Source organism: Phyllobates terribilis, unplaced genomic scaffold (assembly GCF_046119375.1).
Source record: "Phyllobates terribilis strain yellow unplaced genomic scaffold, ASM4611937v1 Scaffold_3__8_contigs__length_932513732, whole genome shotgun sequence".
Taxonomy (NCBI): Eukaryota; Metazoa; Chordata; class Amphibia; order Anura; family Dendrobatidae; genus Phyllobates; species Phyllobates terribilis.
This window is the reverse complement of record NW_027362763.1, coordinates 16719586-16791674: the sequence shown is the minus strand read 5'-3', so window position 1 is coordinate 16791674 and position 72089 is coordinate 16719586.

Here is a 72089-nt window from a genome sequence, read left to right as displayed (position 1 = left end):
GGGGAGATGGTTTTACCAGGGCGCATGGTAGCAGCCAAACTAGTGAGGAAGGTGCAGGAGCCCAGGAAGAAGTGGAGGACGAACTGATGGAAGACTCATCAGATGAGGGAGACCTTGATCACATTTCTGTTGTGCGAGGTTGGGGGGAGAGGACAGAGGAAGGAAGCATGATTGTTACCTCGCCACCAACACAACAGGGACTTGGTGCTCCTGGATGCGCAACACACATGAGTGCCTTCTTGCTGCACTACCTGCAACATGACCCTCGAATTGTGAGAATTAGAAATAATCCTGACTACTGGGTTGCCACACTGTTAGATCCCCGGTACAAAAGTAAATTTGCAGAAATTATTCCTGCCATAGAAAGGGATGCACGCATGCAGGAGTATCAGCAGAGACTGTTGCAGAATCTTACATGTGCTTTTCCACAAAATACCAGTGGTGCACGTAGTGAATCTCACAGTTCCAACTTGCCAACCGTGGGACCGTCAAGTGTTCAGCACTCAAACCGTAACAGAACCACAGTATCTGCTGGTAACATCAATTTTGCGGAATCATTTCACCACTTTTTTAGCCCATCCTTTGCAAGGCCACAGGAGACAAGAAGTCTGACACATAGTCAACGCCTAGAGACGATGGTACAGGAGTATCTCCAAGTAAACATTGAAGCCACGACTGTGTCACTGGACCCTTGCTCTTTTTGGGCTTCCAATCTGGATAAATGGCCGGAGCTAGCCACTTACGCCTTGGAGATCTTGTCATGCCCCGCAGCCAGCGTTCTGTCTGAACGTGTGTTCAGCGCTGCTGGTGGTGTGCTGACAGATAAGCGCACGCGGCTCTCCACTGATAATGTAGACAGACTCACGTTCATAAAGATGAACAAATCATGGATCCGAAACGACTTTTCTACCCCTGTGTCATCCTGGGGAGAGTAAAAGCTTGATGATTGGTTAAAATCACCCTACCAACCGTTTTAAGCTTTCAAATTACTAGTCATGTTTATCTGTATCTTGACTGGAAAATAATTTGGGCTTTGTAGCAGTGTGCAGCACTGATCCTATTAGGCCATCTATACTAAAGCTTCACCAGATTTAAAATTAAAAATAATTTTTAGCTGCATCTAGCCCGGAAAATAATTTTGGGGCTCCGAGATGCGCAAGGCACATAAGTGCCTTCTTGCTGCACTACCTGCAGCATGACCCTCATATTGTCAGAATTCGAAGTAATCATGACTACTGGGTTGCCACACTCTTAGATCCCCCAAACTTTTCGATCAACCTTTTCATTTTAATAAAGACCAAAAAAATGGTCATTTTTGAAATTATAAGCATTAGCAGGTTGTTAGAAACTGAAATCAAACAGTTTTCAACTCAAAACTTTATTCTAGGTGATGTTACATTTTCACATAGGACCCCTTGTTCGAAAGGAGCTTCTGAACTCTCTCGTCCATTGAATTTGTCAGGTTTTGGATGGTTTCTGCTTCAATTGTTTTGCATGAGGACAGAATACCCTCCCAGAGCTGTTGCTTAGATGTGAACTGCCTCCCGCCATCATAGACACTCCTTTTAATGATGCTCCAAAGGTTCTGAATGGGGTAGAGGTCAGGGGAGCATGGGGGTCACACCATAAGTTTGTCCCCTTTTATGCCCATATCAGCCAGAGATGCAGATGTTTTATGTGCAGCATGAGATGGTGCATTATCATGCAGAAAAATGATCTTGCTGTGAAATACACGGTTCTTCTTCTTGAACCATGGCAAGAAGTGCTGTTTGAGAAAATCCACATACATTATGGAGTTCATCTTTAGCGCCTTCAGGGATCCTAAAGGGGCCGAAAATCTCTCTCCCCATGATTCCAGCCCAAAACATTACTCCACCTCCTCCTTGTTGGCGCTGTAGCCGTGTTTGCGTGGGGTGTCCATCAACCAGCTATCCTCCACTCCATCCATCTGGACCATCGAGCGCTGCACGGCACTCATCCGTGAACAAAACAGTTTTGAAATCAGTCTTCATGTAATGTTTGGCCCACTGGAGCCGTTTCTGCTTGTGTGAAGTGGATAGAGGAGGTCGACAGGATGGCGCATGCACAGCTGCAAACCTCTGAAGGACCCTGCATCTTGTTGTTCGGGGGACGTTGGAGGCACAAGCAGCTTCAAAAACTTGTCTGCTGCTATGACAAGGCTTTTTTGCCGCTGCTCTTTCAACCTGACGTAATTGCCTGTAGGAAAGAGTCCTCAATTTGCCCTTATCAGCACGCACACGTGTGTACTGTGAATCAGCTACATACTTCTTGATTGCCAAGACACTTCATCCTGATCATCGCACAATGTTGATTGTAGTCATGCCTTGACCTAAACACTCCACAATTTGTTGCTTCTCAGCAGCCGACACATCCTTTTTCTTTCCCATTTTGGCAGAAAATGTAGGCTGCTTAATAATGTGAGAGAGCCTTCTTAAGTAGTCTTGCCTTTCATTGGACACACCTGCCAAACTAATTAGCACAGGTGTCTGCAATTGCTTACAGTGATATAAAGAGCCCTGACACACATCACCATCAATGAGTTTAACTGACAAACAAACAAATTCTTCCCTTATCACTCCTAAACACTTTTTGTATAATAATTTGGAACGCAGTGTACATGTGCTTTTCCACAAAACACCAGTGGTTCACATAGTGAATCTTACAGTTCTAACTTGCCAACCGTGGTCTGTATGGAGTTGTTCAATAAAGGGCCCAAAATTAAGATAACATAGATGGGAGAGGTCTCTATGAATAGGAATTCCTAAGTATTTGATACCCTGTGAGGGCCAGGCAAAGGGAAAGTTGGACTGGATGGAATCCTATATGGATTTGGGGAGGGAGACATCGAGGGCCTCAGACTTCGCTGCATTGATTTTATAATTTGACCATGTAACAAAGTGATCTATTTCAGCCATAACAGCATGGATGGATATATGTGATTGAGTGATATATACTAGGACATCATCAGCAAATAGAGAGCACTTGTACTCGGTGCCTCCCACCTCAATCCACCTAATATTGGGGTTATGGCGAATTGATGAGAGCAGGTGCTCCGTCACTAGGATGTATAAGAGAGGGGACAGAGGACATCACTGCCTTGTCCCATTGGTGATTGTGAAAGGTGATGAAAATGTTCTGACGCACCCCCTGGGCCTTGGGACACCCGGAGCCGGACCCTTTTTGGTGGATGCTGGTGGTTGTAGTCTTCGTGGCGGCGACCCAGTTCCGTGGCTCAGGGCGGTCAAACCAGTGGCGGAACTATTTATGTGGTTTTCATGTTTAAATGTCCGACTACGCCACCCGTGGATTGCGGTCAGAGTGAACCGCCGCTACAGGGCAGACCACTGAGGCTGGTGTTGTGGGTGCAGCAGAGCGTAGCATAACTCCCCACGGGAGGAGTATAGCCTCAGGGCAGTGTATGCGGAGGATGGGGGTGATGGTGCAGGGCAGCAGCAGTAACGACACGGAGTCAGTGATGCAGTTCAGGGCCTTTACTCACAGTTCTTATTATCCAGACCACGTCTGCAGGTAACGGCTGCCCACGTCGTACTGTGCTCACCAGGTGAGGGGCTCAGACAACTCCCAGATAACTTTGGAGCACTTCACAGGACCCCCTTTGTGTGTCCTTTGTCTGGCCTTTCTTACCAACACTTCTGTCCGGCTGCCTCGGGCCTCCTCTTGGTAAACTTGGCGCCAGTTTCCCTGACCCTATGTGGTGCCTTCCTAGCGGGTGTAGCGAGGGGCTGCGCCACATAAAATGTCAGAGCCTCCGGTTTCTAGCTGAGGGTCGTTTCCTGCCTCCACTAGTTCGGGGACCGGTCTCCCCCTTTGGCCTGACCCCTCCACGCAGGTGGATTCGGGCGTGCGGTGGCGACTCGCCCGTCCGCACCCCTGGGATCCCTTCATTCCTCGTTCCTGGAGCCTTCTCCGCTCCTCTTCCTTCCTTCTCCCTCTTCCAGGCCTGGGCCTCTGTTACTAGGCCCGCCTCCGGAGCAGAGCTCATGCAGAGCCCCTGCTCCCTGCCACTTCTGCTCAGACTTCTCTGCACTGAACTAAGATGGTGCCCACCTTTTATACTCCCTTCTCAATGCACCCAGGAACTGCTTCCTCCCTGCTCCTGCACTACAGGGTTCCCCTTCCTCAGTGTTCCCTCCCCCCACTCCAGCCAGGGACAGGGACTGTCGTGCCCATCTCAGGGGCATATTGGTCGCCCTGCCCCACGGCAATGTGGTGTAATGCATGCAGGTGTCGGGTCCTGATCCACACTCCATCCTTACCTGAGAGTGAGATATCACACCTCTGGGTGAGGTGCAATACGTCTGTAGCAACCGAGCCCTCAGGGTGCTACAGTTCCATTTATCTTCAGCCTAGGTGACGTATTGCGATACAGGGCCGTGATTTTGGCTATAAAAGGGTCCCCTAGACCCCTACCCCAAGCTTTTTAAGAGAATCATATATGGCGTGCCAGGAGACTCTATGGAATGCTTTCTCAGCATCCAACGAGAGTATCTAATTACAAATTTTTAACTGCATCTAGCCCAGGAAATACTTTGTGCCTAGTAGCAGTGTCTGCTAGTGAGCGGATTATCCCGGCTATTAAGCAAGCTGCACCACCTGTAGTTTAGACACTTAATTTTTTCAAAGGAAATGCTTCGGGACCATGGGATACTTAGTGAAGAGCATCAGGAGGCACCCCAAGGCATAGGGGCTGGGACTGGCAGTAGGATGCCTTGCGGTGGACAGCCGAGCTCGATCCTTATAAAAGCTTTTTAACTGCAGCAGCTTTAGTGGACGCTACTGGAGCTGGAATTACCACGGCTGCTGGCATGAGACTTGCCCTCCAATAGATCCTTGTAAATGGATTTAAAGTGTATTCATTCAAATTAGAGAGACAATTTAAATTAAAAAGCTTAGAGCTGCCTCCACCACAGGGGGGCTCGCTCGACCCACCAGCGGACAGGCACCAGTATTGGGAGAGGGGGGCTGGCCGTCAGGGTTCACCGCGGCTCTGGCACAAACCCGGCGACACGGAGGTGGCACGGGCAGGAGCGGACTGGCCGTGTCGGCTTCTCACTTTTTGGATTTTAGAAGGGCATGACATGCCTATATCTGTGTCTCCCCCTCCTTTTACTCCTCCACCTCTTTTATTTTCGCATGACTATATGTACTTGTCACTTTTCCATGTGTTAGTTATGTCTTCTGAGCAGTTTGTCAGCTTTTGGACACCTTTGAAGGTGTTTTCTATGTGTTTCTATGTGTTTTTGTTTGCCTGCCATTGGTTTTAACGGTGTTCGAAGGTGTTCGACGAACAGTTCGACGAACAGTTCGGCGAACACACGGGTGTTCGACGAACCGAACCGAACTCGAACACTACGGGGGTGGCTCAACACTAGTCCTTACATCAGTGTATTATTTATAATCAGTCCATAATTCAATGTATTATTCATCATTAGTCCATACATCAGTGTATTATTTATCATCATTCCATACATCAGTGTATTATATATCATCAGTCCTTACATCAGTGTATTATTTATCTCCAGTCCTTACATCAGTGTATTATTTATCATCAGTCCATACAGCAGTGTATTATTTATCATCAGTCCTTGCATCAGTGTATTATTTATCATCAGTCCATACATCAGTGTATTATTTATCATTAGTCCATACATCAGTGTATTATTTATCATCAGTTCTTACATCATTGTATTATTTAGCATCAGTTCTTACATCAGTGTATTATTTATCATCAGTCCTTACATCAGTGTATTATTTATCATCAGTCCATACATCAGTGTATTATTTATCATCAGTCCATACATCAGTGTATTATTTATCATCAGTCCTTACATCAGTGTATTATTTATCATCAGTCCATACATCAGTGTATTATTTATCATCAGTCCATACATCAGTGTATTATTTATCAGCAGTCCATACATATGTGTATTATTTATCATCAGTCCATACATCAGTGTATTATTTATCATCAGTCCATACATCAGTGTATTATTTATCATCAGACCTTACATCAGTGTATTACTTAACATCAGTCCTTACATCAGTGCATTATTTATCATCAGTCCTTTCATCAGTGTATTATTTATCATCAGTCCTTACATCAGTGTATTTTTTACCAGCAGTCCTTACATCAGTGTATTATTTGTCATCAGTCATTACATCAGTGTATCATTTATCACTAGTCCTTACATCAGGGTATTATTTATAATCAGTCCATACTAGTGTTGAGCCACCCCCGTAGTGTTCGAGTTCGGTTCGGTTCGTCGAACACCCGTGTGTTCGCCGAACTGTTCGTCGAACTGTTCGTCGAACACCTTCGAACACCGTTAAAACCAATGGCAGGCAAACAAAAACACATAGAAACACATAGAAAACACCTTCAAAGGTGTCCAAAAGCTGACAAACTGCTCAGAAGACATAACTAACACATGGAAAAGTGACAAGTACATATAGTCATGCGAAAATAAAAGAGGTGGAGGAGTAAAAGGAGGGGGAGACACAGATATAGGCATGTCATGCCCTTCTAAAATCCAAAAAGTGAGAAGCCGACACGGCCAGTCCGCTCCTGCCCATGCCACCTCCGTGTCGCCGGGTTTGTGCCAGAGCCTCGGTGAACCCTGACGGCCAGCCCCCCTCTCCCAATACTGGTGCCTGTCCGCTGGTGGGTCGAGCGAGCCCCCCTGTGGTGGAGGCAGCTCTAAACTTTTTAATTTAAATTGTCTCTCTAATTTGAATGAATACACTTTAAATCCATTTACAAGGATCTATTGGAGGGCAAGTCTCATGCCAGCAGCCGCAGTAATTCCAGCTCCAGTAGCGTCCACTAAAGCTGCTGCAGTTAAAAAGCTTTTATAAGGATCGAGCTCGGCTGTCCACCGCAAGGCATCCTACTGCCAGTCCCAGCCCCTATGCCTTGGGGTGCCTCCTGATGCTCTTCACTAAGTATCCCATGGTCCCGAAGCATTTCCTTTGAAAAAATTAAGTGTCTAAACTACAGGTGGTGCAGCTTGCTTAACAGCCGGGATAATCCGCTCACTAGCAGACACTGCTACTAGGCACAAAGTATTTCCTGGGCTAGATGCAGTTAAAAATTTGTAATTAGATACTCTCGTTGGATGCTGAGAAAGCATTCCATAGAGTCTCCTGGCACGCCATATATGATTCTCTTAAAATGCTTGGGGTAGGGGTCTAGGGGACCCTTTTATAGCCAAAATCACGGCCCTGTATCGCAATACGTCACCTAGGCTGAAGATAAATGGAACTGTAGCACCCTGAGGGCTCGGTTGCTACAGACGTATTGCACCTCACCCAGAGGTGTGATATCTCACTCTCAGGTCAGGATGGAGTGTGGATCAGGACCCGACACCTGCATGCATTACACCACATTGCCGTGGGGCAGGGCGACCAATATGCCCCTGAGATGGGCACGACAGTCCCTGTCCCTAGCTGGAGTGGGGGGAGGGAACACTGAGGAAGGGGAACCCTGTAGTGCAGGAGCAGGGAGGAAGCAGTTCCTGGGTGCATTGAGAAGGGAGTATAAAAGGTGGGCACCATCTTAGTTCAGTGCAGAGAAGTCTGAGCAGAAGTGGCAGGGAGCAGGGGCTCTGCATGAGCTCTGCTCCGGAGGCGGGCCTAGTAACAGAGGCCCAGGCCTGGAAGAGGGAGAAGGAAGGAAGAGGAGCGGAGAAGGCTCCAGGAACGAGGAATGAAGGGATCCCAGGGGTGCGGACGGGCGAGTCGCCACCGCACGCCCGAATCCACCTGCGTGGAGGGGTCAGGCCAAAGGGGGAGACCGGTCCCCGAACTAGTGGAGGCAGGAAACGACCCTCAGCTAGAAACCGGAGGCTCTGACATTTTATGTGGCGCAGCCCCTCGCTACACCCGCTAGGAAGGCACCACATAGGGTCAGGGAAACTGGCGCCAAGTTTACCAAGAGGAGGCCCGAGGCAGCCGGACAGAAGTGTTGGTAAGAAAGGCCAGACAAAGGACACACAAAGGGGGTCCTGTGAAGTGCTCCAAAGTTATCTGGGAGTTGTCTGAGCCCCTCACCTGGTGAGCACAGTATGACGTGGGCAGCCGTTACCTGCAGACGTGGTCTGGATAATAAGAACTGTGAGTAAAGGCCCTGAACTGCATCACTGACTCCGTGTCGTTACTGCTGCTGCCCTGCACCATCACCCCCATCCTCCGCATACACTGCCCTGAGGCTATACTCCTCCCGTGGGGAGTTATGCTACGCTCTGCTGCACCCACAACACCAGCCTCAGTGGTCTGCCCTGTAGCGGCGGTTCACTCTGACCGCAATCCACGGGTGGCGTAGTCGGACATTTAAACATGAAAACCACATAAATAGTTCCGCCACTGGTTTGACCGCCCTGAGCCACGGAACTGGGTCGCCGCCACGAAGACTACAACCACCAGCATCCACCAAAAAGGGTCCGGCTCCGGGTGTCCCAAGGCCCAGGGGGTGCGTCAGAACATTTTCATCACCTTTCACAATCACCAATGGGACAAGGCAGTGATGTCCTCTGTCCCCTCTCTTATACATCCTAGTGACGGAGCACCTGCTCTCATCAATTCGCCATAACCCCAATATTAGGTGGATTGAGGTGGGAGGCACCGAGTACAAGTGCTCTCTATTTGCTGATGATGTCCTAGTATATATCACTCAATCACATATATCCATCCATGCTGTTATGGCTGAAATAGATCACTTTGTTACATGGTCAAATTTTAAAATCAATGCAGCGAAGTCTGAGGCCCTCGATGTCTCCCTCCCCAAATCCATATAGGATTCCATCCAGTCCAACTTTCCCTTTGCCTGGCCCTCACAGGGTATCAAATACTTAGGAATTCCTATTCATAGAGACCTCTCCCATCTATGTTATCTTAATTTTGGGCCCTTTATTGAACAACTCCATACAGACCACGGTTGGCAGGTTAGAACTGTAAGATTCACTACGTGAACCACTGGTGTTTTGTGGAAAAGCACATGTACACTGCGTTCCAAATTATTATACAAAAAGTGTTTAGGAGTGATAAGGGAAGAATTTGTTTGTTTGTCAGTTAAACTCATTGATGGTGATGTGTGTCAGGGCTCTTTATATCACTGTAAGCAATTGCAGACACCTGTGCTAATTAGTTTGGCAGGTGTGTCCAATGAAAGGCAAGACTACTTAAGAAGGCTCTCTCACATTATTAAGCAGCCTACATTTTCTGCCAAAATGGGAAAGAAAAAGGATGTGTCGGCTGCTGAGAAGCAACAAATTGTGGAGTGTTTAGGTCAAGGCATGACTACAATCAACATTGTGCGATGATCAGGATGAAGTGTCTTGGCAATCAAGAAGTATGTAGCTGATTCACAGTACACACGTGTGCGTGCTGATAAGGGCAAATTGAGGACTCTTTCCTACAGGCAATTACGTCAGGTTGAAAGAGCAGCGGCAAAAAAGCCTTGTCATAGCAGCAGACAAGTTTTTGAAGCTGCTTGTGCCTCCAACGTCCCCCGAACAACAAGATGCAGGGTCCTTCAGAGGTTTGCAGCTGTGCATGCGCCATCCTGTCGACCTCCTCTATCCACTTCACACAAGCAGAAACGGCTCCAGTGGGCCAAACATTACATGAAGACTGATTTCAAAACTGTTTTGTTCACGGATGAGTGCCGTGCAGCGCTCGATGGTCCAGATGGATGGAGTGGAGGATGGCTGGTTGATGGACACCCCACGCAAACACGGCTACAGCACCAACAAGGAGGAGGTGGAGTAATGTTTTGGGCTGGAATCATGGGGAGAGAGATTGTCGGCCCCTTTAGGATCCCTGAAGGCGCTAAAGATGAACTCCATAATGTATGTGGATTTTCTCAAACAGCACTTCCTGCCATGGTTCAAGAAGAAGAACCGTGTATTTCACAGCAAGATCATTTTTCTGCATGATAATGCACCATCTCACGCTGCACATAAAACATCTGCATCTCTGGCTGATATGGGCATAAAAGGGGACAAACTTATGGTGTGACCCCCATGCTCCCCTGACCTCTACCCCATTCAGAACCTCTGGAGCATCATCAAAAGGAGTGTCTATGATGGCGGGAGGCAGTTCACATCTAAGCAACAGCTCTGGGAGGGTATTCTGTCCTCATGCAAAACAATTGAAGCAGAAACCATCCAAAACCTGACAAATTCAATGGACGAGAGAGTTCAGAAGCTCCTTTCGAACAAGGGGTCCTATGTGAAAATGTAACATCACCTAGAATAAAGTTTTGAGTTGAAAACTGTTTGATTTCAGTTTCTAACAACCTGCTAATGCTTATAATTTCAAAAATGACCATTTTTTTGGTCTTTATTAAAATGAAAAGGTTGATCGAAAAGTTTGGGGGATCTAAGAGTGTGGCAACCAAGTAGTCATGATTACTTCGAATTCTGACAATATGAGGGTCATGCTGCAGGTAGTGCAGCAAGAAGGCACTTATGTGCCTTGCGCATCTCGGAGCCCCAAAATTATTTTCCGGGCTAGATGCAGCTAAAAATTATTTTTAATTTTAAATCTGGTGAAGCTTTAGTATAGATGGCCTAATAGGATCAGTGCTGCACACTGCTACAAAGCCCAAATTATTTTCCAGTCAAGATACAGATAAACATGACTAGTAATTTGAAAGCTTAAAACGGTTGGTAGGGTGATTTTAACCAATCATCAAGCTTTTACTCTCCCCAGGATGACACAGGGGTAGAAAAGTCGTTTCGGATCCATGATTTGTTCATCTTTATGAACGTGAGTCTGTCTACATTATCAGTGGAGAGCCGCGTGCGCTTATCTGTCAGCACACCACCAGCAGCGCTGAACACACGTTCAGACAGAACGCTGGCTGCGGGGCATGACAAGATCTCCAAGGCGTAAGTGGCTAGCTCCGGCCATTTATCCAGATTGGAAGCCCAAAAAGAGCAAGGGTCCAGTGACACAGTCGTGGCTTCAATGTTTACTTGGAGATACTCCTGTACCATCGTCTCTAGGCGTTGACTATGTGTCAGACTTCTTGTCTCCTGTGGCCTTGCAAAGGATGGGCTAAAAAAGTGGTGAAATGATTCCGCAAAATTGATGTTACCAGCAGATACTGTGGTTCTGTTACGGTTTGAGTGCTGAACACTTGACGGTCCCACGGTTGGCAAGTTGGAACTGTGAGATTCACTACGTGCACCACTGGTATTTTGTGGAAAAGCACATGTAAGATTCTGCAACAGTCTCTGCTGATACTCCTGCATGCGTGCATCCCTTTCTATGGCAGGAATAATTTCAGCAAATTTACTTTTGTACCGGGGATCTAACAGTGTGGCAACCCAGTAGTCAGGATTATTTCTAATTCTCACAATTCGAGGGTCATGTTGCAGGTAGTGCAGCAAGAAGGCACTCATGTGTGTTGCGCATCCAGGAGCACCAAGTCCCTGTTGTGTTGGTGGCGAGGTAACAATCATGCTTCCTTCCTCTGTCCTCTCCCCACAACCTCGCACAACAGAAATGTGATCAAGGTCTCCCTCATCTGATGAGTCTTCCATCAGTTCGTCCTCCACTTCTTCCTGGGCTCCTGCACCTTCCTCACTAGTTTGGCTGCTACCATGCGCCCTGGTAAAACCATCTCCCCCACCCTCACATGCCTGCCGCCTTGGTGCTGCCGACCGTCTGGACCTTGCAGATGTTAGCCCTTCCGCATACAACTCCTCCTCCTCTACTTCCTCCACCTCCTCTTGTGCCACCACCTGACTCCGAATTCTGTTTAACATGTGCTCCAGCATGTAAATCACCGGAATAGTCATGCTGATAATGGCATCGTCAGCACTAAACATCTTCGTCGCCATTTCAAAACTGTGCAGAAGGGTGCATAGGTCCCTGATCTGAGACCACTCCTCCAGCGTGATTTGCCCCACCTCTGAATCTCGTTGGCCCAGGCTATACGTCAGAACGTATTGCACCAGGGCTTGTCGGTGCTGCCACAGTCGCTGCAACATGTGCAGAGTTGAATTCCACCGGGTAGGCACATCGCATTTTAGCCGGTGAAGTGGCAGGCCCAACGACTTTCTGTAGAGATGTAAGTCGCTGAGCTGCGGGATGCGAACGGCGGAAGTGAGCACACAGCGACCGTGCCCTCTGCAGAAGGCCATCTAGTCTGGGATAGTGGGCTAAAAATTGCTGGACAACCAGGTTCAACACGTGAGCCATACAAGGCACGTGTGTGACATTGCCCCGGCGAAGGGCCGCACCCAGGTTTGCAGCATTGTCGCACACGGCCTTCCCTGGTTTCAGGTCCAGTGGAGACAACCATTCATGAAATTGGTTCTCCAGAGCTGACCACAACTCCTCAGCTGTGTGACTCACATTTCCCAGACATTTCAATGTAAAAACTGCCAGCATAGTAAGGAGGTGTGCAGGATCCCTTCTGCGCAGTTAGAAAGCTTGTGGCATGACCAGACAGGCTTTGGGTGCAGGTGGAAGACCGAGAGGAGGTTGAGGAGGCAGAAGCAGTGGAGGAACTTTGACATAAAGAGGATTGACGCACAACTCGTGGGGACAGCAAGACTTGGACAGCAGCCCCTTGTCCTGCTGTCACCATAGTTACCCAGTGCCCAGTCAGCGACATGTAACGCCCCTGTCCATGCCTACTCGTCCAAGTGTCTGTGGTGAAATGCACCCTGTCACACACAGAGTTTCTCAAAGAAGCGGTGATGTTGTGTGCGACATGCTGGTGGAGCGCAGGCACACCTTTCTTTGAGAAGTAGTGCCGACTGGGCATCTGGTACTGGGGCACTGCGACGGACATAAGGTCTCGAAAATCCTCTGTGTCCACCAGGCGGAAAGGCAGCATTTCTGTAGCCAAGAGCTTGCAGATGGTGAAATTCAACCTCTTAGCTTTCTCATGGCTAGGAGGAAATGGTCTTTTACTTGTCCACATCTGAGGGACCGAGGGCTGGCTATTGTGCTTAGACGGGGTTGATAAGGGTGTCCCCGGCAAACTGCCGGTCTGTGAGGAAGATGCAGGCGGACATGTTAGGTTGCCTTGATCCAAAGGTGATGCTATCGATGTCGGACAGCGCTCAACACCAGCTGGTGTTACCACCTCCAAAGAAAATGATGACCTGCCAATCACGCTGGCTGTTGCGGGTAAAGAGGTGGCAGGTCTGCGCCCCAAAACAGGTGTGACTGCTGTCCCCCCAGTCACAGAGGATGAAGAGGCCGCGGATGCACAAGATATGGCAGACGGTGATTGGCCCGGCCGGCTAGGCCGCATTGTAGCACACTGAGCTTCCCACTGCAACTTATGCTTCATGTCCATGTGCCGGTTCATGCATGAAGTACTCAAACTATGTATTTTTTGGCCTCTACTTAGCTTTTGCTGACAAATGTTACAGATAACACGAGTTGGGTCATCTTTATCGATCTGAAAAAATGCCCAGGCTATGCAAGGCTTAGCACCCATGCGACCTGAAGAGCCACCACGACTTGTGGTGAGAGGCAGAGTTGTGTTTGAGGATGCAGTTGTTGACGTGCTTCCAGTTCTACGTCTCTGTCCAGGAAGGCGCAACCTGACCTCATTGTCACTAGCATCTTCCTCCACCTCCTCTGCTGACCTCATCTCTTGGCTGACTGTGGGTTGACAGTAAGTGGGATCTCCGACCTCATCATCATCACCCTGTGCGTTATCACACCCGTCGTCCTCAGAGCCAACCTGTTCCTGCCCTGACAAAAAACTAAAGTTGTCGCTCCAATCAGGTATTTGAGTCTTATCATCGTCTTCCTCATTGTCTCCACCAACAGGAGTTACAGTTTGGGAATGAGGGTCTACATTATGGTCAGAACCTTCTGCGTCTGGTCCTGGATCCGACTCATAAAGATTCTGGGCATCACTGCAGATCATTTCCTCGTCTGGATTCACAGAAGCGCTGGAGTCGACCTCTGATTCCCAGGCTATAGTATGAGTAAACAGCTCTGCAGACTCAACCATCTGTTCTACCTCATACTCAGACGGGCAGCTGGAGATTTGGGAGCTGTGAGGAAGCAAGTGCGATTTGGGTGACACCTTTGAGGACTGGAGTATTTGTGATGTTGAAGTTGATGTGGAGGAGAGCCCACTTAAAGGAGTACTTGATATCCGTTGAAGCACCTGCTGTTTTTGTGCCTCATCTGGAATTTGTAGCGATTGGCGTGGCCGTAAGAAAGGGATCTTATCACATTGTCCGCTAAAAGAAGTAGACATTTTAGTTTGGCTGGAAGATGGTCTTTCTTCTGCAGATGTTACTGTTGCTTTAACACCTACCCCACGGACACAACCTTTTTTCCCCTTCCCAACACGCCTATTCCCCTTTCCACCAGCAGCAGGCCTTTTTCCACTCATTTTGGTGGTTAACTAATTCACAACTCTGGAGTTGTTTGCACAAAAAAACTATGGATGGTAACCGAGCAGAGCTGAGTGGCCAAACTGTGGTATTAGGCCAAAACTATTGGCTGGGTTAGATGCAGAAAAAAATTATTTTGAATTTGCAACCTGATGGAGGTCAGTATAGATGGACTAATACAAATAGTCCCACACCCTGCTAGAAGCCCAAATATTTTTTCAGAGGTACTGTAGATGCAGATAAAAATTATTTTTAATTTGCAACCTGATGGAGGTCAGTATAGATGGACTAATAGACCAAGTCCCACACACTGCTAGAAGCCCAAATATTTTTTCAGAGCTCGATGCAGAAAAAAATTATTTTTAATTTGCAACCTGATGGAGGTCAGTATAGATGGACTAATAGACCAAGTCCCACACACCGCTAGAAGCCCAACTATTTTTTCAGAGCTAGATGCAGAAAAAAATTATATTCAATTTGCAACCTGCTGGAGGTCAGTATAGAAGGACTAATAGAACAAGTCCCACACACTGCTAGAAGCCCAAATATTTTTTCAGAGCTAAATGAAGAAAAAAATTATTTTTAATTTGCAACCTGATGGAGGTCAGTATAGATGGACTAATAGACCAAGTCCCACACACTGCTAGAAGCCCAAATATTTTTTCAGAGCTAGATGCAGAAAAAAATTATTTTTAATTTGCAACCTGATGGAGGTCAGTATAGATGGACTAATAGACCAAGTCCCACACACCGCTAGAAGCCCAAATATTTTTTCAGAGCTAGATGCAGAAAAAAATTATTTTTAATTTGCAACCTGATGGAGGTCAGTATAGATGGACTAATAGACCAAGTCCCACACACTGCTAGAAGCCCAAATATTTTTTCAGAGCTAGATGCAGAAAAAAATTATTTTTAATTTGCAACCTGGTGGAGGTCAGTATAGATGGACTAATAGACCAAGTCCCACACACCGCTAGAAGCCCAAATATTTTTTCAGAGCTAGATGCAGAAAAAAAATTATTTTTAATTTGCAACCTGATGGAGGTCAGTATAGATGGACTAATAGACCAAGTCCCACACACTGCTAGAAGCCCAAATATTTTTTCAGAGCTCGATGCAGAAAAAAATTATTTTTAATTTGCAACCTGATGGAGGTCAGTATAGATGGACTAATAGACCAAGTCCCACACACCGCTAGAAGCCCAACTATTTTTTCAGAGCTAGATGCAGAAAAAAATTATATTCAATTTGCAACCTGCTGGAGGTCAGTATAGAAGGACTAATAGAACAAGTCCCACACACTGCTAGAAGCCCAAATATTTTTTCAGAGCTAAATGAAGAAAAAAATTATTTTTAATTTGCAACCTGATGGAGGTCAGTATAGATGGACTAATAGACCAAGTCCCACACACTGCTAGAAGCCCAAATATTTTTTCAGAGCTAGATGCAGAAAAAAATTATTTTTAATTTGCAACCTGATGGAGGTCAGTATAGATGGACTAATAGACCAAGTCCCACACACCGCTAGAAGCCCAAATATTTTTTCAGAGCTAGATGCAGAAAAAAATTATTTTTAATTTGCAACCTGATGGAGGTCAGTATAGATGGACTAATAGACCAAGTCCCACACACTGCTAGAAGCCCAAATATTTTTTCAGAGCTAGATGCAGAAAAAAATTATTTTTAATTTGCAACCTGGTGGAGGTCAGTATAGATGGACTAATAGACCAAGTCCCACACACCGCTAGAAGCCCAAATATTTTTTCAGAGCTAGATGCAGAAAAAAAATTATTTTTAATTTGCAACCTGATGGAGGTCAGTATAGATGGACTAATAGACCAAGTCCCACACACTGCTAGAAGCCCAAATATTTTTTCAGAGCTAGATGCAGAAAAAAATTATTTTTAATTTGCAACCTGATGGAGGTCAGTATAGATGGACTAATAGACCAATTCCCACACACCGCTAGAAGCCCAACTATTTTTTCAGAGCTAGATGCAGAAAAAAATTATATTCAATTTGCAACCTGCTGGAGGTCAGTATAGAAGGACTAATAGAACAAGTCCCACACACTGCTAGAAGCCCAAATATTTTTTCAGAGCTAAATGAAGAAAAAAATTATTTTTAATTTGCAACCTGATGGAGGTCAGTATAGATGGACTAATAGACCAAGTCCCACACACTGCTAGAAGCCCAAATATTTTTTCAGAGCTAGATGCAGAAAAAAATTATTTTTAATTTGCAACCTGATGGAGGTCAGTATAGATGGACTAATAGACCAAGTCCCACACACCGCTAGAAGCCCAAATATTTTTTCAGAGCTAGATGCAGAAAAAAATTATTTTTAATTTGCAACCTGATGGAGGTCAGTATAGATGGACTAATAGACCAAGTCCCACACACTGCTAGAAGCCCAAATATTTTTTCAGAGCTAGATGCAGAAAAAAATTATTTTTAATTTGCAACCTGGTGGAGGTCAGTATAGATGGACTAATAGACCAAGTCCCACACACCGCTAGAAGCCCAAATATTTTTTCAGAGCTAGATGCAGAAAAAAAATTATTTTTAATTTGCAACCTGATGGAGGTCAGTATAGATGGACTAATAGACCAAGTCCCACACACTGCTAGAAGCCCAAATATTTTTTCAGAGCTAGATGCAGAAAAAAATTATTTTTAATTTGCAACCTGATGGAGGTCAGTATAGATGGACTAATAGACCAAGTCCCACACACCGCTAGAAGCCCAACTATTTTTTCAGAGCTAGATGCAGAAAAAAATTATATTCAATTTGCAACCTGCTGGAGGTCAGTATAGAAGGACTAATAGAACAAGTCCCACACACTGCTAGAAGCCCAAATATTTTTTCAGAGCTAAATGAAGAAAAAAAATATTTTTAATTTGCAACCTGATGGAGGTCAGTATAGATGGACTAATAGACCAAGTCCCACACACTGCTAGAAGCCCAAATATTTTTTCAGAGCTAGATGCAGAAAAAAAATATTTTTAATTTGCAACCTGATGGAGGTCAGTATAGATGGACTAATAGACCAAGTCCCACACACTGCTAGAAGCCCAAATATTTTTTCAGAGCTAGATGCAGAAAAAAATTATTTTTAATTTGCAACCTGATGGAGGTCAGTATAGATGGACTAATAGACCAAGTCCCACACACTGCTAGAAGCCCAAATATTTTTTCAGAGCTAGATGCAGAAAAAAATTATTTTTAATTTGCAACCTGATGGAGGTCAGTATAGATGGACTAATAGACCAAGTCCCACACACCGCTAGAAGCCCAACTATTTTTTCAGAGCTAGATGCAGAAAAAAATTATATTCAATTTGCAACCTGCTGGAGGTCAGTATAGAAGGACTAATAGAACAAGTCCCACACACTGCTAGAAGCCCAAATATTTTTTCAGAGCTAAATGAAGAAAAAAATTATTTTTAATTTGCAACCTGATGGAGGTCAGTATAGATGGACTAATAGACCAAGTCCCACACACTGCTAGAAGCCCAAATATTTTTTCAGAGCTAGATGCAGAAAAAAATTATATTCAGTTTGCAACCTTATGGAGGTCAGTATAGATGGACTAATAGAATGATGCTATGCCCAAAAGATTTTACTTCACTAGGTGCAGTAAAAAAATTGGTATTCTATACACAGGTGTTATATCTTGCAACACAGATAGGCTACTCCACTGACTAACACACTCTGCAATAGGCCAAAAAGGATTAGCTTTGCTAGATTCAGCCAAATGCTGTGAAAAAAACTTGCACAGCACTGGCACAGACCTGCCTGGCAAAAACTGATAGGAACTCATGTAACCTAGTCCTGAAAAGGACTGCAATTACAATTAGTCTTTACTCCCACAACCGATCTATTTAAGAGCACAGACCTCCCTGATAAAAGTCGTAGGAAATGCTGTAACCTAGTCCTTAAAAGGACTGCAATCACAACTATTCCCTACTCCCAAGCTATCTGTAGATTTGTGCGAAAATTGGCTTGAAATTAACAAGGTATAGCGCACACAGCAACAGCTGTGCCGTCTAACACGCAGCTGCAGCAGTGAGAAAATGGTGGCGACAGGGAAAATGGCTTGGTCTTATAGGGCAAGGACATGTGACATACACTGCCAATGACACATGCCCTTGCTTGTGTGAAAAAAAGCACTTCGCTCCGTGTGTGCGCTGCTGATAGGCTGACAGATTGCACCTCCCCACTGCAAATGCGGGAAAGAGAAAAAAAAATGGAGATCTTCATTGTTCCTGCATTCCTGCAGAGATCCATCCCCTGCCCCTCCCCCCACCCCGCTGTACACTCAAACTGCGTATTAACATTAATTTTCATCATTACTGAGAAAAAATCCAGTTATGATTTTGGTGCACGAACAGTTATCGAACATAACCTCGAACAGCCGAATTTTTCTCAAATTGTTCGTGTTCGCCGAACGGCTCGAACACCGCCCAAAACAGCTCGAATTTGAGATTGGCGAACAGTTCGAGTAGAACAACGCTCATCTCTAGTCCATACATCAGTGTATTATTTATCAGCAGTCGATACATCAGTGTATAATTTAACATCAGTCCTTACATCAGTGCATTATTTATCATCAGTCCATACATCAGTGTATTATTTATCATCAGTCGATAATTCAATGTATTATTCATCATCAGTCCATACATCAGTGTATTATTTATCATCAGTCCATACATCAGTGTATTATATATCATCGGTCCATACAGCAGTGTATTATTTATCTCCAGTCCTTACATCAGTGTATTATTTATCATCAGTCCATACAGCAGTGTATTATTTATCATCAGTCCTTGCATCAGTGTATTATTTATCATCAGTCCATACATCAGTGTATTATTTATCATTAGTCCATACATCAGTGTATTATTTATCATCAGTCCTTACATCAGTGTATTATTTATCATCAGTCCATACATCAGTGTATTATTTATCATTAGTCCATACATCAGTGTATTATTTAACATCAGTTCTTACATCAGTGTATTATTTATCATCAGTCCTTACATCAGTGTATTATTTATCATCAGTCCATACATCAGTGAATTATTTATCATCAGTCCATACATCAGTGTATTATTTATCAGCAGTCCATACATCAGTGTATTATTTATCATCAGTCCATACATCAGTGTATTATTTATCATCAGTTTTTACATCATTGTATTATTTAACATCAGTTCTTACATCAGTGTATTATTTATCATCAGTCCTTACATCAGTGTATTATTTATCATCAGTCCATACATCAGTGTATTATTTATCAGCAGTCCATACATCAGTGTATTATTTATCAGCAGTCCATACATCAGTGTATTATTTATCATCAGTCCTTACAGCAGTGTATTATTTATTATCAGTCCATACATCAGTGTGTTATTTATCATCAGTCCTTACATCAGTGTAATATTTATCATCAGTCCATACGACAGTGTATTATTTATCGTCAGTCCATACATCAGTGTATTATTTATCATCAGTCCACACGTCAGTGTATTATTTATCATCAGTCCATACATCAGTGTATTATTTATCATCAGTCCATACATCAGTGTATTATTTATCATCAGTCCTTAAGGCAGTGTATTATTTATCATCAGTCCATACACCAGTGTATTATTTATCATCAGTCCTTACATCAGTGTAATATTTATCATCAGTCCATACATCAGTGAATTATTTATCATCAGTCCTTACATCAGTGTATTATTTATCATCAGTCCATACGTCAGTGTATTATTTATCTTCAGTCCTTACATCAGTGTATTATTTATCATCAGTCCATACATAAGTGTATTGTTTATCATCAGTCCATACATCAGTGTATTATTTATCATCAGTCCATACGTCAGTGTATTATTTATCTTCAGTCCTTACATCAGTGTATTATTTATCATCAGTCCATACATAAGTGTATTGTTTATCATCAGTCCATACATCAGTGTATTATTTATCATCAGTCCATGCATCAGTGTATTATTTATCATAAGTCCATATATCAGTGTATTATTTATCATAAGTCCTTACATGAGTGTATTATTTATCATCAGTCCTTACATCCGTGTATTATTTATCATCAGTCCATACAACAGTGTATTATTTATCATCAGTCATAACATCAGTGTATTATTTATCATCAGTCCTTACATCAGTGTATTATTTATCATCAGTCCTTACATCCGTGTATTATTTATCATAAGTCCTTTCATCAGTGTATTATTTATCATCAGTCCATACATCAGTGTATTATTTATCATCAGTCCTTACATCAGTGTATTATTTATCATAAGTCCTTACATCAGTGTATTATTTATCAACAGTCAATACATCAGTGTATTATTTATCATCAGTCCTTACATCAGTGTATTATTTATCATTACTCCATACATCAGTGTATTATTCATCATCAGTGTATACATCAGTGGATTATTTATCATCAGTCCATGCATCAGTGTATTATTTACCATCAGAGTATACACCAGTGTATTATTTATCATCAGTCCTTACATCAGTGTATTATTTATCATCAGCCCTCACATCAGTGTATTATTTATAATCAGTCCATACATCAGTGTATTATTTATCATCAGTCCATACATCAGTGTTTAATTTAACATCAGTCCTTACATCAGTGTATTATTTATCATCAGTTCATACATCAGTGTATTATTTATCATCCGTCCATACATCAGTGTATTATTTATCATCAGTCCATACATCAGTGTATTATTTATCATCAGTCCATACATCAGTGTATTATATATCATCAGTCCTTACATCAGTGTATTATTTATCTCCAGTCCTTACATCAGTGTATTATTTATCATCAGTCCATACATCAGTGTATTATTTATCATCAGTCCTTACATCAGTGTATTATTTATCATCAGTCCATACATCAGTGTATTATTTATCATCAGTCCTTACATCAGTGTATTATTTATCATCAGTCTATACATCAGTGCATTATATATCATCAGTCCTTACATCAGTGTATCATTTATCTCCAGTCCTTACATCAGTGTATTATTTATCATCAGTCCATACAGCAGTGTATTATTTATCATCAGTCCTTACATCAGTGTATTATTTATCATCAGTCCATACATCAGTGTATAATTTAACATCAGTCCTTACATCAGTGCATTATTTATCATCAGTCCATACATCAGTGTATTATTTATCATCAGTCCATAATTCAATGTATTATTTATCATCAGTCCTTACATCATTGTATTATTTATCATCAGTCCATACATCAGTGTATTATATATCATCGGTCCTTACATCAGTGTATTATTTATCTCCAGTCCTTACATCAGTGTATTATTTATCATCAGTCCATAGAGCAGTGCATTATTTATCATCAGTCCTTGCATCAGTGTATTATTTATTATCAGTCCATACATCAGTGTATTATTTATCATCAGTCCATACATCAGTGTATTATTTATCATCAGTCCTTACATCAGTGTATTATTTATCATCATAGAATCATAGAATGGTAGAGTTGGAAGGGACCTCCTGGGTCATCTGGTCCAACCCCCTGCTCAAAGCAGGATTCACTAGATCATCTCAGACAGATGTCTGTCCAGCCTCTGTTTGAAGACGTCCATTGAAGGGGAACTCACCACCTCTCGTGGCAGCCTGTTCCACTCATTAATCACCCTAACTGTCAAAAAGTTTTTTCTAATATCTAATCTGTGTCTCCATCAGTCCATACAGGAGTGTATTATTTATCATCAGTCCATACATCAGTGTATTATTTATCATCATTCCATGCATCAGTGTATTATTTATCATCTGTCCATACATCAGTGTATTATTGATCATTAGTCCATACATCAGTGTATTATTTATCATCATTCCATGCATCAGTGTATTATTTATCATCTGTCCATACATCAGTGTATTATTGATCATTAGTCCATACATCAGTGTATTATTTATCATCAGTCCATACATCAGTGTATTATTTATCATCAGTTCATACATCATTGTATTATTTATCATCAGTCCATACATAAGTGTATTATTTATCATCATTTCTTACATCAGTGTATTATTTATCATCAGTTCTTACATCAGTGTATTATTTATCATCAGTCCTTACATCAGTGTATTATTTATCATCAGTCCTTACATCAGTGTATTATTTATCATCAGTCCATACGTCAGTGTATTATTTATCATCAGTCCTTACCTCAGTGTATTATTTATCATCAGTCCATACATCAGTGTATTATTTATCATCAGTCCATACATCAGTGTATTATTTATCAGTCCTTACATCAGCGTTTTATTTATCATCAGTCCTTTCATCAGTGTATTATTTATCATCAGTCCTTACATTAGTGTATTTTTTATCATCAGTCCATACATCAGTGTATTATTTATCATCAGTCCTTACATCAGTGTATTATTTATCATCAGCCCTTACATCAGTGTATTATTTATAATCAGTCCATACATCAGTGTATTATTTATCATCAGTCCATACATCAGTGTATAATTTAATATCAGTCCTTACATCAGTGTATTATTTATCATCAGTCCATGCATCAGTGTATTATTTATCATCAGTCCATACATCAGTGTATTATTTATAATCAGTCCATACATCAGTGTTTTATTTATCATCAGTCCTTACATCACTGTATTATATATCATGAGTCCTTACATCACTGTATTATTTATCTCCAGTCCTTACATTACTGTATTATTTATCATCAGTCCATACAGCAGTGTATTATTTATCATCAGTCCATACATCAGTGATTTATTTATCATCAGTCCATACATCACTGTATTATTTATCATCAGTCCATACATCAGTGTATTATTTATCATCAGTCCTTACATCAGTGTATTATTTATCATCAGTCCTTTCATCAGTGTATTTTTTATCATCAGTCCTTATTAGTGTTGAGCCACCCCCGTAGTGTTCGAGTTCGGTTCGGTTCGTCGAACACCCGTGTGTTCGCCGAACTGTTCGTCGAACTGTTCGTCGAACACCTTCGAACACCGTTAAAACCAATGGCAGGCAAACAAAAACACATAGAAACACATAGAAAACACCTTCAAAGGTGTCCAAAAGCTGACAAACTGCTCAGAAGACACAATTAACACATGGAAAAGTGACAAGTACATATAGTCATGCGAAAAGAAAAGAGGTGGAGGAGTAAAAGGAGGGGGAGACACAAATATAGGCATGTCATGCCCTTCTAAAATCCAAAAAGTGAGAAGCCGATACGTTCAGTCCGCTCCTGCCCGTGCCACCTCCGTGTCGCCGGGTTTGTGGCAGAGCCGCGGTGAACCCTGATGGCCAGCCCCCCTCTCCCAATACTGGTGCCTGTCCGCTGGTGGGTCGAGCGAGCCCCCCTGTAGTGGAGGCAGCTCTAAGCTTTTTAATTTAAATTGTCTCTCTAATTTGAATGAATACACTTTAAATCCATTTACAAGGATCTATTGGAGGGCAAGTCTCATGCCAGCAGCCGCGTAATTCCAGCTCCAGTAGCGTCCACTAAAGCTGCTGCAGTTAAAAAGCTTTTATAAGGATCGAGCTCGGCTGTCCACCGCAAGGCATCCTACTGCCAGTCCCAGCCCCTATGCCTTGGGGTGCCTCCTGATGCTCTTCACTGAGTATCCCGTGGTCCCGAAGCATTTCCTTTGAAAAAATTAAGTGTCCAAACTACAGGTGGTGTAGCTTGCTTAACAGCCTGGATAATCCGCTGACTAGCAGACACTGCTACTAGGCACAAAGTATTTACTGGGCTAGATGCAGTTAAAAATTTGTAATTAGATACTCTCGTTGGATGCTGAGAAAGCATTCCATAGAGTCTCCTGGCACGCCATATATGATTCTCTTAAAAAGCTTGGGGTAGGGGTCTAGGGGACCCTTTTATAGCCAAAATCACGGCCCTGTATCACAATACCTCACCTAGGCTGAAGATAAATGGAACTGTAGCACCCTGAGGGCTCGGTTGCTACAGAGGTATTGCACTTCACCCAGATGTGTGATATCTCACTCTCAGGTAAGGATGGAGTGTGGATCAGGACCCGACACCTGCATGCATTACACCACATTGCCGTGGGGCAGGGCGACCAATATGCCTCTGAGATGGGCACGACAGTCCCTGTCCCTGGCTGGAGTGGGGGGAGGGAACACTGAGGAAGGGGAACCCTGTAGTGCAGGAGCAGGGAGGAAGCAGTTCCTGGGTGCATTGAGAAGGGAGTATAAAAGGTGGGCACCATCTTAGTTCAGTGCAGAGAAGTCTGAGCAGAAGTGGCAGGGAGCAGGGGCTCTGCATGAGCTCTGCTCCGGAGGCGGGCCTAGTAACAGAGGCCCAGGCCTGGAAGAGGGAGAAGGAAGGAAGAGGAGCGGAGAAGGCTCCAGGAACGAGGAATGAAGGGATCCCAGGGGTGCGGACGGGCGAGTCGCCACCGCACGCCCGAATCCACCTGCGTGGAGGGGTCAGGCCAAAGGGGGAGACCGGTCCCCGAAACTAGTGGAGGCAGGAAACGACCCTCAGCTAGAAACCGGAGGCTCTGACATTTTATGTGGCGCAGCCCCTCGCTACACCCGCTAGGAAGGCACCACATAGGGTCAGGGAAACTGGCGCCAAGTTTACCAAGAGGAGGCCCGAGGCAGCCGGACAGAAGGGTTGGTAAGAAAGGCCAGACAAAGGACACACAAAGGGGGTCCTGTGAAGCGCTCCAAAGTTATCTGGGAGTTGTCTGAGCCCCTCACCTGGTGAGCACAGTACGACGTGGGCAGCCGTTACCTGCAGACGTGGTCTGGATAATAAGAACTGTGAGTAAAGGCCCTGGACTGCATCACTGACTCCGTGTCGTTACTGCTGCTGCCCTGCACCATCACCCCCATCCTCCGCATACACTGCCCTGAGGCTATACTTGTTAGAACCTTGCTGTTAGGTTTTTTTTCCTTTGCTGGTCACATGACCTTGTTGGCCTATTTAATCCTGCTCCGCCCTTCTGGCTTTGCTGGACTTCATTGTATATCTACTTTCTAGCTAGCCTGTGCTCTGTATCTAACTCTGTTAGTTTGCTTGGTCTACGGACCTCTATGTTCTATCTATTTTGTTTGTTCGTCTGTCTGCTACTATTTCTGTTAGGAGGTGTCCCATATTCCTCCCAGTCCTTAGTACTTGTAGGGATTCCCTCCCCACATCTATAGGTCTCCGTACAGACTAGATTAGGACTTTAGCAGGTCTGATCGCAGGATCAGGTTCCCTGTTACATCGTAGGGATTCAGCTGAGTCCTATAGTAGGGACAGATCTCCTCTCTTTCCATAGCTTTGGTAGCAGAACATAACAGTAAGTCCAGCCAGCAAATTCTCTAAGGAAAGATTTTTCTGTTCCATCATGGTGTCGGTTCAGGATTTGGCTCATCGCCTGCAGGGACTCTCTCTGGAGGTGGCCGAGCTCCGTCAGCACGTGAGTAACTGTCCTGGAGCACATTTCTTGGAGCCTAAGGTATGTTTGCCGGATTTATTTTTTGGTGAACACCGAGAATTTTTTTCATTTAAAAATGCTTGCTTATTGTATTTTCGTTTGAGACCTAAGTCCTCTGGGGATGAATCCCAGCGCGTAGGGTTCATAATGTCACTTTTGCGCAAAGAGCCTCAGGAGTGGGCCTTTTCTTTGCAACCTAGTGATTCATGCTTCAGATCAGTGGATAGTTTTTTTTCTGCTTTGGGACTATTATATGATGATCCTGACCGTGTCGCATCAGCTGAGACTGAGTTGAGACGTTTAAAACAAGGATCGGGTAATGTGGAAAAATATTGTACACATTTTCGTCGTTGGTCCACTCAAACAGGGTGGAACGATTCTGCTCTGAAAAGTCTATTTCTTGCTGGGCTCAGTGAAAGGGTTAAAGACCTGCTAATTGCTTATCCTACACCTGAGGATTTGCAACAGGCTATGCAATTAGCTATACGGGTGGATAGAAGACTGCGTGCTAGGGTTAATGAGAGCAAATCCTCTGCTATGTCAGTTTCTGGTTATGATAATGTGTGTATTAACAGTGGTGAACCGATGGAGATTGGATCGGTGGCACCTCGCTCTCAAGAAAAAGACCGTCGTTTTTCGGAAGGCTTGTGTTTCTATTGCGGAAAATCTGGTCATTTGATTAAAGGCTGTGAGCTTCGTATGAAGAAAGAAAAAAAAATGGTCAGTCACGCCCGTATTGCCTGTTTAAATTCCAAGGGTGTATTTTTAGCTGCTTCCACGATTGCTCAGAAAAAATTGATGGAATTTCGGGTGTTTGTTGATTGCGGGTCTACACTGAATGTAATTGATGGGGGATTCGTGGAAAAACTCAATTTAAAACCTAAACCTTTATCATCCCCCATTGCTGTGGTTTCTGTGGATGGCTCCCCTTTGAAGAATATTACTCTCAAGGTCAGTGAATTTCCTCTCACTATTAATGGTGTTCACCATGAGAAATTGGATTTGGTAGTGTTGAATAACTTGCCTTCTCCAGTAATATTGGGTTTGCCCTGGTTAAAATTTCACAATCCTGTACTGGATTGGTCTACCAGTGAAATTAAATCCTGGAGCCATAAATGTTATGACAAGTGTTGTAACGGGCGTATTGCAGCTTTGGATAGGGGAGAATTGCCTGTTCCTATTCAGGATTTTTGGAGAGTTTTTTCTGAGAAAGAATCGCAGGTTTTGCCTCCCCATAGAGACTATGATTGTTCTATTGAATTTGTCCCTGGAGCGACTCTTCCTAAGAGTCGTTTATTTAACCTTACTATTCCTGAGAGGAAGGCTTTGGAGGAATACATACAGACAAGCTTGGCCGCCGGTCACATTAGGCCCTCTAAGTCTCCTGTGGCGGTTGGATTTTTTTTTGTAAAAAAAAAGGACGGCGGTTTACGTCCTTGTCTGGATTTTCGTGAGATTAACAAAATTACGGTACGCAATCCTTACCCACTGCCATTGATTCCTGATCTGTTTAACCAGTTATTGGGGGCCAAGTGGTTCTCTAAAATTGACCTTAAGGGGGCATACAATCTGTTGCGCATGAAGGAGGGTGATGAATGGAAGACTGCTTTTAACACTCCTGTGGGTCATTTTGAGAATCTGGTTATGCCTTTTGGTCTTACTAATGCTCCTGCATTTTTTCAGAATCTGATTAATGACATCCTTAGACCTTTGATCGGTAAAAATGTGGTTGTGTATTTGGATGACATTTTGATTTATTCGCCAGATCTGGAGTCTCATTGGCGGAGCGTGCGTGAGGTATTACAGTTATTAATGGACAATTCGCTTTTTGCTAAGCTGGAGAAATGTGAGTTCGCTGTACAGAGAATTAGTTTTTTGGGCTACATTATCTCCAGCAAAGGTTTTGAGATGGATCCGGTTAAGGTTCAGGCTGTGCAGGAATGGCCTAGGCCTATTGGTTTGAAATCGATACAGAGGTTTTTGGGTTTCGCCAATTACTATAGAAAGTTCATAAAAAAATTTTCTAGTATTGTCAAACCTCTGACTGATCTCACCAGGAAAGGTGCTGATGCGGTTCAGTGGTCTTCTGAGGCCATTGAAGCTTTTGTGTATCTCAAGGAGAGGTTCACCTCTGCTCCCATCCTTATGCAGCCTGATGTTACTAGGCCGTTTTTGGTTGAGGTTGATGCTTCCTCTGTGGGGGTTGGCGCAGTATTGTCTCAGGATAACGGGGATGGATTACATCCCTGTGCCTTTTTTTCAAAAAAATTTTCGGAGACTGAATTGAATTACGATATTGGTAATCGGGAATTATTGGCTATTAAACTCGCATTTGAACACTGGCGCCACTTCTTGGAAGGTGCGGAATTTCCCGTTCAGGTTCTTACGGATCATAAAAATCTGATATATCTTGATGCTGCCAAGCGCCTGAATGCCCGTCAGGCTAGGTGGGCACTGTTTTTCTCGCGGTTTAATTTCTCCGTTACTTACATCCCTGGTACTAAGAATGTTAAGGCGGATGCCTTGTCTCGCAGTTTTTCTCCCATAGTCGGTGCTGAGAAAGAGGAAAACATTTTACAAGAAGGTGTTGTGATAGCTGCTTTAGACTCCGTTTTGGAAGATGAGATTCTTAAAGCTCAGGAGAATGCCCCATCTAACACTCCTCATGGGAGGTTGTTTGTGCCTGGGACCTTTAGGAGAGATTTGTTTGTTGAGTGTCACGAATCTCGGTTGGCAGGTCATCCCGGAATCTCTGAGACCAAGAGACTGGTGGGTCGCAGTTTTTGGTGGCCTGGATGGCAGAAGGAAGTCATTAAGTGGGTGCGCCAATGTACTATATGTGCTAGATCTAAGTCCTCACATACTCCTGCTGCGGGGTTGCTTTGTCCTTTGGAGGTCCCCAGTGCTCCTTGGACACATTTGGCTATGGACTTTATAACTGACCTTCCCCCCTCTGAGGGTTTTACTGTCATCTGGGTGGTCGTGGACCGTTTTAGCAAGATGTGTCACTTGGTTCCCTTCGTCAAACTGCCCTGCGCTAAAACTCTCGCTAAGGCCTTTGTCAAGGAAATTGTCAGACTTCATGGCGTTCCTACTGACATTGTTTCTGATAGGGGTCCTCAGTTCGTGGCTCGTTTTTGGCGTGCCTTTTGTGACAGGTTGGGAATTCATTTGTCGTTTTCGTCCGGATATCATCCTGAATCTAATGGCCAGACAGAAAGGAAAAACCAGGATGTTGAGCAGTTCTTGCGTTGTTTTGTGGCAGACAATCAAGAGGGGTGGTCTGAGTTTCTGCCACTTGCCGAATTTGCTCTGAACAATCATACATCTTCTTCTGCTGGTTGTTCGCCTTTTTTTTGTTGTTCTGGGAGACATCCGTCGTTTGGGTCGTTCTCCAAGTTGGGATCTGCCGTGCCTGAGGAGGAGAATTTTTCCGGTGATTTGGAAAGAGTTTGGACGGATGTGCGTGGTAATCTTCTGGAGGCCAACAGAAAATCTAAAGACTACTTTGATAGGAAACGACAGGAGGTTTTGTTCGCTGTTGGTGACATGGTTTGGTTGTCCTCTAGGAATCTGCGGTTGAGGATTCCTTCTAAGAAATTGGGTCCCAAGTTTGTAGGGCCCTTTAAGGTGCTTCAGGTTGTCAACCAATCTGCTGTTAGGTTGGAGGTTCCTACCTCCTGGAGAATTAATCCAGTCTTTCATGTCTCTCTGTTAAAAAAAGCTGTTGTGTCGGATGGTGACGCCTCTGCCTCTGTTCCTCCGGTGGTGGAGGACGGGGAATATGAAATTTCTCGCATCCTTGACTCTAGACGGTATAGAGGTAGTTTGCAGTATCTTGTGGCCTGGAAAGGTTTCGGACCCGAGGATAACTCTTGGGTGAGGTCAGATGATGTTTCCGCGTCCAGACTTATCAGAGCGTTTCACAGGAGATTTCCTGATAAGCCTGGTCCTAGGGGATCCGGAGGATCCTCTTAGAAGGGGGGGTACTGTTAGAACCTTGCTGTTAGTTTTTTTTTCCTTTGCTGGTCACATGACCTTGTTGGCCTATTTAATCCTGCTCCGCCCTTCTGGCTTTGCTGGACTTCATTGTATATCTACTTTCTAGCTAGCCTGTGCTCTGTATCTAACTCTGTTAGTTTGCTTGGTCTACGGACCTCTATGTTCTATCTATTTTGTTTGTTCGTCTGTCTGCTACTATTTCTGTTAGGAGGTGTCCCATATTCCTCCCAGTCCTTAGTACTTGTAGGGATTCCCTCCCCACATCTATAGGTCTCCGTACAGACTAGATTAGGACTTTAGCAGGTCTGATCGCAGGATCAGGTTCCCTGTTACATCGTAGGGATTCAGCTGAGTCCTATAGTAGGGACAGATCTCCTCTCTTTCCTTAGCTTTGGTAGCAGAACATAACAATACTCCTCCCGTGGGGCGTTATGCTACGCTCTGCTGCACCCACAACACCAGCCTCAGCGGTCTGCCCTGCAGCGGCGGTTCACTCTGACCGCAATCCACGGGTGGCGTAGTCGGACATTTAAACATCAAAACCACATAAATAGTTCCGCCACTGGTTTGACCACCCTGAGCCACGGAACCGGGTCGCCGCCACGAAGACTACAACCACCAGCATCCACCAAAAAGGGTCCGGCTCCGGGTGTCCCAAGGCCCAGGGGGTGCGTCAGAACATTTTCATCACCTTTCACAATCACCAATGGGACAAGGCAGGGATGTCCTCTGTCCCCTCTCTTATACATCCTAGTGACGGAGCACCTGCTCTCATCAATTCGCCATAACCCCAATATTAGGTGGATTGAGGTGGGAGGCACCGAGTACAAGTGCTCTCTATTTGCTGATGATGTCCTAGTATATATCACTCAATCACATATATCCATCCATGCTGTTATGGCTGAAATAGATCACTTTGTTACATGGTCAAATTTTAAAATCAATGCAGCGAAGTCTGAGGCCCTCGATGTCTCCCTCCCCAAATCCATATAGGATTCCATCCAGTCCAACTTTCCCTTTGCCTGGCCCTCACAGGGTATCAAATACTTAGGAATTCCTATTCATAGAGACCTCTCCCATCTATGTTATCTTAATTTTGGGCCCTTTATTGAACAACTCCATACAGACCACGGTTGGCAAGTTAGAACTGTAAGATTCACTACGTGAACCACTGGTGTTTTGTGGAAAAGCACATGTACACTGTGTTCCAAATTATTATGCAAAAAGTGTTTAGGAGTGATAAGGGAAGAATTTGTTTGTTTGTCAGTTAAACTCATTGATGGTGATGTGTGTCAGGGCTCTTTATATCACTGTAAGCAATTGCAGACACCTGTGCTAATTAGTTTGGCAGGTGTGTCCAATGAAAGGCAAGACTACTTAAGAAGGCTGTCTCACATTATTAAGCAGCCTACATTTTCTGCCAAAATGGGAAAGAAAAAGGATGTGTCGGCTGCTGAGAATCAACAAATTGTGGAGTGTTTAGGTCAAGGCATGACTACAATCAACATTGTGCGATGATCAGGATGAAGTGTCTTGGCAATCAAGAAGTATGTAGCTGATTCACAGTACACACGTGTGCGTGCTGATAAGGGCAAATTGAGGACTCTTTCCTTCAGGCAATTACGTCAGGTTAAAAGAGCAGCGGCAAAAAAGCCTTGTCATAGCAGCAGACAAGTTTTTGAAGCTGCTGGAGCCTCCAACGTCCCCCGAACAACAAGATGCAGGGTCCTTCAGAGGTGTGCAGCTGTGCATACGCCATCCTGTCGACCTCCTCTATCCACTTCACACAAGCAGAAACGGCTCCAGTGGGCTAAACATTACATGAAGACTGATTTCAAAACTGTTTTGTTCACGGATGAGTGCCGTGCAGCGCTCGATGGTCCAGATGGATGGAGTGGAGGATGGCTGGTTGATGGACACCCCACGCAAACACGGCTACAGCGCCAACAAGGAGGAGGTGGAGTAATGTTTTGGGCTGGAATCATGGGGAGAGAGATTGTCGGCCCCTTTAGGATCCCTGAAGGCGCTAAAGATGAACTCCATAATGTATGTGGATTTTCTCAAGCAGCACTTCCTGCCATGGTTCAAGAAGAAGAACCGTGTATTTCACAGCAAGATCATTTTTTTGCATGATAATGCACCATCTCATGCTGCACATAAAACATCTGCATCTCTGGCTGATATGGGCATAAAAGGGGACAAACTTATGGTATGACCCCCATGCTCCCCTGACCTCTACCCCATTCAGAACCTCTGGAGCATCATCAAAAGGAGTGTCTATGATGGCGGGAGGCAGTTCACATCTAAGCAACACCTCTGGGAGGGCATTCTGTCCTCATGCAAAACAATTGAAGCAGAAACCATCCAAAACCTGACAAATTCAATGGACGAGAGAGTTCAGAAGCTCCTTTCGAACAAGGGGTCCTATATGAAAATGTAACATCACCTAGAATAAAGTTTTGAGTTGAAAACTGTTTGATTTCAGTTTCTAATAACCTGCTAATGCTTATAATTTCAAAAATGACCATTTTTTTGGTCTTTATTAAAATGAAAAGGTTGATCGAAAAGTTTGGGGGATCTAAGAGTGTGGCAACCCAGTAGTCATGATTACTTCGAATTCTGACAATATGAGGGTCATGTTGCAGGTAGTGCAGCAAGAAGGCACTTATGTGTCTTGCGCATCTCGGAGCCACAAAATTATTTTCCGGGCTAGATGCAGCTAAAAATTATTATTAATTTTAAATCTGGTGGAGCTTAGTATAGATGGCCTAATAGGATCAGTGCTGCACACTGCTACAAAGCCCAAATTATTTTCCAGCCAAGATACAGATAAACATGATTAGTAATTTTAAATCTGGTGGAGCTTATTATAGATGGCCTAATAGAATCAGTGCTGCACACTGCTACAAAGCCCAAATTATTTTCCAGCCAAGATACAGATAAACATGATTAGTAATTTGAAAGCTTAAAACGGTTGGTAGGGTGATTTTAACCAATCATCAAGCTTTTACTCTCCCCAGGATGACACAGGGGTAGAAAAGTCGTTTCGGATCCATGATTTGTTCATCTTTATGAACGTGAGTCTGTCTACATTATCAGTGGAGAGCCGTGTGTGCTTATCTGTCAGCACACTACCAGCAGCGCTGAACACACGTTCAGACAGAACGCTGGCTGCGGGGCATGACAAGATCTCCAAGGCGTAAGTGGCTAGCTCCGGCCATTTATCCAGATTGGAAGCCCAAAAAGAGCAATGGTCCAGTGACACAGTCATGGCTTCAATGTTTACTTGGAGATACTCCTGTACCATCGTCTCTAGGCGTTGACTATGTGTCAGACTTCTTGTCTCCTGTGGCCTTGCAAAGGATGGGCTAAAAAAGTGGTGAAATGATTCCGCAAAATTGATGTTACCAGCAGATACTGTGGTTCTGTTACGGTTTGAGTGCTGAACACTTGACGGTCCCACGGTTGGCAAGTTGGAACTGTGAGATTCACTACGTGCACCACTGGTGTTTTGTGGAAAAGCACATGTAAGATTCTGCAACAGTCTCTGCTGATACTCCTGCATGCGTGCATCCCTATCTATGGCAGGAATAATTTCGGCAAATTTACTTTTGTACCGGGGATCTAACAGTGTGGCAACCCAGTAGTCAGGATTATTTCTAATTCTCACAATTCGAGGGTCATGTTGCAGGTAGTGCAGCAAGAAGGCACTCATGTGTGTTGCGCATCCAGGAGCACCAAGTCCCTGTTGTGTTGGTGGCGAGGTAACAATCATGCTTCCTTCCTCTGTCCTCTCCCCCCAACCTCGCACAACAGAAATGTGATCAAGCTCTCCCTCATCTGATGAGTCTTCCATCAGTTCGTCCTCCACTTCTTCCTGGGCTCCTGCACCTTCCTCACTAGTTTGGCTGCTACCATGCGCCCTGGTAAAACCATCTCCCCCACCCTCACATGCCTGCCGCCTTGGTGCTGCCGACCGTCTGGACCTTGCAGATGTTAGCCCTTCCGCATACAACTCCTCCTCCTCTACTTCCTCCACCTCCTCTTGTGCCACCACCTGACTCCGAATTCTGTTTAACATGTGCTCCAGCATGTAAATCACCGGAATAGTCATGCTGATAATGGCATCGTCAGCACTAAACATCTTCGTCGCCATTTCAAAACTGTGCAGAAGGGTGCATAGGTCCCTGATCTGAGACCACTCCTCCAGCGTGATTTGCCCCACCTCTGGATCTCGTTGGCCCAGGCTATACGTCAGAACGTATTGCACCAGGGCTTGTCGGTGCTGCCACAGTCGCTGCAACATGTGCAGAGTTGAATTCCACCAGGTAGGCACATCGCATTTTAGCCGGTGAAGTGGCAGGCCCAACGACTTCTGTAGAGATGTAAGTCGCTGAGCTGCGGGATGCGAATGGCGGAAGTGAGCACACAGCGACCGTGCCCTCTGCAGAAGGCCATCTAGTCTGGGATAGTGGGCTAAAAATTGCTGGACAACCAGGTTCAACACGTGAGCCATACAAGGCACGTGTGTGACATTGCCCCGGCTAAGGGCCGCACCCAGGTTTGCAGCATTGTCGCACACGGCCTTCCCTGGTTTCAGGTCCAGTGGAGACAACCATTCATGAAATTGGTTCTCCAGAGCTGACCACAACTCCTCAGCTGTGTGACTCACATTTCCCAGACATTTCAAAGTAAAACCGCCTGATGACGTTGAGCCCTACTACCAGCATAGTAAGGAGGTGTGCAGGATCCCTTCTGCGCAGTTAGAAAGCTTGTGGCATGACCAGACAGGCTTTGGGTGCAGGTGGAAGGCTGAGAGGAGGTTGAGGAGGCAGAAGCAGTGGAGGAACTTTGACATAAAGAGGATTGACGCACAACTCGTGGGGACGGCAAGACTTGGACAGCAGCCCCTTGTCCTGCTGTCACCATAGTTACCCAGTGCCCAGTCAGCGACATGTAACGCCCCTGTCCATGCCTACTCGTCCAAGTGTCTGTGGTGAAATGCACCCTGTCACACACAGAGTTTCTCAAAGAAGCGGTGATGTTGTATGCGACATGCTGGTGGAGCGCAGGCACACCTTTCTTTGAGAAGTAGTGCCGACTGGGCATCTGGTACTGGGGCACTGCGACGGACATAAGGTCTCGAAAATCCTCTGTGTCCACCAGGCGGAAAGGCAGCATTTCTGTAGACAAGAGCTTGCAGATGGTGAAATTCAACCTCTTAGCTTTCTCATGGCTAGGAGGAAATGGTCTTTTACATGTCCACATCTGAGGGACCGAGGGCTGGCTATTGTGCTTAGACGGGGTTGATAAGGGTGTCCCCGGCAAACTGCCGGTCTGTGAGGAAGATGCAGGCGGACATGTTAGGTTGCCTTGATCCAAAGGTGGTGCTATCGATGTCGGACAGCGCTCAACACCAGCTGGTGTTACCACCTCCAAAGAAAATGATGACCTGCCAATCACGCTGGCTGTTGCGGGTAAAGAGGTGGCAGGTCTGCGCCCCAAAACAGGTGTGACTGCTGTCCCCCCAGTCACAGAGGAAGAAGAGGCCGCGGATGCACAAGATATGGCAGACGGAGGTTGGCCCGGCCGGCTAGGCCGCATTGTAGCACACTGAGCTTCCCACTGCAACTTATGCTTCATGTCCATGTGCCGGTTCATGCATGAAGTACTCAAACTATGTATTTTTTGGCCTCTACTTAGCTTTTGCTGACAAATGTTACAGATAACACGAGTTGGGTCATCTTTATCGATCTGAGAAAATGCCCAGGCTATGCAAGGCTTAGCACCCATGCGACCTGAAGAGCCACCACGACTTGTGGTGAGAGGCAGAGTTGTGTTTGAGGATGCAGTTGTTGACGTGCTTCCAGTACTACGTCTCTGTCCAGGAAGGCGCAACCTGACCTCGTCGTCACTAGCATCTTCCTCCACTTCCTCTGCTGACCTCATCTCTTGGCTGACTGTGGGTTGACAGTAAGTGGGATCTCCAACCTCATCATCATCACCCTGTGCGTTATCACACCCGCCGTCCTCAGAGCCAACCTGTTCCTGCCCTGACAAAAAACTAAAGTTGTCGCTCCAATCAGGTATTTGAGTCTCATCATCGTCTTCCTCATTGTCTCCACCAACAGGAGTTACAGTTTGGGAATGAGGGTCTACATTATGGTCAGAACCTTCTGCGTCTGGTCCTGGATCCGACTCATAAAGATTCTGGGCATCAGTGCAGATCATTTCCTCGTCTGGATTCACAGAAGCGCTGGAGTCGACCTCTGATTCCCAGGCTATAGTATGAGTAAACAGCTCTGCAGACTCAACCATCTGTTCTACCTCATACTCAGACGGGCAGCTGGAGATTTGGGAGCTGTGAGGAAGCAAGTGCGATTGGGGTGACACCTTTGAGGACTGGAGTATTTGTGATGTTGAAGTTGATGTGGAGGAGAGCCCACTTAAAGGAGCACTTGATATCCGTTGAAGCACCTGCTGTTTTTGTGCCTCATCTGGAATTTGTAGCGATTGGCGTGGCCGTAAGAAAGGGATCTTATCACATTGTCCGCTAAAAGAAGTAGACATTTTAGTTTGGCTGGAAGATGGTCTTTCTTCTGCAGATGTTACTGTTGCTTTAACACCTACCCCACGGATACAACCTTTTTTCCCCTTCCCAACACGCCTATTCCCCTTTCCACCAGCAGCAGGCCTTTTTCCACTCATTTTGGTGGTTAACTAATTCACAACTCTGGAGTTGTTTGCACAAAAAAACAATGGATGGTAACCGAGCAGAGCTGAGTGGCCAAACTGTGGTATTAGGCCAAAACTATTGGCTGGGTTAGATGGAGAAAAAAATTATATTCGATTTGCAACCTGATGGAGGTCAGTATAGATGGACTAATAGAACAAGTCCCACACACAGCTAGAAGCCCAAATATTTTTTCAGAGGTAGATGCAGAAAAAATATATATTCAGTTTGCAACCTGATGGAGGTCAGTATAGATGGACTAATAGAGAAAGTCCCACACACTGCTAGAAGGCCAAATATTTTTTCAGAGCTAGATGCAGACAAAAAATTATTTTTAATTTGCAACCTGATGGAGGTCAGTATAGGTGGACTAATAGAACAAGTCCCACACACTGCTAGAAGGCCAAATATTTTTTCAGAGCTAGATGCAGAAAAAAATTATATTCAGTTTGCAACCTGATGGAGGTCAGTATAGATGGACTAATAGAACAAGTCCCACACACAGCTAGAAGCCCAAATATTTTTTCAGAGGTAGATGCAGAAAAAAATTATATTCAGTTTGTAACCTGATGGAGGTCTGTATAGATGGATTAATAGAACAAGTCCCACACACAGCTAGAAGCCCAATATTTTTTCAGAGGTAGATGCAGACAAAAATTATTTTTAATTTGCAACCTGATGGAGGTCAGTATAGATGGACTAATAGAGAAAGTCCCACACACTGCTAGAAGGCCAAATATTTTTTCAGAGCTAGATGCAGATAAAAATTATTTTTAATTTGCAACCTGATGGAGGTCAGTATAGATGGACTAATAGAGAAAGTCCCACACACTGCTAGAAGGCCAAATATTTTTTCAGAGCTAGATGCAGATAAAAATTATTTTTAGTTTGCAACCTGATGGAGGTCAGTATAGATGGACTAATAGAGAAAGTCCCACACACTGCTAGAAGGCCAAATATTTTTTCAGAGCTAGATGCAGAAAAAAATTATATTCAGTTTGCAACCTGATGGAGGTCAGTATAGATGGACTAATAGAACAAGTCCCACACACAGCTAGAAGCCCAAATATTTCTTCAGAGGTAGATGCAGATTAAAATTATTTTTAATTTGCAACCTGATGGAGGTCAGTATAGATGGACTAATAGAGAAAGTCCCACACACTGCTAGAAGGCCAAATATTTTTTCAGAGGTAGATGCAGATAAAAATTATTTTTAATTTGCAACCTGATGGAGGTCAGTATAGATGGACTAATAGAGAAAGTCCCACACACTGCTCGAAGGCCAAATATTTTTTCAGAGCTAGATGCAGATAAAAATTATTTTTAATTTGCAACCTGATGGAGGTCAGTATAGATGGACTAATAGAGAAAGTCCCACACACTGCTAGAAGGCCAACTATTTTATCAGAGCTAGATGCAGAAAAAAATTATATTCAGTTTGCAACCTGATGGAGGTCTGTATAGATGGATTAGTAGAACAAGTCCCACACACAGCTAGAAGCCCAATATTTTTTCAGAGGTAGATGCAGAAAAAAAATATATTCAGTTTGCAACCTGATGGAGGTCTGTATAGATGGATTAATAGAACAAGTCCCACACACAGCTAGAAGCCCAATATTTTTTCAGAGGTAGATACAGAGAAAAAATATATTCAGTTTGCAACCTGATGGAGGTCAGTATAGATGGACTAATAGAGAAAGTCCCACACACTGCTAGAAGGCCAAATATTTTTTCAGAGCTAGATGCAGAAAAAAATTATATTCAGTTTGCAACCTGATGGAGGTCAGTATAGATGGACTAATAGAACAAGTCCCACACACAGCTAGAAGCCCAAATATTTTTTCAGAGGTAGATGCAGATAAAAATTATTTTTAATTTGCAACCTGATGGAGGTCAGTATAGATGGACTAATAGAGAAAGTCCCACACACTGCTAGAAGGCCAAATATTTTTTCAGAGCTAGATGCAGATAAAAATTATTTTTAATTTGCAACCTGATGGAGGTCAGTATAGATGGACTAATAGAGAAAGTCCCACACACTGCTAGAAGGCCAAATATTTTTTCAGAGCTAGATGCAGATAAAAATTATTTTTAATTTGCAACCTGATGGAGGTCAGTATAGATGGACTAATAGAGAAAGTCCCACACACTGCTAGAAGGCCAAATATTTTTTCAGAGCTAGATGCAGAAAAAAATTATATTCAGTTTGCAACCTGATGGAGGTCAGTATAGATGGACTAATAGAACAAGTCCCACACACAGCTAGAAGCCCAAATATTTTTTCAGAGGTAGATGCAGATAAAAATTATTTTTAATTTGCAACCTGATGGAGGTCAGTATAGATGGACTAATAGAGAAAGTCCCACACACTGCTAGAAGGCCAAATATTTTTTCAGAGCTAGATGCAGATAAAAATTATTTTTAATTTGCAACCTGATGGAGGTCAGTATAGATGGACTAATAGAGAAAGTCCCACACACTGCTAGAAGGCCAACTATTTTTTCAGAGCTAGATGCAGATAAAAATTATATTTAATTTGCAACCTGATGGAGGTCAGTATAGATGGACTAATAGAGAAAGTCCCACACACTGCTAGAAGGCCAAATATTTTTTCAGAGCTAGATGCAGAAAAAAATTATATTCAGTTTGCAACCTGATGGAGGTCAGTATAGATGGACTAATATAACAAGTCCCACACACAGCTAGAAGCCCAAATATTTTTTCAGAGGTAGATGCAGATAAAAATTATTTTTAATTTGCAACCTGATGGAGGTCAGTATAGATGGACTAATAGAGAAAGTCCCACACACTGCTAGAAGGCCAAATATTTTTTCAGATCTAGATGCAGATAAAAATTATTTTTAATTTGCAACCTGATGGAGGTCAGTATAGATGGACTAATAGAGAAAGTCCCACACACTGCTAGAAGGCCAAATATTTTTTCAGAGCTAGATGCAGAAAAAAATTATATTCAGTTTGCAACCTGATGGAGGTCAGTATAGATGGACTAATAGAACAAGTCCCACACACTGCTAGAAGCCCAAATATTTTTTCAGAGCTAGATGCAGAAAAAAATTATATTCAATTTGCAACCTGATGGAGGTCAGTATAGATGGACTAATAGAATGATGCTATGCCCAAAAGATTTTACTTCACTAGGTGCAGTAAAAAAATTGGTATTCTATACACAGGTGGTATATCTTGCAACACAGATAGGCTACTCCACTGACTAACACACTCTGCAATAGGCCAAAAAGGATTAGCTTTGCTAGATTCAGCCAAATGCTGTGAAAAAAACTTGCACAGCACTGGCACAGACCTGCCTGGCAAAAACTGATAGGAACTGATGTAACCTAGTCCTGAAAAGGACTGCAATTATAATTAGTCTTTACTCCCACAATCTATCTATTTAAGAGCACAGACCTGCCTGATAAAAGTCGTAGGAAATGCTGTAACCTAGTCCTTAAAAGGACTGCAATCACAACTATTCCCTACTCCCAAGCTATCTGTAGATTTGTGCGAAAATTGGCTTGAAATTAACAAGGTATAGCGCACACAGCAACAGCGGTGCCGTCTAACACGCAGCTGCAGCAGTGAGAAAATGGTGGCGACGGGGAAAATGGCTTGGTCTTATAGGGCAAGGACATGTGACATACACTGCCAATGACACATGCCCTTGCTTGTGTGAAAAACAGCAGTTCGCTCCGTGTGTGCGCTGCTGATAGGCTGACAGACTGCACCTCCCCACTGCAAATGCGGGAAAGAGAATAAAAAATGGAGATCTTCATTATTCCTGCAGAGATCCATCCCCTGCCCCTCCCCCCACCCCGCTGTACACTCAAACTGCGTATTAACATTAATTTTCATCATTACTGAGAAAAAATCCAGTTATGATTTTGGTGCACGAACAGTTATCGAACATAACCTCGAACAGCTGAATTTTTCTCAAATCGTTCTTGTTCGCCGAACGGCTCAAACACCGCCCAAAACAGCTCGAATCTGAGATTGGCGAACAGTTCGAGTAGAACAACGCTCATCTCTAGTCCTTACATCAGTGTATTATTTATCATCAGTCCTTACATCAGTGTGTTATTTATCATTAGTCCTTACCTCAGTGTATTATTTATAATCAGTCCATACATCAGTGTATTATTTATCATCAGTCCATACATCAGTGTATAATTTAACATCAGTCCTTACACCAGTGTATTATTTATCATCAGTCCATACATCAGTGTATTATTTATCATCAGTCCATACATCAGTGTACTATTTATCATCAGTCCATACATCAGTGTATTATTTATCATCAGTCCATACATCAGTGTATTATATATCATCAGTCCTTACATCAGTGTATTATTTATCTCCAGTCCTTACATCAGTGTATTATTTATCATCAGTCCATATAGCAGTGTATTATTTATCATCAGTCCTTGCATCAGTGTATTATGTATCATCAGTCCATACATCAGTGTATTATTTATCATCAGTCCATACATCAGTGTGTAATTTATCATCAGTCCTTACATCAATGTGTTATTTATCATCAGTCCATACATCAGTGTATTATTTATCATCAGTCCATACATCAGTGTATTATTTATCATCAGTCCATACATCAGTGTATTATTAATCATCAGTTTATACATCAGTGTATTATTTATCTTCAGTCCATACATCAGTGTATTATTTATCATCAGTCCTTACATCAGTGTATTATTTATCATCAGTTCATTCATCAGTGTATTATTTATCATCAGTACATACATCAGTGTATTATTTATTATCAGTCCATACATCAGTGTATTATTTATCATCAGTCCTTACATCAGTGTATTATTTATCATCAGTCCTTTCATCAGTGTATTATTTATCATCAGTCCTTACATCAGTGTATTATTTTTCATCAGTCCATACATCAGTGTATTATTTATCATCAGTCCATACATCAGTGTATTATTTATCATCAGTCCTTACATCAGTGTATTATTTATCATCAGTTCATTCATCAGTGTATTATTTATCATCAGTACATACATCAGTGTATTATTTATTATCAGTCCATACATCAGTGTATTATTTATCATCAGTCCTTACATCAGTGTATTATTTATCATCAGTCCTTTCATCAGTGTATTATTTATCATCAGTCCTTACATCAGTGTATTATTTTTCATCAGTCCATACATCAGTGTATTATTTATCATCAGTCCATACATCAGTGTATTATTTATCATCAGTTTATACATCAGTGTATTATTTATCTTCAGTCCATACATCAGTGTATTATTTATCATTAGTCCTTACATCAGTGTATTATTTATCCTCAGTCCATACATCAGTGTATTATTTATCATCAGTCCTTACATCAGTGTATTATTTATCATCAGTCCTTTCATCAGTGTATTATTTATCATCAGTCCTTACATCAGTGTATTATTTTTCATCAGTCCATACATCAGTGTATTATTTATCATCAGTCCATACATCAGTGTATTATTTATCATCAGTCCATACATCAGTGTATTATTAATCATCAGTTTATACATCAGTGTATTATTTATCTTCAGTCCATACATCAGTGTATTATTTATCATTAGTCCTTACATCAGTGTATTATTTATCATCAGTCCATACATCAGTGTATTATTTATCATCAGTTCATTCATCAGTGTATTATTTATCATCAGTCCATACATCAGTGTATTATTTATTATCAGTCCATACATCAGTGTATTATTTATCATCAGTCCTTACATCAGTGTATTATTTATCATCAGTCCTTACATCAGTGTATTATTTATCATCAGTCCTTTCATCAGTGTATTATTTATCATCAGTCCTTACATCAGTGTATTATTTATCATCAGTCCATACATCAGTGTATTATTTATCATCAGTCCTTACATCAGTGTATTATTTATCCTCAGTCCTTACATCAGTGTATTATTTATCATCAGTCCATACATCAGTGTATTATTTATCATCAGTCATAACATCAGTGTATTTGTAAAGAGCTGAATCATGTATCTGTTCTGTCCGGTTTGTGCCCTTATCCAAGATGGAGCCGCATGTATTTGTATTGCCTTTATCCAAGATGGAGTTGCATATACCTGTTCTGTTGCTTCTGCCCTTATCCAAAATGGAGTTGACAGCCTGTCTGATATCTCCTGTTTCCTGTTTGCTATATATATATAAAGAGACTCTGGCCAACTATACTTTGCTTGTGTATCTTGTATCTTACCTGCTGCCAAGCTTGAAGGACTTGCATCTTGCCTGTTGCTACTCTACACTGGGATTCCCCACCTGTTACCTGCCTGCCGTTTACCTGGACTCTCACCTGTGTGCAAATGTGACACCCCAGGGGTCTGGTTGCCAAAGTGATAGAGATATTATGTCTGAGAGCAGGTGGGAGGTCCTTTGGTCAGGGATCCTGGCATGCCACACCTCCTGCCCAGTCTTGGGAGGGGAAGAACTTCCCCTATATAAACCCGGGGCTGAAGCAGGGTTAGCAGTCAAGGAGAGTAGAGACAAGAAACAGTCACAGGAAGAAACAGCAGAAGCTCAGTGGGAGCAATACTACTACAAGTCAGGGGCTGGCAGCTGCAGAGCTCGCCCTGACTGAGAAGCTTTCTTACCGGACCCGGCGTCCGAGGCTGTGGGGACTAACTCTTACCCAGCAGCAGAAGCCGACCGGCAGGGGATTTCAGGTCCTCAGGCCCAGAAACCCGAAGGCACGGTCACACGCGTGGGACCAGCACCGCCATCGTGGAGCGGAAGCCATTAGAAGGCCCCGAGTCACCGGCCATACGGGTGAGCACCACACGGTACACTCAGGGATGTGGGCTACTTATATCCGCTTCTAGCAAGGTAGCCAGAAGAGTACAGTCAGTTTGGGAGGCCTACAACTCCGCCTGGCCAGGGGAGATCCCATCTGCTCAAGGACTGACCAGGCCCCGTTCACTAGCAAGTACTCCGGGAGGGTCTATCGTTGTTACCAGTAAAGACCCTGAATTACACCGCACCGTCTCTGAGTGGTTCCTGCTACCCCCATCATCCACATCTGCTGCCCTGAGGCCATACCCCACCCGTTGGGGGTTATACCATCTACGCTGCACCATCCATCCACCGGCCTCAGCGGACTGTCCTGCAGCGGCAGCTCCATAGCTGCATTCAACGGGTGGCGTAGTCGTCCTGCATCTACCGCTGTTACATCGCCGCTCAGTTTGACTCCCTGGGCACGGACCGGGTCACCGCCACGAGACTACAACCCTCAAGAGATCCGGCTCCGGGTAAGCTCCCGCGTGCGCAACGCAGCGCGACACAGGCCCAGGGGCGCGTCAACTTTGGTCGTAGTCGGCAGGATTTCGTGCCCGCAACCACCGGGTACTGCGTGCCTGAAAAAGAGACTTTTCAAACTTACCTGTGGTGAAGATTCCCGCCATCCGGCGCCATCTTCAGCCTTCTTCCCGCCATTGGTGAAGTTTCCCGCCATCCGGCGCCATCTTCTGCCTTCTTCCCGCCATCCGTGGAGTTTTCCCGCCATTGGACGCCATCTTGAGGACGCCGCGCGGGAAGAAGAGGGGCGTGGACTCCGAATGCGCGCGAGAACTGAAGCCCCGCCTCACGTCCGGACGTTGCGTAAGGTCCTGGAAGGAGCCCAGCAGACGCCGACGTCACCGGAGCGCGACGGAAGGTCCTCAACCCTGACGATCTACTGCGGAGCCGCGGCCTACGGAACAGGATCATCGCAAGGTAGGCCACGGTCCACTAGGGGGGAGGAAGATGTCGGATACGGAGGAGAGCTTCACTGCCTCAACCCCCGCCAGCGCTACCGCTGCTGCAGTTATGCCCTTCACCATGCCCTATATCCCGGGAGCAGCTTGGCTACCCCAGTACTCAGGGGAGTCACATACCCTGCATGACTTTAGAGAAAAGCTGGATAGCCTCTTCCAGGTGTACCCCCTCACAGAAGAGCAAAAAGTGAGCATCCTGGTGGCCCAACTAACCGGGGCAGCCAAAAGGGAAGTAAAATCCTGGCCACCTGGGAGGAAGACTGTCGCAGGGATACTAACCCGGCTGAAGGACACCTTTGATACCCGCACCTCAGCCGAGATTAAGCTTAGATTCTACGGGTGCAAGCAGCGAGCGCATGAGAGTATAAGGGACTATGCACTAAACCTACAAGAGGCCCTGAGGGCCATTAAGCAGACCGACCCTGATGGAGTGGGAAACGAGGACAGGCTGTTGACCGAACAATTTATAGAGGGACTATATTGTAATGCCCACCGAACCCAGTTGCGGGCGATGGCCTTACAGGATCCCCATCTGGGCTTTGCACAGTTCAAGGACAGAGCCATCCGGGTGCTCCGAGAACCGGCACCGGGTGGCGTTGTGACCCACAGGCGCCCAGCTATCACTTACCACCAGGAGGCGGCGCCCTTGTCGGCAGGGCCTGTGGGAGCTGATGCGCAGGCTTTGGACAATGACCCGGCTCCAGACCTACACCATCAGGTCCAAGAGCTAGCTAAGAGCGTTGCTGCGCTAACCCGAACTGTGCAGTCTTTACAGGTTTCCACCCCAGGGAAGATCCAGCTGGCATCAGGACCGGAGAACATCCCGTGGCGTCGACCAAGGAGGACCCCACCGGCCAGAGGAAGACCCAGTGACCAATACAGCGAAGACGGACGACCCATCTGCCGCCGCTGCAATCAACCCGGACATATGGCAAGGTACTGTTCTTTAAACGGGCACAACCTGGGGTAGAGGGCCAACCCCCAGGAAAAAGATCACCAGGCCCATCGAACTGGCGCGACAGATATGTGGGAGGACGTCCAGTCTTGCCTGTGGTACTGGATGGCATTCCCATGAGTGCCCTACTGGACACCGGGTCACAGGTCACCACCATCCCGTACGTGCTCTTTAAGCAGTACTGGAATGACTCGGATATTACCCGCTACCCTGACGACGACTTGAGTATCATCGCCAGCAATGGCCAGCCCGTGCCACAGATCGGATTTAAAGAGGTGACCATCAAAATCGGTAGAGTCGAACTGGCAGCACAGGGACTGATCATTGTAGATGTTGACAAACATGAGAGTCACCCAAAAATAACTCTAGGAACTAATGTAATTGAAAATTGTCTTGCAGAGGTGATTTTCCTTTTACAGCAGGTTGCCAAGAACGCCAGCTCCGGCGAGCAGCGGGTGCTCCAGAAAGAGATCCGGGCACTGATGCGACGGCAACAGGTGGAACTCTCCGGCGGTGAGATTGGTAGCGTAAGAATGTGTGACCCTTTTCCTATTGCCATGCCCCCAAAAAGTGAAATGATGATTTGGTGCCGGGCAGCTATTGGTCTGAGAGGTAGAGATTACCAGGCAATGGTAGAACCAGTTTACTCAGACAGTAGGCCCACCATCTTGACAGCACGGGGGGTGGTTAATGTACGCCATGGGAGGGTGCCCGTTCGCATAATCAATATCGGGAAGAGGGAAGTGTACCTGCCCCGGTATGCCACGCTAGCCAAATTATATACCATTAACCAAAATGCTATACAATCTGTGGAACCCTTGCCTCCATCTCACCCGGAGGAAGGTAACGGCTCTAAGAAAACAAAGGAGGACTGGTGTCAGCAACTACATTTGGGTACTGACTCCACTCCCTCACATCAGAAACAGGGAGTCTATCGGGTGGTTCAAGAGTACGAGAGAGTGTTTAGTAAACACCCGTTAGACTTCGGGCGAGTCAAGGGGGTAGAACACCACATCCCCACGGGAGACCATCCTCCCATAAAAGAGAGGTATCGACCCGTACCCCCTGCACACTACCAACACGCCAAGGGGATGCTTAGAGACATGAAGGAGGCTGGGGTGATCAGGGATAGCTGTAGCCCCTGGGCAGCTCCACTAGTCTTAGTCAAAAAGAAAGACAACACCATGAGGATGTGTGTAGATTACCGGAAAATCAACCGTATCACACACAAGGATGCGTACCCCTTACCAAGGATAGAGGAGTCATTGGCTGCTTTAAGATCTGCTAACTTCTTCTCTACCTTGGATCTCACTAGCGGGTACTGGCAGGTTCCTGTAGCAGAGGCGGACCGGGAGAAGACCGCATTCACCACCCCGATGGGACTTAGCGAGTTCACCTGCATGCCGTTCGGACTCTGCAACGCACCAGGAACCTTCCAACGACTAATGGAGTGTTGTCTGGGCCACAGAAACTTCGAGACGGTCCTGTTGTACCTGGACGATGTCATCGTATATTCCAAGACGTATGAGGACCACCTGAAACACCTGGCGGAAGTGTTCGAAGCTCTGGCGAGTTACGGCCTAAAGGTGAAACCCTCCAAGTGTCACCTCCTGAAACCAAAGGTGCAGTACCTGGGACACGTGGTGAGCGCTGACGGAGTGGCTCCCGACCCTGATAAGATCACCGCAATTAAGGAATGGCCAAGCCCCTCCAGCGTAAAAGAAGTGCGGCAGTTCCTCGGGTTGGTAGGCTACTACCGAAGGTTTATTCCCGGTTTCACCAAAAAGGCAGCACCTATGCAGGACCTCCTGATAGGCCAGTCCCGGAAGGCCAAGAACCAGAAGCCGCCCTTCAAATGGGAGGAGCTGGAAGAAGAGTCCTTCCGCCAGCTGAAGATGGCCCTCACGGGGGACGAAATCCTGGCGTACCCGGATTATAGCCAGCCCTTTATCCTCTACACCGACGCCAGTAACATCGGGCTAGGAGCCGTACTGTCCCAGATCCAGCAGGGGAAGGAACGAGTAATCGCCTACGCCAGCCGAAAACTGCGACCCACCGAAAGGAACCCCGAGAATTACAGCTCATTTAAGCTAGAGTTCCTGGCCGTAGTATGGGCAGTCACCGAGCGCTTTAAGCATTACCTCGCTTCTTCCCGGTTCACTGTGTACACGGATAACAACCCGTTGACACACCTGGACACGGCAAGACTCGGTGCCCTGGAGCAGAGGTGGATGGCCCGTCTGTCCAACTACGAGTTCACAATCAAATACCGGGCAGGACGCTCCAATACCAATGCGGACGCCCTGTCCAGGATGCCCAACCTGCCGGACGGAGGAGAAGATCCGGAGGGACTAGAAGAAGTTGAACTCCCTGCGTTCCACCGTCATGGGACTATTCAGTATTCCCACCAGGTAAGGAGTAAGCAGGCTGCTACGTTGAACCCCTTACCTCACTACAACTGGGCGGAAACGCAAGACAGCGACCCTGCCGTCCGACTGGTGAAGGAGATGCTGACTCGGCCGGAGGCTCGCCTTGAACCAGACGCTCCGGAGGAAGCCAAACAACTATGGGCAGAGAAGAGTCGACTGTTCCTTTACAAAGGGAAGTTGTGCCGCAGAATGATTAACTCCCGGACGCATGAATTACTCTGGCAAGTAGTGGTGCCACGAAGGGACGCAGCCATGGTGATGAAGGCATACCACGACGGAGCTGGGCACTTCGGGTGGAAGAAGCTGGAGTTCCTGCTGCGCGAGCGGTTCCACTGGGTAGGCATGAGGGGAACCATTGAGAAGTGGTGCAGAGACTGTGGCCCGTGCAACCTGAGAAGGAAGGACCGTGCCAGCCAGAAGACTCCCCTGCAGTCCATCGTCACCCGGCAACCGTTGGAACTGGTAGCCTTGGATCATGTAAAACTGACCCCAAGCAGAGGTGGCTACGTCTACGCGTTAACCATCGTGGATCATTACTCCCGGTTTCTGGTTGTCGTCCCCGTCAAGGACTTAACGGCTCAAACAGCAGCTAGAGCCTTCCAGCAGCACTTTTGCCGTCCACACGGGTACCCGGACCAAGTGCTGACGGACCAGGGACCTGCCTTTGAAGCGGAGGTCTTCCAGGAATTCTGCAATCTGTATGGCTGCCGGAAGATAAGGACGACACCCTACCATCCGCAAACTAATGGACTTTGTGAGAAAATGAACCAGGTGGTAATGGATCTTCTAAAAACGTTGCCCCTGGAAGAACGCAGTCTGTGGCCTGAGAAGTTGCCCGATCTGGTGGACCTATACAACCACATCCCGGTAGGTTCCACCAACTGTACCCCGGCTTACCTAATGAGGGCAAGACCTGGTAAGTTACCTGTTGACCTGGAAATGGGAGTCCTGACACCCGAGGACACTTCACCAGAAACAGACTGGGACACAGAGAGGCAGCAGCAGTACCGGAGAGTACAGGAGAGCGTGGAGCGAAGTCTCTGTCAGGCTAGGGAAAGACAAGAGAAAACTTACAACCAGTATGCTCCCGCTGTTCCCCTGGTACCCGGAGAGCAGGTCTTGAAGAGGAAGAGATGGCTCCACAAGTTGGATGACCAGTGGGAGAAGGACCCGTACACCGTACTGCCCTCAAGCCACGAGAACCCGAAGGTTTGTACCATCAGTAAAGACGGAGGGGAAACCACCGCCATTGTATCCCGGGACCACCTGAAGAAGTGTCCCGAACAACTGAGGAACCCTGAAGAGGAACAAGAAGACCATCGACCCGTAGAGGAAAGGGAAGATATGGTTAGTACTGTGCTCAGGGACTTCCCTCGGTCTTGGACTCAAGTCAATGGTGCAGTTGTGGTACCCGTACTCACCTTCCTCCAACCAGCATCCCAAGCACCTACGGAGCAACAGGTAGAGCTGGAAGAACAGCCGGTCCAGGAGGCAGAAGACTCCACACAAGCAGAACAGGAGGATCAACCCTCTGCTTATAGTGAGCCTGCCGTACCCCTAGTAAGACAAAGAGCCGGTAGACAGCTGCCCAGTTTACCCTTGACAGCTCCTACACCCTGTAGTTCAGGGCCAGACAGTCAGCTCCGTAGGTCCACTAGGGCCACTAGAGGCCAGTTACCCGCACGCTGGAGGATTTGAAGTGTATAAATTGTTTTATTTATGTTTATCTGTGTATTGTTGCTTGTGTATAATTTTGTGTTTCCAGTTATTTTTAGGAATCCTTGGTGGATTTACCGGGAATCCTTGTACATAGTTGGAGCGTAACCCAGGATGGACTAGAGACTGTTAAGGACTCGGGGTAGGACAGACCCCTACCTGGTTACGTCTCCCTGTTTTGGTGAAATGGACACCTTGCTTCTTCAAAGACTGCACCCGGTTACGGACATGCCGTGACCACCTTTATGTGTTTCTTATTGTATTGTTATTGTTATATCTTGTTATGTTTTTCTAAAATATGTTTAGTCCCGGAGTACTAAATTTCACTAGGGGGGAATGTGACACCCCAGGGGTCTGGTTGCCACAGTGATAGAGATATTATGTCTGAGAGCAGGTGGGAGGTCCTTTGGTCAGGGATCCTGGCATGCCACACCTCCTGCCCAGTCTTGGGAGGGGAAGAACTTCCCCTATATAAACCCGGGGCTGAAGCAGGGTTAGCAGTCAAGGAGAGTAGAGACAAGAAACAGTCACAGGAAGAAACAGCAGAAGCTCAGTGGGAGCAATACTACTACAAGTCAGGGGCTGGCAGCTGCAGAGCTCGCCCTGACTGAGAAGCTTTCTTACCGGACCCAGCGTCCGAGGCTGTGGGGACTAACTCTTACCCAGCAGCAGAAGCCGACCGGCAGGGGATTTCAGGTCCTCAGGCCCAGAAACCCGAAGGCACGGTCACACGCGTGGGACCAGCACCGCCATCGTGGAGCGGAAGCCATTAGAAGGCCCCGAGTCACCGGCCATACGGGTGAGCACCACACGGTACACTCAGGGACGTGGGCTACTTATATCCGCTTCTAGCAAGGTAGCCAGAAGAGTACAGTCAGTTTGGGAGGCCTACAACTCCGCCTGGCCAGGGGAGATCCCATCTGCTCAAGGACTGACCAGGCCCCGTTCACTAGCAAGTACTCCGGGAGGGTCTATCGTTGTTACCAGTAAAGACCCTGAATTACACCGCACCGTCTCTGAGTGGTTCCTGCTACCCCCATCATCCACATCTGCTGCCCTGAGGCCATACCCCTCCCGTTGGGGGTTATACCATCTACGCTGCACCATCCATCCACCGGCCTCAGCGGACTGTCCTGCAGCGGCAGCTCCATAGCTGCATTCAACGGGTGGCGTAGTCGTCCTGCATCTACCGCTGTTACATCGCCGCTCAGTTTGACTCCCTGGGCACGGACCGGGTCACCGCCACGAGACTACAACCCTCAAGAGATCCGGCTCCGGGTAAGCTCCCGCGTGCGCAACGCAGCGCGACACAGGCCCAGGGGCGCGTCACAAAGACCCGCTCTGCATCCACCTGCAGTTCAGTCTGCTCTCTACAAGCAGCCTGGTCCGGGCTCGGGACTCTCTGGACTGTGCGTCTCTGGACCTGGGACATCTATCGGTTTGTACTGACATCACAACCGTTTCCAGAGACTGTTTACTTATCGCTTATTGCCTATACCCGCCTGTTATAATATATACTTGCCTGCTTCAATATATCCTGTTACTACGATATATCGTGTTTGTCTTCACTCCGACCCACGCTATCGATCTCCATAAGTATAAAGTATATATTAGACAGAATACACAAGCCTCAAAAGAATGGAGTACGCTGGGTCTGATACTGTGGAGGTGCGTCTAAAGAAAGTATGCACATATATCACAGGACTTCATGGGGACCTGCAGGCTTCTAAAACAAAACTAGCGGTATTAGAGACTCAAATTCATCATAATGCTAATGTGGCCGACTCGTCCATTCACGCATTAGCAAATCGCCTGTCAACTCAAGAGACTGCAGCTGTAGCTCCGGTTTCAGTATCAGTGCCAACTCCGGCTCCGGCTTTTCCTAAACTCCCGCCATTCAGGTTTGGAGGAGAAAGAGAGAAATTTTGTGGGTTTTTAAATCAGTGCCAACTGTATTTTTCTACACAGGCAGCTCACTTCCCAACTGAACGAGCGAAAGTATTAACCATGATAATGCTGTTAACTAACAAAGCTCTTGCCTGGGCAAACCCTCTGATTGAAACTGATGATTTGTGTTTAAATTCGCTGAAAGACTTTATTGCTGCAATGGGTCAAATGTTTGGTGACCCCAATCGGAGTGCTACAGCAGAAGCCGCACTATTGACACTCCAACAGGGAAAGCTCTCTGTCGTAGAATATGCAATGTAGTTTCGGAGGTGGGTGCTGGACACTACGTGGTACGATTCGAAAAGACATGCAGTGTTTAGGAGGGGTTTATCCGCTGCAATTAAGGATGAGCTGGCGCGAGGGGAGTCACCTGTTGCCCTGGGAGACTTTATCAACCATTGTGTTCGGATAGATGTTCGCCTCACAGAACGTCGGCAAGAGAAATGGGCAGATACTAATCGTAACAACTTGCTATCTTTTTCTCCTCCCTCCAGAGAAACTCAAAGTAAATCCTCTATTCAGGTGGAGTCGGAACCTATGCAGGTGGATGCAATTCAAAGAACTCGTCCTGACGCACGCAAGGAACATCGTTTCAGAGAAAATTTATGCTTCTCTTGCGGAAAATCGGGTCACTATATTTCAAATTGTCCCAGTAAAATTCGCAGGACTACAGCGGCAGTGATCGAATACAATGTCTCAGATGAAGCCTCAGTAATTTCTCATCAAAGTCCTCCTCGGGATAAAGAAACCGACCAGGATTACGACTTCTCCGACTGTGCTTCTGAAACATCTTCACCCGTGAATGCAGCCGTTCTTTCAGTAGGCTCCACTACTTCGGCCTCAGAGAGCTCAAAGAAAAATTCACACTGCTACATTCCTCTCAAGATAAAGATTCAGTCCGGCTGGGTTACTAGCTCTGCTATGGTTGACTTTGGAGCCAGTGGTAATTTCATGGACATCGCATTCGCTAAAAAACACGGTATACGTCCACAGAGGAGAATCGCACCGGTATTAATGGAGACCGTGGATGGGTCCCCGTTAGCCTCCGGGCCTGTTGACCTTGAAACAGCAGCATTGAAGGTTCGTATCGGGGTGGACCATGCAGAAAGACTGTCGTTTTTGCTGATCTCTTCTCCCCACTTTCCTGTAATCTTAGGCTTACCGTGGCTACAATTACAAAACCCTGCTATCAACTGGGCAACAAAGGAATTGCAGTTTCCACAACAGCAGATGTCTTCCAGGGAATCAGCTTTAATCGGGTCAGCATGTGTAAGTGATCTAAAACTACCAATGGAATATCAAGATTTTGCAGATGTATGTGATAAAAAGAACGCGGACAAGCTGCCACCACACCGGCAGTATGATTGCTCCATAGAACTCTTACCTGGCGCCGCGATTCCGTTCGGTAGCATTTATCCTCTGGCCGGACCTGAACTAAAAGCTCTCAAAGAGTATATCGATGAGAATTTAACTAAGGGGTTTATACAACCATCTATCTCTCCACCTGGTGCCTCAATCTTCTTCGTGAAAAAGAAGGACGGTTCACTCCGACCATATATTGATTATCGTGAGCTCAACAAAATTACTGTCAGAAATTCTTATCCACTAATTCCTGAATTACTTGAGAGGATACGACTAGTGTTGAGCCACCCCCGTAGTGTTCGAGTTCGGTTCGGTTCGTCGAACACCCGTGTGCTCGCCGAACTGTTCGTCGAACTGTTCGTCGAACACCTTCGAACACCGTTAAAACCAATGGCAGGCAAACAAAAACACATAGAAACACATAGAAAACACCTTCAAAGGTGTCCAAAAGCTGACAAACTGCTCAGAAGACACAACTAACACATAGAAAAGTGACAAGTACATATAGTCATGCGAAAAGAAAAGAGGTGGAGGAGTAAAAGGAGGGGGAGATACAGATATAGGCATGTCATGCCCTTCTAAAATCCAAAAAGTGAGAAGCCGACACGTTCAGTCCGCTCCTGCCCGTGCCACCTCCGTGTCGCCGGGTTTGTGCCAGAGCCGCGGTGAACCCTGACGGCCAGCCCCCCTCTCCCAATACTGGTGCCTGTCCGCTGGTGGGTCGAGCGAGCCCCCCTGTGGTGGAGGCAGCTCTAAGCTTTTTAATTTAAATTGTCTCTCTAATTTGAATAAATACACTTTAAATCCATTTACAAGGATCTATTGGAGGGCAAGTCTCATGCCAGCAGCCGCGTAATTCCAGCTCCAGTAGCGTCCACTAAAGCTGCTGCAGTTAAAAAGCTTTTATAAGGATCGAGCTCGGCTGTCCACCGCAAGGCATCCTACTGCCAGTCCGAGCCCCTATGCATTGGGGTGCCTCCTGATGCTCTTCACTGAGTATCCCGTGGTCCCGAAGCATTTCCTTTGAAAAAATGAAGTGTCCAAACTACAGGTGGTGTAGCTTGCTTAACAGCCGGGATAATCCGCTGACTAGCAGACCCTGCTACTAGGCACAAAGTATTTCCTGGGCTAGATGCAGTTAAAAATTTGTAATTAGATACTCTCGTTGGATGCTGAGAAAGCATTCCATAGAGTCTCCTGGCACGCCATATATGATTCTCTTAAAAAGCTTGGGGTAGGGGTCTAGGGGACCCTTTTATAGCCAAATCACGGCCCTGTATCGCAATACGTCACCTAGGCTGAAGATAAATGGAACTGTAGCACCCTGAGGGCTCGGTTGCTACAGAGGTATTGCACCTCACCCAGAGGTGTGATATCTCACTCTCAGGTAAGGATGTAGTGTGGATCAGGACCCGACACCTGCATGCATTACACCACATTGCCGTGGGGCAGGGCGACCAATATGCCCCTGAGATGGGCACGACAGTCCCTGTCCCTGGCTGGAGTGGGGGGAGGGAACACTGAGGAAGGGGAACCCTGTAGTGCAGGAGCAGGGAGGAAGCAGTTCCTGGGTGCATTGAGAAGGGAGTATAAAAGGTGGGCACCATCTTAGTTCAGTGCAGAGAAGTCTGAGCAGAAGTGGCAGGGAGCAGGGGCTCTGCATGAGCTCTGCTCCGGAGGCGGGCCTAGTAACAGAGGCCCAGGCCTGGAAGAGGGAGAAGGAAGGAAGAGGAGCGGAGAAGGCTCCAGGAACGAGGAACGAAGGGATCTCAGGGGTGCGGACGGGCGAGTCGCCACCGCACGCCCGAATCCACCTGCGTGGAAGGGTCAGGCCAAAGGGGGAGACCGGTCCCCGAAACTAGTGGAGGCAGGAAACGACCCTCAGCTAGAAACAGGAGGCTGTGACATTTTATGTGGCGCAGCCCCTCGCTACACCCGCTAGGAAGGCACCACATAGGGTCAGGGAAACTGGCGCCAAGTTTACCAAGAGGAGGCCCGAGGCAGCCGGACAGAAGGGTTGGTAAGAAAGGCCAGACAAAGGACACACAAAGGGGGTCCTGTGAAGCACTCCAAAGTTATCTGGGAGTTGTCTGAGCCCCTCACCTGGTGAGCACAGTACGACGTGGGCAGCCGTTACCTGCAGACGTGGTCTGGATAATAAGAACTGTGAGTAAAGGCCCTGGACTGCATCACTGACTCCGTGTCATTACTGCTGCTGCCCTGCACCATCACCCCCATCCTCCGCATACACTGCCCTGAGGCTATACTCCTCCCGTGGGGAGTTATGCTACGCTCTGCTGCACCCACAACACCAGCCTCAGCGGTCTGCCCTGCAGCGGCGGTTCACTCTGACCGCAATCCACGGGTGGCGTAGTCGGACATTTAAACATCAAAACCACATAAATAGTTCCGCCACTGGTTTGACCGCCCTGAGCCACGGAACCGGGTTGCCGCCACGGAGACTACAACCACCAGCATCCACCAAAAAGGGTCCGGCTCCGGGTGTCCCAAGGCCCAGGGGGCGCGTCAGAACATTTTCATCACCTTTCACAATCACCAATGGGACAAGGCAGGGATGTTCTCTGTCCCCTCTCTTATACATCCTAGTGACGGAGCACCTGCTCTCATCAATTCGCCATAACCCCAATATTAGGTGGATTGAGGTGGGAGGCACCGAGTACAAGTGCTCTCTATTTGCTGATGATGTCCTAGTATATATCACTCAATCACATATATCCATCCATGCTGTTATGGCTGAAATAGATCACTTTGTTACATGGTCAAATTTTAAAATCAATGCAGCGAAGTTTGAGGCCCTCGATGTCTCCCTCCCCAAATCCATATAGGATTCCATCCAGTCCAACTTTCCCTTTGCCTGGCCCTCACAGGGTATCAAATACTTAGGAATTCCTATTCATAAAGACCTCTCCCATCTATGTTATCTTAATTTTGGGCCCTTTATTGAACAACTCCATACAGACCACGGTTGGCAAGTTAGAACTGTAAGATTCACTACGTGAACCACTGGTGTTTTGTGGAAAAGCACATGTACACTGTGTTCCAAATTATTATGCAAAAAGTGTTTAGGAGTGATAAGGGAAGAATTTGTTTGTTTGTCAGTTAAACTCATTGATGGTGATGTGTGTCAGGGCTCTTTATATCACTGTAAGCAATTGCAGACACCTGTGCTAATTAGTTTGGCAGGTGTGTCCAATGAAAGGCAAGACTACTTAAGAAGGCTGTCTCACATTATTAAGCAGCCTACATTTTCTGCCAAAATGGGAAAGAAAAAGGATGTGTCGGCTGCTGAGAAGCAACAAATTGTGGAGTGTTTAGGTCAAGGCATGACTACAATCAACATTGTGCGATGATCAGGATGAAGTGTCTTGGCAATCAAGAAGTATGTAGCTGATTCACAGTACACACGTGTGCGTGCTGATAAGGGCAAATTGAGGACTCTTTCCTACAGGCAATTACGTCAGGTTGAAAGAGCAGCGGCAAAAAAGCCTTGTCATAGCAGCAGACAAGTTTTTGAAGCTGCTTGTGCCTCCAACGTCCCCCGAACAACAAGATGCAGGGTCCTTCAGAGGTTTGCAGCTGTGCATACGCCATCCTGTCGACCTCCTCTATCCACTTCACACAAGCAGAAACGGCTCCAGTGGGCCAAACATTACATGAAGACTGATTTCAAAACTGTTTTGTTCACGGATGAGTGCCGTGCAGCGCTCGATGGTCCAGATGGATGGAGTGGAGGATGGCTGGTTGATGGACACCCCACGCAAACACGGCTACAGCGCCAACAAGGAGGAGGTGGAGTAATGTTTTGGGCTGGAATCATGGGGAGAGAGATTGTCGGCCCCTTTAGGATCCCTGAAGGCGCTAAAGATGAACTCCATAATGTATGTGGATTTTCTCAAACAGCACTTCCTGCCATGGGTCAAGAAGAAGAACCGTGTATTTCACAGCAAGATCATTTTTCTGCATGATAATGCACCATCTCATGCTGCACATAAAACATCTGCATCTCTGGCTGATATGGGCAGAAAAGGGGACAAACTTATGGTGTGACCGCCATGCTCCCCTGACCTCTACCCCATTCAGAACCTTTGGAGCATCATTAAAAGGAGTGTCTATGATGGCGGGAGGCAGTTCACATCTAAGCAACAGCTCTGGGAGGGTATTCTGTCCTCATGCAAAACAATTGAAGCAGAAACCATCCAAAACCTGACAAATTCAATGGACGAGAGAGTTCAGAAGCTCCTTTCGAACAAGGGGTCCTATGTGAAAATGTAACATCACCTAGAATAAAGTTTTGAGTTGAAAACTGTTTGATTTCAGTTTCTAACAACCTGCTAATGCTTATAATTTCAAAAATGACCATTTTTTTGGTCTTTATTAAAATGAAAAGGTTGATCGAAAAGTTTGGGGGATCTAAGAGTGTGGCAACCCAGTAGTCATGATTACTTCGAATTCTGACAATATGAGGGTCATGCTGCAGGTAGTGCAGCAAGAAGGCACTTATGTGTCTTGCGCATCTCGGAGCCCCAAAATTATTTTCCGGGCTAGATGCAGCTAAAAATTATTATTAATTTTAAATCTGGTGAAGCTTTAGTATAGATGGCCTAATAGGATCAGTGCTGCACACTGCTACAAAGCCCAAATTATTTTCCAGTCAAGATACAGATAAACATGATTAGTAATTTTAAATCTGGTGGAGCTTATTATAGATGGCCTAATAGAATCAGTGCTGCACACTGCTACAAAGCCCAAATTATTTTCCAGCCAAGATTTAGATAAACATGATTAGTAATTTGAAAGCTTAAAACGGTTGGTAGGGTGATTTTAACCAATCATCAAGCTTTTACTCTCCCCAGGATGACACAGGGGTAGAAAAGTCGTTTCGGATCCATGATTTGTTCATCTTTATGAACGTGAGTCTGTCTACATTATCAGTGGAGAGCCGCGTGCGCTTATCTGTCAGCACACCACCAGCAGCGCTGAACACACGTTCAGACAGAACGCTGGCTGCGGGGCATGACAAGATCTCCAAGGCGTAAGTGGCTAGCTCCGGCCATTTATCCAGATTGGAAGCCCAAAAAGAGCAAGGGTCCAGTGACACAGTCGTGGCTTCAATGTTTACTTGGAGATACTCCTGTACCATCGTCTCTAGGCGTTGACTATGTGTCAGACTTCTTGTCTCCTGTGGCCTTGCAAAGGATGGGCTAAAAAAGTGGTGAAATGATTCCGCAAAATTGATGTTACCAGCAGATACTGTGGTTCTGTTACAGTTTGAGTGCTGAACACTTGACGGTCCCACGGTTGGCAAGTTGGAACTGTGAGATTCACTACGTGCACCACTGGTATTTTGTGGAAAAGCACATGTAAGATTCTGCAACAGTCTCTGCTGATACTCCTGCATGCGTGCATCCCTTTCTATGGCAGGAATAATTTCTGCAAATTTACTTTTGTACCGGGGATCTAACAGTGTGGCAACCCATTAGTCAGGATTATTTCTAATTCTCACAATTCGAGGGTCATGTTGCAGGTAGTGCAGCAAGAAGGCACTCATGTGTGTTGCGCATCCAGGAGCACCAAGTCCCTGTTGTGTTGGTGGCGAGGTAACAATCATGCTTCCTTCCTCTGTCCTCTCCCCCCAACCTCGCACAACAGAAATGTGATCAAGGTCTCCCTCATCTGATGAGTCTTCCATCAGTTCGTCCTCCACTTCTTCCTGGGCTCCTGAACCTTCCTCACTAGTTTGGCTGCTACCATGCGCCCTGGTAAAACCATCTCCCCCACCCTCACATGCCTGCCGCCTTGGTGCTGCCGACCGTCTGGACCTTGCAGATGTTAGCCCTTCCGCATACAACTCCTCCTCCTCTACTTCCTCCACCTCCTCTTGTGCCACCACCTGACTCCGAATTCTGTTTAACATGTGCTCCAGCATGTAAATCACCGGAATAGTCATGCTGATAATGGCATCGTCAGCACTAAACATCTTCGTCGCCATTTCAAAACTGTGCAGAAGGGTGCATAGGTCCCTGATCTGAGACCACTCCTCCAGCGTGATTTGCCTCACCTCTGAATCTCGTTGGCCCAGGCTATACGTCAGAACGTATTGCACCAGGGCTTGTCGGTGCTGCCACAGTCGCTGCAACATGTGCAGAGTTGAATTCCACCGGGTAGGCACATCGCATTTTAGCCGGTGAAGTGGCAGGCCCAACGACTTCTGTAGAGATGTAAGTCGCTGAGCTGCGGTGTAACGGGTCCGGGAGGCGGAACCTCTGAGCTACTATACAAGGGGGCGGCCCTTGTAAGGGAGCGGGTGGCAGTCTCTAGGTAAGGGGTAGGTACGACCTGTGATGGCAGATGGTAGATGTGTGCTCCCAGGTGAGCAAGCGAGAGTCTCTGGAATAGCAGGTGGTCACGGCACGTGACGGCGGAACCTCCGGGCTGGCAGGCAGGTAGGTAACGGAGAAGCGCTCCCAGGTGAGCGGGCAAGAGTCTCTGGAATAGCTGGTGGTCACCGCACGTGACAACGGGACCTCCGGGCTGGCAAGCAGGCAGGTAACGGAGATGCGCTCCCAGGTGAGCGGGCAAGAGTCTCTGAGATAGCTGGTGGTCACAGCACATGACAACGGAGCCTCCGGGCTGGCAAGCAGGCAGATAACGGAGAAGCGCTCCCAGGTGAGCGGGCAAGCTGGTCCATAGACAGACTGACCGGAGTAGTAAGGCAGACCGTCGGACCTCAGGCAAGCAGGCAGGTAACTGGTATGCGCTCCCAGGTGAGCGGGCAGGCTGGTCCTTTAGACAGACTGACAGGAGTAGTAAGGCAGACCGTCGGACCTCAGACTGGCAGACAGGTAACAAGTATTCAGGCAGGAATCAGGCAGGTAACTAGCAGGAAACTGGCAGGAAACTGGCAGGTAACTGGCAGGTAACTGGCAACGGGACCTGAGGGCTGAAGCACAGGTGAGACACAGGTGCAAACAACATTGCTCGGGCACCTCCATTTTGGAGGAGGTGCCTTATATATGATGAAGTCCTCCGGCCATTGGCCGGGGACTCCTTAGGACGGCGCGCGCGGCCCCTTTAAGAGGAGGGGAGCGCGCGCGCGCCCTAAGCACAGGGGCCGGGAAGGAGCGCGCGCTGAGAGCAGAGCGGGAGGAGGACGCCGGGAAGGAGCGCGCGCTGACAGCAGAGCGGGGAGAGGACGCCGGGCACGGAGCAGAGCGGTGAGGGGAGCAGCGTCCCTGCCTAGCAGAGGGCAGGGACGCCAGCGCTACAGTACCCCCCCCTTTAGGCCCCCCCTTTTTTAGGCCAGACAGAAATTTAGCTAGGATGAGAGGGGCATGGATGTTCTCCCGGGGCTCCCACGTTCTCTCCTCAGGACCAAACCCCTTCCAATCTACCAGAAAAAAGGTCTTTCCTCTTACCCTTTTGGTGGCAAGAATGTTCTCTACCTCAAACTCGTCCTCAGCAGAAACCGGAGCAGGAGGCGTACCTGTAGACTTGGAAAAAGAGTTAAGCACCACAGGTTTGAGGAGAGACACATGGAAGGAGTTAGGGATCCGTAAGTTGGCCGGGAGTTTCAATTTATAGGCCACCGGGTTGATCTGACTGATGACCTCCAGTGGGCCGATGAACCGAGGCCCTAACTTATAGGAAGAGATCTTGAGCCGGACATATTTGGACGAGAGCCAGACTTTATCCCCAGGGCGGAATTGAGGAGGGTCCAGACGTTTTTTGTCAGCGTGTCTTTTCATACGCTCGGATGACAGAAGGAGTGCGGACCGGGTACTCTCCCATATGGAGGAAAATTTGTTAACAAGAGATTCCGCAGCCGGATTGTCCGCCGAGGTGGAGACGGGAAACGGGATCCGAGGGTGCTGACCGTAGACTACAAAAAACGGGGATTTGGAGGAAGACTCGCTCTCGTGATTGTTGTACGAGAATTCGGCCCATGGCAGGAGATCCACCCAGTCAGAATGGTGGGCATTAACGAAGTGCCGAAGGTAACTGGTCAGGTTCTGATTGATCCGCTCCACTTGACCATTAGACTGTGGGTGGTAAGCGGAGGAGAAGTCCAGGGTGACGTCCAGCAATTTACAAGTGGCTCTCCAGAAACGGGAAGTGAACTGTACCCCACGATCCGACACGATGTGACGGGGCAGGCCATGAAGACGGAAGATGTGGCGGATAAAGTCTTTAGCCAGCTCGGGTGCAGACGGAAGACCTGGCAGTGGAATGAAGTGAGCCATCTTGGAGAAGCGGTCAGCGACCACCCAAATGACCGTACAACCGGCAGAGACGGGTAGATCAGTAATGAAGTCCATCGCTATATGCTGCCAGGGGGCAGCAGGTACTGGCAGAGGTAGGAGGCGGCCGGCCGGCAGGTGTCTCGGAACTTTGTTGCAGGCGCAGGACACACAGGCAGAAACAAAGTCTATTACATCCTTGTGCAGGTTAGGCCACCAGTAGTGCCGGGTAATAAGCTGGAGGGTCTTTTTCTGACCGGCGTGGCCAGCTAGTTTAGACGAATGACCCCAGTGTAGGATCTTCTCCCGATCAGGTACTGGTACGAACGTCTTACCAGGAGGAAGACGATTTAGACTCACGGGAGCCACCTGCATTACTCTGGCGGGATCGATGATATGTTTCGGATCCTCCTCGAGATCAGACACCAGAAAGGACCGAGACAAGGCGTCCGCCTTGACGTTTTTGTCAGCCGGGCGAAAATGAAGGACAAAATCAAAACGAGCAAAAAACAAGGACCACCGGGCTTGGCGCGGGTTAAGTCTCTGGGCATGCTGGAGGTAAGCCAAGTTCTTGTGGTCAGTGTAAATTATTACCGGGTGAAGAGCCCCCTCGAGCAGGTAACGCCACTCCTCCAATGCCAGTTTGATGGCCAATAACTCTCGGTCTCCTATGGAATAGTTGCGCTCAGAGGAGGAGAAGAGTTTAGAGAAGAAGCCACAAGTTACCATCCTCCCGGAAGATGATTTTTGAGTAAGTACCGCTCCGGCTCCAGAGGAGGAGGCGTCAACTTCCAGGAAGAACTGTTTGTTGCCATCTGGGCGATGCAGCACCGGGGCGGAAGAGAAGGCCTGTTTAAGGGAAAGAAAGGCCTCCTCTGCTTCGGGTGGCCACTCTTTGGGATTAGTACCTTTACGGGTGAGCGCAGAAATTGGGGCCGTCCGGGAAGAGAAGTGTGGTATGAAGAGGCAGTAGTAGTTGGCGAACCCCAGGAATCGCTGAATGGCCTTCAACCCCTCCGGTCGGGGCCATTTCTCGATGGCAGACAGTTTCTCAGGATCCATTTGTAGGCCGGTCTGAGAGATAATGTAGCCCAGAAACGGAAGCGAGGTCTGCTCAAAGAGGCACTTCTCAAATTTAGCGTAGAGATGGTTCTGCCTTAGCCTGAGCAGGACCTGACGAACGTCCCTCCGGTGAGTCTGGAGATCCGGAGAGAAGACCAAGATGTCGTCCAGGTACACCACTACGCAGGAGTAGAGAAGGTCCCGGAAGATGTCATTGACCAACTCTTGAAAGACGGCAGGAGCGTTACAGAGACCAAAGGGCATTACCAGGTATTCATAGTGGCCGTCCCGGGTGTTGAATGCCGTCTTCCATTCATCCCCCTGACGAATACGAACCAGGTTGTACGCCCCACGAAGGTCCAGTTTGGTGAAGATCCTAGCCCCCCTCAGGCGATCAAATAATTCTGGAATGAGCGGAAGGGGGTACTTATTCTTCACCGTGATCAGGTTTAGGCCTCTATAGTCTATACAGGGACGGAGAGAGCCGTCCTTCTTTTTGACGAAAAAGAAGCCTGCTCCCGCCGGGGAGGTAGATTTCCGGATGAATCCTCTGGCCAGATTCTCCTCAATATATTCGGACATTGACCGGGTCTCAGCAGCGGATAAAGGATAGATACGCCCACGGGGAGGAGTAGTACCGGGTAGCAGATCGATGGGACAGTCGTATGGTCTATGTGGTGGTAATGTCTCTGCCTCCTTTTTATTAAAGATATCTGCATAAGACCAATAAGGAATCGGAAGTCCAGGTAGATTAGCTGGGGTAGGAGAGGGACGGACGGGATGGACGGGAACCAGGCAGGTTTTATGACAGTCTTGTCCCCAGCGAAGGACCTCTCCGGTTTGCCAGTCTAGCACGGGTGCATGTCTCTGGAGCCAGGGCAGACCTAGCAAGAGGGCGTGAGAGAGTCCAGGCAGAACATGAAAGGAGATACTTTCAGAATGCAGCATTCCCACCTGCAGGGTAATGGATTCGGTGATGAGTTGAATGGGGCGAGGTAAGAGGCCCCCATCCACGGCAGCGACAGACAAGGGTACAGCCAGAGGTTTGGTGGGGATGCGGTATTTCTCAACCAGGGACTGTGAAATAAGGTTCCCGGCTGCTCCAGAGTCAAGTTGGGCTAGTTCGAAATAACGGTTCTCCCCGTAGATGATCGAAACTGACAACAGCAGGGATGGAGAGGATTTATTCTTGTCTAGGTGGACCTCTCTGAGCGAACCTAGACACAGGCGTTTCCCGACCTCTCCGGGCAGGCACGGATCCGGTGCTCCTTACTGCCACAGTAGAAGCAGCTCCCCTCGGCACGGCGTAAGTCCTGACGGGTTTTGACCATCTTGGTCTGGTCGACCTGCATAGGCTCAGGAGAGTGTACCTGGGGAGAGATGGAGGGAATGACGGGTTTCTGGAAAGTAGGAGCTAAACGTGGAATCCTTCTCTCACGGGTGACCTCTTTGGCACGCTCCTGGAACCGTAGGTCAATCTGGGTGGCAAGGGTTATTAGATCATCAAGAGAGGTAGGAATGTCCCGACCAGCAAGTTCATCTTTAATACGACCGGACAGACCCTCCCAGAAGACGGATACCAGAGCGTCGTTATCCCAGGCCAGCTCCGAGGCAAGGGTGCGGAACCGTATGGCATATTGGCCCACGGTGAGACCCTCCTGACGGAGGCGTAGCAGAGAGGATGCGGATGAGGTCTTCCGTCCGGGTTCGTCGAAGACTTTCCGGAAAGCCGAGAGAAAGGCAGGCAAGTTGGACACCAGGGGGTCTCCTCTCTCCCATAGAGGATTTAGCCAGGCCAGGGCCTCCCCGGTGAGATGGGACATGATAAAGGCAATTTTGGCCCGGTCGGAATTAAACTGATGGGACAAAAGTTCAAAGTGCAGGGTGCACTGATTTATGAAGCCCCGAGCCTGGACGGGGTCGCCTCCGAAGCGAGGAGGTGCAGAAAGCCGGGGTCCGGGGTAGGATACCATAGTATTAGTGGGCAGCGGAGCTGCCGGATTGCAAGATATGGCACTGGCGGAGGTTGTTGGTGGATCAGACAGAGTGTTCAGGCGAGTATTAACATTCCGCAGGTGACCCAGGATGGCCTCCTGTTGGGACCTCTGACGGGACAGTTCAAGACAGAGGTCAGAGAGCGAGGGAGCTTGGGTGCCACCGGGTTCCATGGCCCGAGCAAACTGTAACGGGTCCGGGAGGCGGAACCTCTGAGCTACTATACAAGGGGGCGGCCCTTGTAAGGGAGCGGGTGGCAGTCTCTAGGTAAGGGGTAGGTACGACCTGTGATGGCAGATGGTAGATGTGTGCTCCCAGGTGAGCAAGCGAGAGTCTCTGGAATAGCAGGTGGTCACGGCACGTGACGGCGGAACCTCCGGGCTGGCAGGCAGGTAGGTAACGGAGAAGCGCTCCCAGGTGAGCGGGCAAGAGTCTCTGGAATAGCTGGTGGTCACCGCACGTGACAACGGGACCTCCGGGCTGGCAAGCAGGCAGGTAACGGAGATGCGCTCCCAGGTGAGCGGGCAAGAGTCTCTGAGATAGCTGGTGGTCACAGCACGTGACAACGGAGCCTCCGGGCTGGCAAGCAGGCAGATAACGGAGAAGCGCTCCCAGGTGAGCGGGCAAGCTGGTCCATAGACAGACTGACCGGAGTAGTAAGGCAGACCGTCGGACCTCAGGCAAGCAGGCAGGTAACTGGTATGCGCTCCCAGGTGAGCGGGCAGGCTGGTCCTTTAGACAGACTGACAGGAGTAGTAAGGCAGACCGTCGGACCTCAGACTGGCAGACAGGTAACAAGTATTCAGGCAGGAATCAGGCAGGTAACTAGCAGGAAACTGGCAGGAAACTGGCAGGTAACTGGCAGGTAACTGGCAACGGGACCTGAGGGCTGAAGCACAGGTGAGACACAGGTGCAAACAACATTGCTCGGGCACCTCCATTTTGGAGGAGGTGCCTTATATATGATGAAGTCCTCCGGCCATTGGCCGGGGACTCCTTAGGACGGCGCGCGCGGCCCCTTTAAGAGGAGGGGAGCGCGCGCGCGCGCGCCCTAAGCACAGGGGCCGGGAAGGAGCGCGCGCTGAGAGCAGAGCGGGAGGAGGACGCCGGGAAGGAGCGCGCGCTGACAGCAGAGCGGGGAGAGGACGCCGGGCACGGAGCAGAGCGGTGAGGGGAGCAGCGTCCCTGCCTAGCAGAGGGCAGGGACGCCAGCGCTACATGCGGGATGCGAACGGCGGAAGTGAGCACACAGCGACCGTGCCCTCTGCAGAAGGCCATCTAGTCTGGAATAGTGGGCTAAAAATTGCTGGACAACCAGGTTCAACACGTGAGCCATACAAGGCACGTGTGTGACATTGCCCCGGCGAAGGGCCGCACCCAGGTTTGCAGCATTGTCGCACACGGCCTTCCCTGGTTTCAGGTCCAGTGGAGACAACCATTCATGAAATTGGTTCTCCAGAGCTGACCACAACTCCTCAGCTGTGTGACTCACATTTCCCAGACATTTCAATGTAAAAACCGCCTGATGACGTTGAGCCCTACTGCCAGCATAGTAAGGAGGTGTGCAGGATCCCTTCTGCGCAGTTAGAAAGCTTGTGGCATGACCAGACAGGCTTTGGGTGCAGGTGGAAGACCGAGAGGAGGTTGAGGAGGCAGAAGCAGTGGAGGAACTTTGACATAAAGAGGATTGACGCACAACTCGTGGGGACGGCAAGACTTGGACAGCAGCACCTTGTCCTGCTGTCACCATAGTTACCCAGTGCCCAGTCAGCGACATGTAACGCCCCTGTCCATGCCTACTCGTCCAAGTGTCTGTGGTGAAATGCACCCTGTCACACACAGAGTTTCTCAAAGAAGCGGTGATGTTGTGTGCGACATGCTGGTGGAGCGCAGGCACACCTTTCTTTGAGAAGTAGTGCCGACTGGGCATCTGGTACTGGGGCACTGCGACGGACATAAGGTCTCGAAAATCCTCTGTGTCCACCAGGCGGAAAGGCAGCATTTCTGTAGCCAAGAGCTTGCAGATGGTGAAATTCAACCTCTTAGCTTTCTCATGGCTAGGAGGAAATGGTCTTTTACTTGTCCACATCTGAGGGACCGAGGGCTGGCTATTGTGCTTAGACGGGGTTGATAAGGGTGTCAACTGATCTTCACTGTCCTTTTAAAGGAATAGAGGAATCCAAGTTATCTGTAAACAGAAAGATTGTGAGGGAATATTTAGCTAACATAAATGAGTTCAAGTCTCCAGGTCCAGATGAATTACACCCCAGAGTACTGAAGGAGATCGTAGAAGAAATTTTAGAACCACTCTCCATAATCTTTGAAAATTCTTGGAGAACAGGAGAAGTCCCAGAAGACTGGAGAAGAGCAAATGTTGTTCCTATCTTCAAAAAGGGGAAGAAGGTGGACCCAGGGAACTATAGGCCGGTGAGTCTGACTTCTATACCAGGAAAGATCTTTGAACAAATTATTAAACAACATGTATGTAAGTACATGGATAAGAATGAAGTGATTAACCAGAGTCAGCATGGGTTTGTAACTAACAAGTCATGTCAGACTAACTTAATTTCCTTCTATGACAGAATCACTGACTGGGTGGATCAGGGAAATGCTGTAGATATAGTATATCTTGACTTCAGCAAAGCATTTGACAAAGTATCTCACACCATCCTTATTGAAAAAATGACCAAGTATGCAATGGACCAGGCAACTGTTAGGTGGATTCATAACTGGCTTAGTGATCGGACTCAAAGGGTGGTTGTAAATGGCTTCACATCCAGCTGGATGAATGTCTCAAGTGGGGTACCACAGGGCTCCGTCCTGGGACCTGTATTGTTCAACATCTTTATCAATGATTTAGATGAAGGAATTGAGGGTAAACTGATTAAATTTGCTGATGACACAAAGCTAGGAGGGATAGCTAATACTAGAGAAGAGAGAGAGAGGATTCAAAAAGACCTAAATAAACTGGAGCAGTGGGCAGCAACCAACAGAATGGTTTTTAACAGGGAAAAATGCAAAGTACTACATCTGGGCAATAAAAATGAAAAAAGCATATACAGAATGGGAGGAATAGAGCTAAGCAACAGTACATGTGAAAAAGACTTAGGTATACTAATAGATCATAGACTGAACATGAGTCAACAGTGTGATGCAGCAGCAAAAAAGGCAAATGCAATTCTGGGACGTATTAACAGAAGCATACAGTCTAGATCACGTGAAGTCATTATCGGTCTTTACTCCTCTTTGGTCAGACCTCATCTGGAATACTGTGTACAGTTTCGGGCACCACATTTTAAAAAAGACATAGACAAACTGGAGCAAGTTCAGAGAAGAGCGACCAGAATGGTGACTGGTCTGCAAACCATGTCCTATGAGGAACGGTTGCAGGATTTGGGAATGTTTACCTTGCAAAAAAGAAGACTGAGAGGAGACTTAATAGCTGTCTACAAATATGTCAAGGGCTGTCACATTGTAGAAGGATCATCTTTATTCTCATTTGCACAAGGAAAGACTAGAAGCAATGGGATGAAACTAAATGGGAGGAGACACAGATTAGATATTAGAAAAAACTTTTTGACAGTTAGGGTGATTAATGAGTGGAACAGGCTGCCACGAGAGGTGGTGAGTTCCCCTTCAATGGACGTCTTCAAACAGAGGCTGGACAGACATCTGTCTGAGATGATCTAGTGAATCCTGCTTTGAGCAGGGGGTTGGACCAGATGACCCAGGAGGTCCCTTCCAACTCTACCATTCTATGATTCTATGATTCCCCGGCAAACTGCCGGTCTGTGAGGAAGATGCAGGCGGACATGTTAGGTTGCCTTGATCCAAAGGTGGTGCTATCGATGTCGGACAGCGCTCAACACCAGCTGGTGCTACCAAAACAGGTGTGACTGCTGTCCCCCCAGTCACAGAGGATGAAGAGGCCGCGGATGCACAAGATATGGCAGACGGTGGTTGGCCCGGCCGGCTAGGCCGCATTGTAGCACACTGAGCTTCCCACTGCAACTTATGCTTCATGTCCATGTGCCGGTTCATGCATGAAGTACTCAAACTATGTATTTTTTGGCCTCTACTTAGCTTTTGCTGACAAATGTTACAGATACCACGAGTTGGGTCATCTTTATCGATCTGAAAAAAATGCCCAGGCTATGCAAGGCTTAGCACCCATGCGACCTGAAGAGCCACCACGACTTGTGGTGAGAGGCAGAGTTGTGTTTGAGGATGCAGTTGTTGACGTGCTTCCAGTACTACGTCTCTGTCCAGGAAGGCGCAACCTTACCTCGTCGTCACTAGCATCTTCCTCCACCTCCTCTGCTGACCTCATCTCTTGGCTGACTGTGGGTTGACAGTAAGTGGGATCTCCAACCTCATCATCATCACCCTGTGCGTTATCACACCCGTCGTCCTCAGAGCCAACCTGTTCCTGCCCTGACAAAAAACTAAAGTTGTCGCTCCAATCAGGTATTTGAGTCTTATCATCGTCTTCCTCATTGTCTCCACCAACAGGAGTTACAGTTTGGGAATGAGGGTCTACATTATGGTCAGAACCTTCTGCGTCTGGTCCTGGATCCGACTCATAAAGATTCTGGGCATCAGTGAAGATCATTTCCTCGTCTGGATTCACAGAAGCGCTGGAGTCGACCTCTGATTCCCAGGCTATAGTATGAGTAAACAGCTCTGCAGACTCAACCATCTGTTCTACCTCATACTCAGACGGGCAGCTGGAGATTTGGGAGCTGTGAGGAAGCAAGTGCGATTGGGGTGACACCTTTGAGGACTGGAGTATTTGTGATGTTGAAGTTGATGTGGAGGAGAGCCCACTTAAAGGAGCACTTGATATCCGTTGAAGCACCTGCTGTTTTTGTGCCTCATCTGGAATTTGTAGCGATTGGCATGGCCGTAAGAAAGGGATCTTATCACATTGTCCGCTAAAAGAAGTAGACATTTTAGTTTGGCTGGAAGATGGTCTTTCTTCTGCAGATGTTACTGTTGCTTTAACACCTACCCCACGGACACAACCTTTTTTCCCCTTCCCAACACGCCTATTCCCCTTTCCACCAGCAGCAGGCCTTTTTCCACTCATTTTGGTGGTTAACTAATTCACAACTCTGGAGTTGTTTGCACAAAAAAACAATGGATGGGAACCGAGCAGAGCTGAGTGGCCAAACTGTGGTATTAGGCCAAAACTATTGGCTGGGTTAGATGCAGAAAAAAATTATATTCAATTTGCAACCTGATGGAGGTCAGTATAGATGGACTAATAGAGAAAGTCCCACACACTGCTAGAAGGCCAAATATTTTTTCAGAGCTAGATGCAGATAAAAATTATTTTTAATTTGCAACCTGATGGAGGTCAGTATAGATGGACTAATAGAGAAAGTCCCACACACTGCTAGAAGGCCAAATATTTTTTCAGAGCTAGATGCAGATAAAAATTATTTTTAATTTGCAACCTGATGGAGGTCAGTATAGATGGACTAATAGAGAAAGTCCCACACACTGCTAGAAGGCCAAATATTTTTTCAGAGGTAGATGCAGAAAAAAATATATTCAGTTTGCAACCTGATGGAGGTCAGTATAGATGGACTAATACAACAAGTCCCACACACAGCTAGAAGCCCAATATTTTTTCAGAGGTAGATGCAGAAAAAAATATATTCAGTTTGCAACCTGATGGAGGTCTGTATAGATGGACTAATACAACAAGTCACACACACAGCTAGAAGCTCAATATTTTTTCAGAGGTAGATGCAGAAAAAAATATATTCAGTTTGCAACCTGATGGAGGTCAGTATAGATGGACTAATACAACAAGTCCCACACACAGCTAGAAGCCCAATATTTTTTCAGAGGTAGATGCAGAAAAAAATATATTCAATTTGCAACCTGATGGAGGTCTGTATAGATGGATTAATAGAACAAGTCCCACACACAGCTAGAAGCCCAATATTTTTTCAGAGGTAGATGAAGAAAAAAATATATGCAGTTTGCAACCTGATGGAGGTCAGTATAGATGGACTAATAGAATGATGCTATGCCCAAAAGATTTTACTTCACTAGGTGCAGTAAAAAAATTGGTATTCTATACACAGGTGGTATATCTTGCAACACAGATAGGCTACTCCACTGACTAACACACTCTGCAATAGGCCAAAAAGGATTAGCTTTGCTAGATTCAGCCAAATGTTGTGAAAAAAACTTGCACAGCACTGGCACAGACCTGCCTGGCAAAAACTGATAGGAACTGATGTAACCTAGTCCTGAAAAGGACTCCAATTACAATTAGTCTTTACTCCCACAATCTATCTATTTAAGAGCACAGACCTGCCTGATAAAAGTCGTAGGAAATGCTGTAACCTAGTCCTTAAAAGGACTGCAATCACAACTATTCCCTACTCCCAAGCTATCTGTAGATTTGTGCGAAAATTGGCTTGAAATTAACAAGGTATAGCGCACACAGCAACAGCGGTGCCGTCTAACACGCAGCTGCAGCAGTGAGAAAATGGTGGCGACGGGGAAAATGGCTTGGTCTTATAGGGCAAGGACATGTGACATACACTGCCAATGACACATGCCCTTGCTTGTGTGAAAAAAAGCACTTCGCTCCGTGTGTGCGCTGCTGATAGGCTGACAGATTGCACCTCCCCACTGTAAATGCGGGAAAGAGAAAAATAAAATGGAGATCTTCATTGTTCCTGCAGAGATCCATCCCCTGCCCCTCCCCTCACCCCGCTGTACACTCAAACTGCGTATTAACATTAATTTTCATCATTACTGAGAAAAAATCCAGTTATGATTTTGGTGCACGAACAGTTATCGAACATAACCTCGAACAGCCGAATTTTTCTCAAATTGTTCGTGTTCGCCGAACGGCTCGAACACCGCCCAAAACAGCTCGAATTTGAGATTGGCGAACAGTTCGAGTAGAACAACGCTCATCTCTAGATACGTCATGCCAAAATCTTCACAAAATTAGACCTTCGTGGAGCTTTCAATTTAGTACGGGTTCACCCTGGTGACGAATGGAAAACAGCTTTCCGGTCACGTTACGGACATTTTGAGTACCTTGTTATGCCTTTCGGACTTCGTAACGCACCGGCTACCTTTCAACACTTGGCAAATGATATATGTAGAGACATACTCGATATTTTTGTTGTGGTTTATTTGGATGACATTTTAATTTTTTCCAGCAACTTCGAGGATCATCAGCGGCATGTGAGAATGGTGTTGGATCGTCTACGGCAAAATCAGTTGTACATCAAGTTGGAGAAATGTGAGTTTCACAAATCGGAGATTCAATTTTTGGGGTATGTTGTTTCTCCCCAGGGTCTCAGCATGGATACAAGCAAGACTCAAGCCATTCAGGAGTGGCCAATTCCCAACACACTAAAGGAGGTGCTACGATTTATTGGGTTCGTCAATTTCTACAGACGGTTCATTAAAAATTTCTCGGAGATTGTCTCACCCATTACCCAACTTACATGGAAAAAGACGCCGTTGGTATGGTCGCCACAAGCGCAGACAGCATTTGACAGGTTGAAGTCTAAATTCACTTCAGCTCCCATTCTCATACATCCGGACCCGGATCGAGCCTTCATAGTGGAAGTGGATGCCTCGGACTGTGCGTTAGGGGCTATACTTTTGCAGAGAACAGGTGAGAAAGATCTTTTGCATCCCTGTGCTTTTCTTTCACAGAAGTTATCACCTGCAGAAAGGAACTACGACGCTGGAAACAAAGAATTGTTGGCCATTATAACGGCATTCAAAGAATGGAGACATTTGCTACAGGGGGAATCCCAACAAATTGTCGTACTTACAGACCATCGTAATCTTGAATTCATGAGGTCGGCAAGGTGTCTAAAACCCAGACAGGCTCGGTGGAATCTTTTTCTTAA